At 43.6% G+C, this 72,089-nt stretch overlaps 2 protein-coding genes and 1 long non-coding RNA gene across 4 annotated transcripts in view; 2 read left to right on the forward strand and 1 right to left on the reverse strand.

Annotated features, from left to right (window-relative positions):
• Positions 1-7,443, forward strand: part of LOC115175381 (collagen alpha-2(VIII) chain-like) — a 16,941-nt gene extending 9,498 nt beyond the window's left edge. The window contains exon 2 of the mRNA XM_029734615.1: positions 1,228-7,443. Within this exon, the coding sequence (XP_029590475.1) occupies positions 1,228-3,134 (1,907 nt within the window). The 3' untranslated portion in view covers positions 3,135-7,443. The remainder of the gene's footprint in view (positions 1-1,227) is intronic.
• Positions 7,444-10,449: 3,006 nt separating this feature from the next.
• Positions 10,450-54,146, forward strand: LOC115175388 (protein tyrosine phosphatase type IVA 2). The gene is made up of 7 exons (XM_029734624.1): positions 10,450-10,775; positions 39,439-39,752; positions 40,089-40,197; positions 40,798-40,890; positions 44,793-44,923; positions 52,510-52,584; positions 52,932-54,146. Exons 2-7 carry the CDS (start codon positions 39,748-39,750, stop codon positions 53,041-53,043), a joined length of 525 nt encoding a protein of 174 aa, XP_029590484.1. The 5' UTR covers positions 10,450-10,775; positions 39,439-39,747; the 3' UTR covers positions 53,044-54,146.
• Positions 51,564-52,474, reverse strand: LOC115175389 (uncharacterized). 2 transcript variants are annotated; one of them, XR_003872033.1, is made up of 4 exons: positions 52,209-52,474; positions 51,915-52,124; positions 51,815-51,864; positions 51,564-51,764 (listed from the first exon to the last, which is right to left on the reverse strand). It is a non-coding gene; the product is annotated as an uncharacterized LOC115175389 (long non-coding RNA). The 2 variants fall into 2 exon arrangements; XR_003872034.1 differs by having other exon boundaries at positions 51,915-51,998; positions 52,133-52,474.
• Positions 54,147-72,089: the final 17,943 nt, after the last annotated feature.

The raw sequence follows: 72,089 nt of genomic DNA on the forward strand, positions 1-72,089 counted from the left end.
TATACCCTGCTTTTAGAGTTCATCGATGGATGGGATCAACAAGTGGTAGCCTACATCAGCCATTCTGGACACACATCTATTCTAATATGGATTCATACTTCTTGTTGTCTTTCTATGGCTTGTGGAGCAATGTGTAAATGGCAAGCGGCTACCACCACCTATTGGCCATGAGACTAAATTGCATTGGTATTACCTCTTGCACAATTGCAATAAGTGGAAAATGAAGACACTTCAGTATTGCTCAATAGTTATTGCCTTTATTTGAGTTAATTTAAGTAAAAAATTGCCAGCAATTCAACAGAAATTCCTATCTACTTTTTTTGATGATGTTTAATAAGTCTATGTCATAAACTATAAAAAATAAAGAGAGTTGCACACTCCATATATAAACTCCCAGTAATTATTGGGTAAATCACCAACATTTCGGCATTACTGTGCCGTCTTCATGGTGGGAGTTTATATATGGAGTGTGCGACTCTCTTTATTTTATATAGTTTATAGTTTATTTGCCGTTATTCAACACCTCCACACAAAATAATTGTTCTGGGTATGCGCCAGCTAATGTTTTTTATTCTAATAAGTGTATGTCAAAATACAAATGTATCATCAACAATGACAGGACAGACGCATGGGATGATTGCTGTTGTCAAATCCATGTGCCCAGTTCTAAACTCCCGGTGGCTACTTAATGGTGTTTCCTTAACCCTCACACCAAACCAAGTGTTGATCTAAGATACTGTAACTCAAAGCTTGTCAGAATAAAAAACTGTTCAGTCTCGCTTGCAGTTTTTTTTTCTTCTTTAGCCAACTTCCTACTAGATCAGCTAGTCCAACATTCGACACCCTAAAGGAAAACCTAACCTGGGTACTGTTCCTGAATTCCCTGCATCATTGTCTTGACAAACAAAACTAATAAGACAATGACATGAATTTGGCAATGCAGATGCACACTGGCACTAATGTAGAACCATATCTATACAGTATTCACTGTAGCATATCCATATCTATACAGTATTCACTGTAGGTTTTTCAATTCAGTTTACTCTGACTTGAACGGAATGCCTCTTTCAATCCCCTTGCACTATATAGGGAATCTGGGACGCATTTGAGATGTAATTTGGGACGCAACCAAGGAAATGTTTCATTTTTCTAAATTTAAGATACATTTTGTAAGATAATGAAAGGGGATGAACAGGTAATCACATGATCTTCCATTTTCTCCTACAGACATGCCACCCATGATGGACGTAAAGGGCGAGCCAGGGCCCCAAGGAAAACCTGGACCTAGAGGCCCAACTGGGCCCTCGGGACTTCCGGGAAAACCAGGACTGGGGAAACCAGGTCTCAATGGCCAGCCTGGCCTTCAGGGGCCTCCAGGCTTTCCGGGCATTGGGAAGCCAGGACTTCCGGGTCTCCCAGGAAAGGGGGGAATTAAGGGGATGCCTGGGAATAATGGAGAGGTTGGACTCCGGGGTGAACCAGGTCCCAGAGGACTTCCAGGTCAACCAGGTCTCCCCGGGCCAGCTGGCCTGTCTCTTAATGGCAAACCTGGCCTTCCCGGTGGGAGGGGCCAACCTGGGTCTCGTGGAGAACCAGGACAGAAAGGTGGGCCTGGAAATCCTGGGGAGCGTGGACTCAAGGGAGAGAATGGCAATGGGAATCCTGGATTGCCAGGAACCAGGGGCCCCAATGGGCTCAGGGGCCCCCCAGGGCCAGCTGGTAATCAGGGCATGGGAAAACCAGGACTTGACGGGCTTCCTGGTCCTTCTGGGCCTAAAGGGGACCAGGGGCTCCCAGGAGGAATAGGAGAGCCAGGGGAGGCTGGCGGTCCAGGGCTGCAAGGCCAGCCTGGACCCATCGGATTGGGCAAGCCTGGTAATGATGGATTGCCTGGAGGACCCGGTCCACTTGGGCCTAAAGGTGAGCCAGGACAGAGAGGTTCTCCAGGGTTTCCTGGAGGTCCTGGCTACGGCAAACCTGGTCTACCAGGAATAAAGGGAGACAAGGGCCTTTTCGGGGGACCAGGTGTCCCTGGAGCTAAGGGAGAGCATGGGATGGAGGGACAGCCAGGAGACATGGGCCCAGATGGAAAGCCAGGACCACCAGGAATACAGGGCCCCATGGGGCTTTCAGGAAAACACGGCATGCCCGGCCTGAAGGGAGAGTTGGGTCCGCAGGGGCATCCAGGTCTGCCAGGGATCAGAGGGGACCAGGGTCCCGGTGGTATGTCTGGAAAACCAGGCATTCCTGGAGACAAAGGGCTCCCGGGCCCTAACGGGGCTATCGGAAAACCTGGGCCCAAAGGCGAGGCGGGGCACATAGGCCTGCCAGGAAACCCAGGTCTTTTAGGCAATCCTGGACCAAAAGGGGAGCTTGGGTTCGTTGGGTCTCCAGGACCAAGAGGCCAGTCTGGAATCCCCGGTCTGCAGGGGCCTTCAGGGCCAATGGGACCACAGGGTATCCCAGGTCTGAAGGGCGAACCTGGGCTGCCGGGTCTTCCAGGTCTGGGCAAGCTCGGAGAAAAAGGAGTTCCAGGTCCCCAAGGTCCCCCAGGAAAGCCAGGTAACTCTGGACTCAACGGCAACCCCGGCCCTCCTGGGCCACCCGGGCCCCCTGGCCCTGCAGGAAACGGACAAACCGGGGTGGCTGGGCTAACGGATTCAGGGCTGGGTGGGGACGAGGTACCAGACGGGAGGAACGGAAAACCACTGTTTGGCCGTGCAGATCTCTCCGCCACCCTGGCACCCGCGTTTACCGCCATCCTCACTACAGCCTTCCCTCCCTCTGGGATGCCCATCAAGTTCGACAGGACCCTGTACAACGGGCAGAATGCCTACAACCCTGCCACCGGTATATTCACCAGCCCCATGCCTGGCGTCTACTACTTTGCCTACCACGTGCACGTAAAGGGACTCAGTCTGTGGGTGGCACTGTACAAGAACTATGTTCCAGCCACATACACCTATGACGAGTACAAGAAGGGCTACATGGACCAGGCGTCCGGTAGCGCCGTCCTTGAGCTGAAGGAGAACGACCAGGTGTGGATGCAGATGCCCTCGGATCAGGCTAATGGGCTCTACTCCACCGAATACATCCACTCGTCCTTCTCAGGGTTCCTGCTCTGTCCCACATAACGGCCTGCTAGTCAACTATCACCTAGGGTGCCTTCTGATGTCCCTATATCATAACACCGGCAGCCATAACAGAATAACACCACCTGTATAATGTTATCATCAACAACATCAACAACGACAGGAAAAGACGTTGCGAACGGAAGATGGAGAATTAAAAAGCAGGAGAAGGATACTTCATGCTGTGCTCTGTTTTTATCTCTTTCTTTAAAATGTCAGTTTTTGTATTTTTATGTGTTTGTTTTTTTAGCTTATATTATTATAATTATTATTATTGTCATAATTGTTATTATTATTATTATTTTGTCATCGTTGTCTGTATTGTTGTTGTTTATTGGATTCAGACCATTAAGTGCCTTACTTTGTCTAAGTAACAGTTATTATGCTGCGTTATAACTAATTGGGAAGGTGGTAAATACCAGTTGGATGCAATCACGTGCTTTGAGCTCATTGAGAAACGCCGATTGGCTAACAGCTATCGTGCTTGTAAAATATTATAGTGTTTTAAAACCATATTAATAGCTTGCTTTTTATAAATAATGTTTTGCTGTTGCATTTAACTGCCATAAATGCTGTTATCATTTCCTTAGTAGGTGACATTGGAGGTCAGCATGTGGGAGAAGTCGGAGCTCAGCAATGATAGACGAGTTTCCCATTAGTAATTACCAGTTAGAGGAGCGTTCAAGTGGATTTTTCCCAGTCGTATGTGGTAAATACCACCTTCCCACCTGGTTGTGAACGTAGCATTAGATCTACCCATGTGACTGCACATCCTACCCAAATGCTCTGACATCAGTAGGATGAAATCTTCGGACCCTGGGGCTCTGATTGGTTCCCCTGGCTGCAGTCACTTCCTGCACAAAAACCTCCCATTTCCTTCCGTGTGCGCTTCCTTCCTATTTAAATCAATATTTCACATAAAGATGTACCATTACACATACAGTATGAAGAGTATATTCAATAAACAATCCCTTACGTGAAATAAAATCCAATACTTTTTTTTTTTTTTTTTAATACCTGTTATAGGGATCGATGGATCATTGTTTATCAGTATGCTCTGATGTTTTGACAGTCAACTTCCAGTTGTCTGTCGGGTGCTAATTTTCTGGTTCTATGAGAGGCCGGTGCTGAAAGCATTGCTGGTCATACTAGAAGCTGACGGTTTTGGATCATGGCTATTTCTTGATCAATAAGAAGTCATTGCTCTATCCAACTTGTGTAAGATCCACACAAAGCAGGGAACACATAGAGATAGCAGTATTAAAAATCCAAAAGTAACCATGCTGTCCCCCTTTTTCCTCTTCTTTGAAAAAGCATCAATATCCAAACCAGTAACCTAAAGAATTATAAATACTGTATATAGAACACATTAAATAGACAAATAAATACATCTATGAATAAATGTGTAAGTTAATCATTATATTAATAAATACATTATGCGTCAGCTAATAGACAGAAATTGTGGGCCAAATGCATTACGATCAGTGCCCTGTTTCCCTGCATGGATCCATTCTGTGGGTATTCTCATTTACCACCTGCATTACAGCTCCCATGTCCCATTTACCACCTGCATTACAGCTCCCATGTCCCATTTACCACCTGCATTGCAGCTCCCATGTCCCATTTACCACCTGCATTGCAGCTCCCATGTCCCATTTACCACCTGCATTGCAGCTCCCATGTCCCATTTACCACCTGCATTGCAGCTCCCATGTCCCATTTACCACCTGCATTGCAGCTCCCATGTCCCATTTACCACCTGCATTACAGCTCCCATGTCCCATTTACCACCTGCATTGCAGCTCCCATGTCCCATTTACCACCTGCATTGCAGCTCCCATGTCACCCTCATTTCGTGCTCTATGGCACACACATATTGATGACATCACTGCTTCTTGTGTCCGCTAACGCCATGGCTGCGGCCGAGCAATCAATGCCCTAGTACCTTTCACATTAACATTTAGAGTGAACGCTCTGAGGGATAGCTCACATTAGAAGCCTCATTCTGTCTACAAACTACACAGCACATCACAACTACAAATCACATTAACAACTGGCTAAAGGCCATCCAACCTGTTTCTACAGAATAACCCTTTCAAGGTTCAGATGAAACCCAATGGGTGCATTGGGTGCAATTCAAATGATCTTACACAACACTCCCAGTATTTGGTGCTATAGTTATTATCTCATTGTGATGATAAACGTACAGTAACAATGTATAATCCTCCATAAGCCTCAGCATAACATAAAGGCTATACATTCATTTTCCACCTAAAGATACATCCACAACTAAAATGGTTTGTCCATTGCTTGGTTAAATGGAACATCTGATGTTGCCGCAGTATATTCCTAGCAGAAGTCTTCTGACAGAATAAGAAAGAAGGTTAACTTTCGGAAATGACCATGCATGAATCTCCATAATAAGTATATATATATATATATATATATATAGAGAGAGAGCGAGAGAGACCGACAGAGAGGGAGGGAGCGAGAGAGAGGCCCTGTGGTTGTGAAATTGTTATTGCATAACAGTTAACATGGCTCTGTTATTTCTGGGAGAAACGGTGGGACAAAGGTGAGAAGGGTGTTTGCTGTGAGAGTTCTCCTAGTGCAGTACAGTGTTTCTGTCTGTATCTATTTTTTAACTCCCAGCCGTTAACACTTCACCTGGGTGAAAGATGAACTGCAAAGACCATGGAACATGCTTTCTGAGTCATGCACTTCTAGTTAATATTCCACCACAGTTTTGAATTGAAGATCTGATGTGGTTCAAATAGGACATGTGTGTCATCATGAAGGTGAACTAAATGTACATGTATGGTCCTATAGCTTGGGCAATGTCGCAAAGAGAAAAATTTGGTTTGGTAGTAGTAGTGGGCTACACATCATGCAAAGAGGAGAAACGTCAAATAGACACATGGGAAATGTATTCAAAGTAAGACGACAGTAATGTTGGAATAAAAACATGAAGGTTGACATGGGAGAATCTGGGAAGGAATGAACGGGACAATCTATCGTGAAGACCTTCATTTTCCAGTGACCTTGGGCTCAAGGTTATATGATACAGTATATCACACTTCCTTGCTGTAAATTCAACGAAGGGGCATCATATAGTGTTTCCATCATTAGATATATTTACTATTGGTCATCAATGGTGAGAATACACCATTTCGACTGCCCTGATGCTATTCATGGTGGATATAGCAGAAGGGTAGGTAGCACCCATTTATTTTCCTAGATTTTGAGTTCTCTTTCTGTAACACTACTCAAAAGTAGAACTTGTATCCAGATTGAGAACCCGAGGCCAACATTCAATCAAAATGGTTATCCAGGTTCCTGCGGTAAATAAGAAGAATAATGAATGTAGGGATATTGCTCTGTTGTCTGCATATTAATACAATTGCTGTATAGCTGTGTCTAAAGAAATATGTTTTTGAAATGTCCTGGAGAAACGGTCATCGGTTTTGACTGACTAGAGCCTCATGTCTCACGTTCAGTATTTTAAGTTTATCCAATGCATTCTCACTAGTCTTTGTGCCCCTAATCCTCTCATCAGAACCTGAACATACCTTAAGCAAAGTTTGTGTATCATTATTGTTGTGTAAGTCTACTAGACAATTCAAGACTTGTTCTTGTTATGTACTGTATATCAGACATTTGGAAAGCCATTTTTGAGTGGCGTGGTCGGATAGACTGTTACTCTCCTTTTGTCTATTCCTTGTCATAGACAATGTCACTTGGTTTCAGAGCTTGCAGTGTGTGCAAATCATTTTCCCCAAATGTACTGCCTTGATCATAAACTGATTAGACTTGTTTTCTACTCAATGATTAAAAAAACGATATACATATATATATATATAAATACGCCTTGCTTTGGTTTTAAGGGATATTTGTTTGTTATAGTTTGGAGATAGATACAAATGGGCATTTTAATTTGCACATGACCTTAATGAAGATGTATTTATACATTTGGGATAATTTAACAGTAACGCCAAAACCGCCCACCGAAGCCTAGATGGTATAAATGGTATTTAACAGCATTGAACGAGATCATTTAGAACACCTAGTTAGCATTCTAGCATTGTTCATGAAGGATTATTTTTGTGGATTTAAAAAAAAATGTTTTTTTTGTATAATGTACAATGTATCAACCTATAGGATTGTTTGTCTTATACATGGCTATTGTGTGCCCTCTATGCAATAGAATATGGGTATAAAATGCACTCTTTTTGATTGAAAATGTTTTGTCTGCTTATACAAAATCTACAGTACTTGATTGTATTGATACCAAATCAATAAATACTTTATTGTATATCTGGGTTGATTTTTCTAGATTCCACATCCATGTGAAACACACATCATATTTGGTTACAGGGAGTATTGGTAGTGTATGCTTACTGTGTCTGGGGCTTAGTATTAAACACTGTACATAGGCTATCCAATTTGCTCTCAGAATGGTATGTACTGTACCAATGAAGATATCGGCCTCAAGTCACTCTGGAGAATAACCAGTAATGTGTATGGTGTCTTACCTAGAAGAGAGCCACCTGATGGTATCAATGTTCCATGGTCTGGTAACGACTTCACTACACTGAGCAAAACAACCACATCTACATCCCTCAAACAGACTGTGTGTGCTTTTGCCTATCACACACACACACACACACACACACACACACACACACACACACACACACACACACACACACACACACCTATCACACACACACACACACACACAGGAAGCAAGAGCTTCTACTCTTCACAAAGATGTCCAGTTGGGAAAAGTGGAGTGGCCTATCTAGCCTGGCTGATGCCACTCACATGACTCACACGGAGGGAGAGCTATGACACACTGGTCTGGACAGGAGGCCGTTGTTAATGCAGTATTCGCACAGAGTTGTGCTTTTTTTCTGGCTGAACATTGATTGGTTCTCTCAAACGTATTTTTCTTTCCTGGGGAATTGAGAACTCACGTTGTTTGGATTTGAAAATCCAACAGTTGTATTTGAAGGGGCTGTGCTCGGGGGCTGTGTGTGGTTGCCCACGTGGGTTTGAGTGAGAAAGACACAGAGGAGAACCAATCAGGAAAAAATAACATTCCCCTCATTATCGACACATCGTGCCGACAACATCAAAATAGCCTTTCCAGACTCTGAAGTCAGGAGGACTTCGAGTTAGGTGTTTTACCTGATCATAGCGAACGTAGATGACGCAGGCCTAAATCAGCTACAGTAGTTAGCTGGTTAGCTAGCTAGTTGATTATGCTGTCAAAATAATATCATAGCTATTATATTACTTGATTTGAGTTCGCTCTGCTGCTGACATCTGCCTCTTAATTGACTACTTCCCTGTACCTGACCACGAGAGACGACAACACGCAACTCAGAAGTACTTCCAAGATGATGTAGCTTTTATTGGTAATCACCATCTAGTCTCTCTAGACATCTGCGTTGTCTCCCACAATTTTCAAATGCTATGGGGTCTGGTTTTTGATTACTACTACTACTCACTACCAGGGGGTGCCTGTATCACCTGTATCCCTGGATGACTGTAGCAGCAGTGCACACTCCTTCGGTGGGAGAAGGAAACGGCCGTGTGGGGGAGTGGTACATTTCTAAAATTCAAGAGTTTATGTGAAATTAGCTAGTTCAATTGGTAATCTGTTACATTTAAAGTTACAAGAGAGAAAATAAAATGTATTCCTAAATTTTTTTTTACCAATCTGCGAGGGTGTTCAGTTCAATTAAACGTTTGCTATGTTACGTGACCGTTTGTACTGAACAACATGTTTCCCCAAAACGTTCTTCAACGTTCTTTAACAGACTTTGAGTTATGTTTTCTCCTTTTGGTGGGTGTGGCAGGGTCTGAATGGAAGCAATGAGTGACGTATTTAAATGGCAGTGGAGGGTTCCCCAACCCACAACCAAACCCCTCCCCGTTTTTCAACTGGTCGTTCAGAACAGAACAGATTCCGTCTCATTGAATGTTGAAGTATGTTTTTCTGTACTGAACGCAGCCCTGGGCCCTATCTGTTCAGGAGTCTGGGTTTCAGCCTAATTTTATGTTGATATGGGTGTTTTGGTTACAAGTAGGCCTATATAGTGTTGGCACATTTGGCAAAAGCTACTTTGTTATTTTAATGACATTGACAATGCTTTGTTCAATGTTTTGTTTCTCATAAGAATCCCCATAATAAAGGGACAGTCCAATTGACCACTAGGTGGTGTTTATGTCTCACTATATGGTAACATGGACCAAAACAGAGGACCTATTTCTTTAATTGAGAATAATGTCAGAGAATAACATGATTTATGATATTGGATACATATTCACACATGGTGATACTATTATATTTTCTCTATTCATAACATGACATTAGATTAATCAATGATTAATCCGTAAAAAAAAAAAAATAATAAGCTATGGGCACACGTCTGTGTCTGACCAATATTTTCTATAGCCAATCACACAAAACAAGCGATTACCTCATCGCTTGACTGTTTGTTATACTATAACATGGCTAGTAAGACAGGACAAGGCTTGGCTGGAGGTAATCTAACTAGGTGGACCAAAACGGGTGCGTTTGAGTTTTAAGGCGAAAGCAACAGACTGTAGACAAATGGATTAAAGTCAGGTGCATCTGCCACAGATGAAAGTTGGACACTAATGTGGTTTTCCAAAAGCAAGGCTCAGATCAACATGGCAGTGTTGCCATTGTTTATAAAAGTGTATCTTTTGGCTGCAACCCCCATAACACACTAACAAATTGAAATCATGTGTGTACATTGTACAATCAATCTGTGAGAAAGAGCATCAAAAATCACATTAATTTGTATATATCCATTGTATACATGAATTCTGTTTCAGTCATGTCTTTGGTCACATTCACATGGGTAAAAAAAAGATTGGCTGGCAATAGAGCCTCCCACAATACAGGCGATGGATGCAGGATGACGTTAGTGAAGAGCAACTGCAGAAACTTGCAGTAAAAATTGTATTACCTTTAGACCACATTATTTTTTTGGTCAAATTCATGCAGTCAACATATACACATAAGTGGACAATTTGTAAATAATGCAATACACTTTGAAAGGCGTTGAACAACGACGGCCAGACTTGACAAAAATGATCCGCTCGAACACTCACAATGGCTCAATTTACCACCTCTTGAGTCCTGATGCTCGTCACTCAGAGATTGGCGATGATGAGAGGTTGACCAAATCGGCATTTATAGTCGGAACAGGTAACGCGGAAATGTCCGATTTGCTGATTCGTTGGACGCGGCACGTGTATAGGTACAACCAGTTACCAAATCGGACATTTCTGAGATTCCTCGTTCCGACTAGCACATGAACGCGGTATTACCATTGCTCAACTTGAAATAAACAATATATCTCGACGATTCCAGTTTAATATTATCAAAAACAGCATATTTGTTAAACATTGTTGTTTTGTGATCCCTGGTTTTCTTGCGTTCAGAGTGACGTTAACGAAATTACCACCTTAACTCCTCCCAACAGTTCCGATGTGAGCTCTCTCACCCACATTTGAAGAGGAACTAAAAAGATCTGACAGCAGTTACTGCTCGCCATCCACATTCTCCGGGATAGTCACTGGTTTTCAATGTTCAGCCTGCTCTTTGTAAGTAAGAACGCTTGTTCATATCGTTATACATTATCACAAAAAAAAACCTGATAACTATTTCGCTACAGCGTCAGTCTTATTGGGAAGAAAGTAGCTAGCTAAGGCTAGCCTGCTAACGCAGGGATATGGCAGCTAAATAACATTAGTCGTTTTCCAACTCTGCAGCTTCGCCGATCTACAGAAAATGTTGGCAAAACACCAAGGTCCGTCAAGTTAAATTAAATATTAATAGCGAACGAGTAGTAGGTTTGATCGAAAAAGCCTTAACATCGATAACCGCTAACTAGCTTACGGTAGCCAGTCAACTGCCCGTTTCCTGTGTTACGCCGGTAACTAGCTATAGTAAGAACATAACGGACGCGATCTAGCTAACTAGGAGGTATTGTGGTTAGTCAACCACCTAAGCCAAAGTATTACTCGATAAGTAGTTTTGTTTCTGTTTATATACCCAGATAGCTTTGTTAGTGCTAGCCAGCTATTCGTTTGACCCACTAACAGTTACAGCCCAATATTTTCTGAACTGCCTTGCTTGTAACCGGCTAGTTAGCGTAACTTTAGCAGGGTAGCTAGTTGCGTGCCTTAACAGACGGAGAAGGTGCTAGTCAACGTTGTTGGGTAACATTAAAGTTACATACAAACATCGGCCTATTTTACAAGACATGCTGACCCGTTTCTTGTGTCAATGTTATAATTTGTCCTCGATATTAATTAACCGACCGAGAAAGCTTGCTAGCCAAATATAATTAGCCTGTTTGCTAAGTTGCTAGGTAGATAGGTGATGATTCTACAGTACCCACTGATGTATAGCTATACTTCTAGCTACCTTAGTTGCCATTGTTCCTGTTCACGTGTAACTAACTGTAGCCTAACTACGCAGTGTTGTACTGGAAACGTCGCTGTCTGGATTGGATGTACAGAGTTTTGGTCGGTCCTACCGTTGACTACGGACAGGTGTAACACGATAACGTTACCCGAATGAACTTGTCTCCTGTTGCCTAGGCTTCACGCACACTGCCGAGCGCACGGCAACATGGTCAGGGGAAGCGAGAAACGTAACATACACTGTACAAGCTGTCCAATTTGATATCCCAGGTGGCTAAATCGAGACAGACATATTTTGAGACATGGTTGTTGTCTCGGGTTCTCATCGGACGAGGGGGTAATGTCTGGCTAACTAGCTAGTAGTTCACACTCAAACCGAGGCAAACGTATGTTCTGGTTTTTGTAACACTCAAATCAACAATTCAGAGACAAGTGAACTTGAGGAAATGCATTTGGGGAGGAAGTTGACTTGAACAGCTGAGGAAGTCATAACTATCTAGCCATTGAAATCTGCTCAACTATTTTTTTCGAGTCGCCTAAATTGTAAAAAACAAAACTAATCGTGATGGAAAAACGCTTTCAGTGTTGACTTAAACGACTAAAATCAGATATAAATTATGTTAGTAAAGATAATGGACAAATATAGTTTGAGAACTAAGTCACCAAAAGGAAAGCTAGACAGGGAGAATTTGAAAATTCAAAAACAATGAATTTAGCTGTATAAAATAACACATGATTAGCCATGGCAGAATAGGTAGAAATAGCATTAAATTAGCTTTCATACTGCAACATTTTCTCCTAGCTGCATGCAAAATGTGTAGAATTGCAGGAAATTTGCTTTAAAACTGCAAACTGTCACATGCCACTCCCACCACCTAAGCCCCCTTTTTCATCCAGAAAAAACCCTGATCACAACAGCCACTCCTGCCTCAGTGTATTTTTTTGTCATGGCATTTTGGTTGGTCTATTTGACAGTGACAACTACAATTTATTTTGGGGTGGAAAGGTTGAATGGGCATGTGCAAAGACGTCACGCCGCTTGCTTAGCGAGTGCCGCTTCCTCCTGATTCGGCCCATACCTGGTGCGACTCGGGACCTCTGCCTCACACACACATGTGACCGTACTCCCGCAAGCGCCTTGTCCGATTGCTGCATCCCGAAAGCTAGCTAATGAGGTGACACAGGCGCAACACTTAAAGCTGAGGAGTAGGTTTCACACATCCCCATATACTACACATGCAGTTTACACACCTACTGTGGGCCGATCAGTCAGAGTATTGTAACAGGTAAGCATAGACATTCCTACTTAGGATTTATGGTAAGGTGACCTATTTATTCATTCACTTGTAAATATAGATGGATATATCTCTAAGCCATCTCTGGGTACCAGTGCCTACTCAGTTTTGATTACTGAACATTGCTTGGACTAATTAACAAAATACAAATCATATATAGTGCATTCGGAAAGTATTCAAACCCATTAATTTTTCCCTCAGTTTTGATTACTGAACATTTTCAGTTCTACCAGTCTTATTCAAAAAATTATTAAATCGTTTTTCCTCATCAATCTACACACAATACCCCACAATGACAAAGCAAATCAGGGTTTTAGAAATTTTTGCAAATGTATTCAAAATAATGGAAATATCATATTTAAGTTCAGACCCTACCCTAACTGGGGCGGCAGGTAGACTAGTGGCTAGAGCGTTAGATTGAATCCCTGAGCCCTTTCTGCCCCTGAGCAAGGCACTTAACCCACTGTTCCCAGGCCACCGAAGACGTGGATGTCAATTAAGGCAGCTCCCCACACCTCTCTGATTCAGAAGGGTTGGGTTAAATGCGGAAGACACATTTCAGTTGAAGGCATTATTGTACAACTGACTTTGTTGAGACACCTTTGGCAGCAATTACAGTCTCAAGTCTTCTTTGGTATGATGCTACAAGCTTGGCACACCTGTATTTGGGGAGTTTCTGTGTGTAACTATTTAACTGTACTAGAATGCTTAAATGATCGCAGCGTGAGTATGGATATTCTGGTATAGTGACAATCCTAGTGGGTTTCACTGAACAACTTTATCATAAAGCTAATTGACGTTTCAAGGCTGGAGCCAGGAGCCGCTCTGTAAATAGCTCCCTTCAGCCAGCCCACATGTATACAGCCTGACGCCAAGGGCAAGCCTTCGACGGCCAGGCATGGAGGGCCTCATTCACCAGATTCCATGCTACGCATACCGGTATCACACCCCACTCCATCTGTATGTCTTTTGCTGTACAGTATATGCTCTGAATACAGGTTGGCCTCGGCACAGGATGCATCCCAAATCACCCTGGCCTATTCCCTACTCTACTTTTGATCAGCTCCTTTTGAGACACAGCCACACATCTAGGATCATCGCACCTGCCCAAAATCCTAGCCTTGAGCTTTTATGGAGTAACATTACAAAAGTGACTGATCAGTCTGGGCTTAAAGTGTTGATTCCTCTCTCTGGGGCTTGGATTGGCAGTAAACATGGTGTGAGTCATCGTGAAAACAAATGTTTGCTCACATACCGCAACTGAATTGTCTGCTTTTGAACACTGATAGTCTACTCAATGCTGGATGGTACTAGACATTGCTGTGGTCCATTGTCATGTGGTCTACATTACTACTTTACAGTTGTTGTAGCCAGAATTGTATATTTTATTGTCAAATAGTGAAGTTGTCTTTTGTATGGGAAGCTGATGGTTGCACAGCCGACACTTCGCTAAATGGTGTGACATTTGGCACACAGAGGAAGGCTCCCCTCTCTCTGCATTAGCAGCATAAAGAAAGACAAGCGTGACAACGGGAAGTCTTCAGCCTTGGTTACTGTAACTGAGAAAGCTGAGACTAGCCATGGCAGGTACAGTAACATGAGGCTAGGCAAGGGTCACTGGGGGGGGGGGGGGGGGGGGGGGCAGGGAGCTGTCTGTGTAGCTGGCGCTGGGCCTGGTTTGACCACAGGGTGCCTGTGTCTGATGAAAGGTGGCGTTGATGAGCATGTCATGTCTTCTAGTCTGCCTTGTGTAACGGATTAGCCCATTTACACGTGTTCATGCCCTTGGGGCTCTGGCTGGAGTGTTTGAGAGAGGATCTCTATCCTCTGGTTTGGTGCGTGTTTCGGGGGAGGAGGGAGTGCTGTGCACTCGCTGGTCCTGAAATCCACTCGTCTCTCTGTGTCTGTGGTCCCCCTATGGACACTCAAGGTAGGCCCACAAGTCTGGGATCAGATTACGCCACACTTAATCCTACATTTAACCATTGGTTACATCTACATATCTGACTGTATCAGTAGGTAGCGTCTCCCTACACCACTTTGACACTGGGTATTATTCCTCTGCTATTGGTACTGTTTACTGTAGGCCGTCCTTGTAAATAAGAATTTGTTCATAACTGACTTGCCTAGTTAAATAAATAAATTAAATAAATAATAAAATACTAGCACTGACACCTCTTCTTGATTCTCCTCCCACCTTCTTATAACAGGAATACAGGATTTTCTATTGTGATGGTATTTACAGCAACCATCTTTCCAGTTAGACAGAATCTGGTCCAAAACGTACCACTCAATAGGTAGTCTATTGTGCGCTCTCTGGCAATGGCATTGACAAATTTAGTTTGGTGTTGACACTTTTTGTAGACACGATTGTGTTTTGCTGTTGTCTTGGTTGGTCTAGAATCTGTGGTGACTGTGTTTTGGAACAAGCCTGGTTGCTTAACCATTTGTTAAAATTGCATTGCCATCACTTTCTCTGCTCTCAACGGTGGCCTTTTATATTCAACCGGCTTGTTATTGCTTATTATTAACTCTGCATTGTTAGGAAGGGCCTGTCAGTAAGCATGTCACTGTGTCTACACCTGTTGTTTACCAAGCATGTGACAAATATAATGATTTGACTAAGAAACGAGATGTTTGGCTCTGCACGGACTCACTGAGGTGCAGACCTGAAGCCTGATCTCACTTTCTGCATTTTTACCGCATGTGCATAGCAACCAGCCAAATAGAAAAAGTAGCCAGCCAGGCATTTTATCAAAACAAACAAATGAAGTAAATAGCCCACATTATTTTAGAAAAATTCATGAATTGAGTTTTTTTCAGGTTTCTGTTTTTTCCTAAATATATATTTTTGCTTTCAATATTACTTTATTTTTATAGAACAACAACAATTGGATGTTCAGTCCGCAACCATGCTTAAACCACACCAGGAGACCTCTTGAGGCTCTTGAAAAATCAACATCTCTCAGATTTTTGGGTGTAGTTACCCTTTTAATTCAAGTGCACACCTAGCAAGAGGCTGTGTTTTTGTTGTGAAGGTACAGTTTGCAAAGTGAATACCTGCTGGTATGATGAAAATAATGATATAATTCTGCTTGGTAAGGCTACTTTGTAGTTAACATTTTAATTGAGAATGTTTTTGGGAGAAGCTTTTCCATCTACCAGATGGAAGCTTTCTGAAGAGGCAACGAGAACGCCCACGTGTGTGCAATGCTCACATCTACCACTTTGTTTGGAACACCGAATCGCAATAGAATCATTAGCATCATCGCCAACGGCTACAGAAATGGTAGATGTGTGCATTGCACACATGGCGGTGTTCTCGTTGCCTCTTCAGAAAGTTGCACAAAATTTGAAATCCTTGATGCATTTTGTTCATGTCTTATGATAACCTTTGGCCAATTAGTAAATGTTCAATACATTTAGTTGATTCCCTACAAATGTCAATACTTTCTGAATATTGTTGAGTTTTGTTTTTTATGGATTCCACTAGGGCCCTAATTATTATATTTGGGCCAGAATGATGCTGTCCACTACCTATTGTTCCTGCAGTGATGATTCACCATCTTCATCTAATGTTTATATAATTTCTCTTCAGATAAACAGCAAAAAGCTTAGGCCTGCTACCAGTAGCCTAGGCAAATGAGGGAGCCAAATGAACAGCTCTCTCTCCGATGTGATTTGGTAGTCTACACTGCATGGTGAGATGAGTCACTCCAAGCTGACGACGACATAGCAAAAAATAAAGTATTTTCTTTGGTTTACTTGTCCCTATGCGATACCATGGACATTTTAACCACGTTGCATGATTTATGAATGACAAAGGGACATAAGAGCGACTTTATTCAGTCACCTTTTTTAAACTAGTTAACACTTTGTCAATCAACACACTTTGTCAATCAACACAGAGTAAATAGCCTACTGTGCTCCACTACTCCATGTGGCTGGCTATGTGAAACACACAAATAAAATGGGCCTAAATAAATGTGTGAAACAATAACAAGTCGTGGATTTCGACTCATTACCACTTACATTACATGGGACTTGGTAATTCATGAGCATCATGCGCTTGTCCCTCCATGTAAAGAAATTCGACTGCAACAAGAGATCTGTATATAATGACGAGATGCTCATGTCTCCACCCTAACAGTGGGAGTGTTTGTCCCAAAGGCGGGAAGGCAGGCGTCAAGCTTTAGGTCCAAAATAAACCCATAGAAACGCATTGGGCTTATTTTGGACAGATTTTTCTGAGTTTAACCTCTCGCTTCCTCTCACTGACCACCTATCCTCTCAATAGATTGCTAGAAGATGCTTATCATTTATTGTAGTGGGAGAGGGCTCGAAGGACTAGTGAATTGAAACTTTTAAAAGGAAAGTAGCCTAGTTAATGGGAAGGTGAAAATGAGTATGTGACTGGCTGATTACCTGACGCCAATGGAAAACACTGGGTTAGGAGCTGTGGGCGGTAAGCTGGTCTTAGAACTGTAGGTAAGCCTTGCCCAAGCCAGATTGGCCTATAGGACAGAAGCCTATCTCATGTTTATGTAGCGTGAGGCAGCATGATGTACAAGTGCACCCCCTGGACAGGATGCAAAGTCCAATAGAGTAGCTTCTCTCTCTTCTCTCCCTGCGCCTTCTAGTGCTGCGCCTCCTGCTTGTCAGTGTTAATATTTGAAGACGCGCACCGCTGCTCCTCTGATTTCCCCTGGAGGGACAGGAGCTGTCCCCGCTGGAGCTTCTGTCTGTCGACTCCCCAGAGATACCCCGCTGTTGTTGTGGCAACAGGCATTTCCTGTTCTGTCTGTTTTTGAGTGGAATCTGGAGTCTTCGATCCTCAGGCTGTGATTGCATGGGCTAGGCCAACCGCCAGGCCATGGATGGATGAATGACTTGATCAGAGTTGGCTCAAGGCTACTTTCTCAAGGTGATTGGTCATAGGATTATGATGCATGATTATAGTCAATCAGAACACACATACCTGACTGCCACAGGAAGTGGCTGTCACAAATGTTATGTCTCCCTCCGTGTTAATATTAAACCCCTTGGTTCTGTTTGGTTATATGAGAACTTGTTCTAAGAGCAAACCGTAAGGCCTAAATGGTGTGTGTTTGTGCATGTGCAGGCGTGCCGTTCTGAAAAAGCCTTCAGTAAAATAGTTACCTATCTTAAATTGAAGTGAAAGTTCAAACAAAACCCTGTAGACACGGAACTTCCCTGTCTCTCCCCTTAACATTGGGAAACCCCAGTGCTATTAAAGGTCCAACACTATCTCTTCCAGCCTGTGTAGGACAGGACAGCAGACCTGATCTTCAAATACTATTCAAATAGTTAGAATTACTTCATTTGGGCTTGATTTGAGTTTGCCTTATGCAATTGAACCAACGGAGAAGTCCCAAAATGGCAGACCCCACCCACCTGGCACTGTAAGACAGGCTAAAGAAAACGCTGTAGTGTTTGAACCCAGGTCTGCAGGAGAGGTAGGTAACCTCCCTTCCCCTCCACTAACTATCTGACCAGGTCTGGTTAGGCGGCCCGACCCGGGGTGCTAGCCTTCTGGAAGGGACCTGATTTAGATTGGTGACGGGAGATTATGACTCATTAAAAAGCTTAGAGGCGGTCCCTTCTAGCCCACTTTCCACCACAATGGCACTGTCTAGCATGCTCTGAGGCAAGGAGGGGAATTGAGTACGAGAGTGTTCTCACATGTTGCATACTACACTATATATACAAAAGTATGTGGACACCAATGTTCCCTCAAAAAAAATGTAGGCACTGAGCAAATTTCAGGTCTGCTAAGTGTAGACTTGACCGTTGTGAAAATTCTGTTCAACTGAACACAGTGGCTGTACCCGCTTTAAGTGGCCAACTAGGCTCCTGTGGCTATTTGATTATAATGTAAGCTTACCAGAGTGGCTTACCATCCCAAAGAATGGAAAAAATGCATCCCATAACATTTTAACACGGAAATAGCTGTTTTATCATTCAGCCTACAGTAGCAGCCAATGTGTGCTGTTCAATGTAGTCTACATTCCATGAGACTTTTGAAAAAAACATGCAGGGCTTGACATTAACCTGTTCATCCACTTGTCCTTCAGACAAGGTGACTGAAAATGTGCTTTGATGCAAGAAACCATAGCATTATTACAGAGAACCAGACAAATTATGCTACCCTTTGCTTATTGGCTACTTAGCTTATTCAAGGCTGTCGCAAAATATAACACTGCCCCCTGGCTCGCTTTTAAAAGATGTCTAGAAATCACTCCCTTATTGCTGTCTACAAATGATCTATAACTGGGCTAATAACTCACTAACTGGCAAAGGATATGAACAAAATGTGCACACGTGGCTACATGCAGCTCTCGCTTTGATCTCAAAACGAGCGCATTTACTCAGGACCTCAGCTGTAAACGCAGTCCAGTTCAAAGTGAATGACACAGATCCATACATGGCAATGGTCTATTTGCAGATTGACCTACTGAAGCTCTGATTGGTTATGCTGCACCGATCTATGTAGAGTACAGTCTGAGTCGAGAGCAATCGAATTAGAATCCTATCCCGACGCGTTCTGCCTACAACAAAATCTCTCCCATAATTCGTTTTTTGTTTCGGGATATGTTGCATTGAAAGTAGCTAATATTGCGTTGATTCGATCACAATTGCCACAGTCAAGGGAAACGTTGATTGTGTTAACTAACGGGGAAAACTCTAGAAAAGTGAGTGAAGTTCAACCTTGTGCTACTCTCCGTGGGCAGATATTTATTCTGTGCTCTGCAGAAGGGGGTCGTCTAATGGGGATAGTCTCGGGCTACTGCGGGCCCACTCACATGCAGCTTAGAGGTAATATTGGTGGACACCCCTTCAAATTAGTAGATTTGGCTATCTCAGTCACACCTGTTGCTGACAGGTGTATAAAATCGAGCACCTAGCCATGCATTCTCCTTAGACAACATTGGCAGTAGCATGGCCTTGCTGAAGAGGTCAGTGACTTTCAACGTGGCACCGTCATAGGATGCCACCTTTCCAACAGGTCAGTTTGTCAAATGTATCCCCTGCTAGAGCTGTCCGGGTCAACTGTAAGTGCTGTTATTGTGAATTGGAAATGTCTAGCAGCAACAACGGCTCAGCCGCGAAGTGGTAGGCCACACAAGTTCACAGAACGGGACCGGCGAGTGCTGAAGTGCGTAGCGTGTAAAAATCCTCTGTCCTCGGTTGCAACACTAACTCCCGATTTCCAACCTGCCTCTGGAAGCAGCGTCAGCACAAGAACTGTTCATCGGGAGCTTTAAGAAATGGGTTTCCATGGCAGAACAGCTGGAGGAATAATGGTCTGGGGATGTTTTCCATGGTTTGGGCTCCTTAGTTCTAGTGAAGGGAAATCTTAACGCTACAGCATTCAATGACATTCTAGATGGTTCTGTGCTTCCAACTTTGTGGCAACAGATTGGGGAAGGGCCTTTCCTGTTTCAGCATCACAATGCCCCTGTGCACAAAGCAAGGTCCATACAGAAATGGTTCTTGATCGGTGTGGGAGAACTTGACTGGCCTGCATCAGTGCCTGACCTCACCAATGCCCGTGGCTGAATGGAAGCAAGTCCCCGCAGCCTTGTTCCAACATCTAGTAGAAAGCTTTCCCAGAAGAGTGGAGGCTGTTCTTGCAGCAAAGGGGTGGACCAACTCTCTATTAATGCTCGTGATTTTGGAGTGAAACGGTCGACGAGCAGGTGACTATTGGTCAGGTAGTGTACTTTGACAAGTGTTGCTTGTTCCACACTTTGACAAGTGTTGCTTGTTCCACAGTCTTCCCTGTGGCTCAGTTGGTAGAGCATGGTGATTGCAACGCCAGCATGGTGTGTGCAACGCCAGGGTTGTGGGTTCGATTCCCACGGGGGGCCAGTACAAAAAAATTAATTCATGAAATGAAATGTATGCATTCACTACTGTAAGTCGCTCTGGATAAGAGCATCTGCTAAATGACTAAAATGTAAATGTTCCTCTTTCACTTTCACTCCCCCTTTCAGTCACTGGGGTGGGGTGGTTTTCACTCCCCCTTTCAGTCACTGGGGTGGGGTGGTTTTCACACCCCCTTTCAGTCACTGGGGGTAGGTTGATTTTCACTAGTGGTTTAGTAAAAACCCTGGGGGTGAAACTCTGGTTGTTCTGCTCAGGATGTAACACGTCAACAGTGACCTGGTGTTCCTTTTGAAATGTTAGAGAACTTTCAAATCACTCTGACCTGGGACAGGTGAATGTGGCAACTGTGACTGCTTCCCAAATTGCATTCTATTCCCCATCTCAAAAACATTTATACGGTTACATATTGGGATATTATCTTTGACGATGTATTGTTTTGACTATTGCTATTATTTTTGCGCTAGTTGTCTGTTCCTGCACCAAAACTCCAGTACTTGTCTTTCATAGCTTGTTCTCATCTTTTTAAATAGGGAGCCAATTTGTTTTAGGCAGTTTTTATTCCATGACTGATCAACACTAGTTGGCTCTCTTCTCCTTCTGCAGCAGACATATGGTGAGCAATATGTTTGGAACACAGAATCGCAATAAAATCACAGTATCAAATAGAGGTCGACCGATTAATCGGAATGACCGATTAATTAGGGCCGATTTCAAGTTTTCATAACAATCGGTATTTTTGGCCACCGATTTGCCGCTTTTTATTTTTTTATTTTGTATATTTATTTTTTAAAATTATTTTAGATTTTTTTATATATATATTTTTTAACTAGGCAAGTCAGTTAAGAACACATTCTTATTTTCAATGACGGCCTAGGAACGGTGGGTTAACTGCCTTGTTCAGGGGCAGAACGACAGATTTTTACCTTGTCAGCTTGGGGATGCAACCTAGTCCAACGCTCTAACCACCTGCTTTACATTGCACTCCCACGAGGAGCCTGCCTGTTACGCGGAGTAAGAAGCCAAGGTAAGTTGCTAGCTAGCATTAAACTTATCTTATAAAAATAATCATAATCACTACTTAACTACACATGGTTGATGATATTACTAGTTTATCTAGCCTGTCCTGCGTTGCATATAATCGATGCGGTGCGCATTTGCGAAAAAGGTCTGTCGTTGCTCCAACTTTTACCTAACCATAAACATCAATGTCTTTCTTAAAATCAATACACAAGTATAGATTTTTAAACCTGCATCTTTAGTTAATATTGCCTGCTAACATGAATTTATTTTAACTAGGGAAAATGTGTCACCTCTGACTCTGTTGCAGGGTATATGCAGGAGTTTGGGCTGCCTGCCTCGTTGCGAACTGTGAAGACTATTTCTTCCTAACAAAGACAGCCGACTTCGCCAAACGGGGGATGATTTAACAAAAGCACATTTGCGAAAAAAGCACAATCGTTGCACGACTGTACCTAACCATAAACATCAATGCCTTTCTTAAAATCAATACACAGAAGTATATATTTTTAAACCTGCATATTTAGCTAAAAGAAATCCAGGTTAGCAGGCAATATTAACCAGGTGAAATTGTCACTTCTCTTGCGTTCATTGCACGCAGAGTCAGGGTATATGCAACAGTTTGGGCCGCCTGGCTCGTTGCGAACTAATTTGCCAGAATTTTACGTAATTATGACATAACATTGAAGGTTGTGCAATGTAACAGGAACATTTAGACTTATGGATGCCACCCGTTAGGTAAAATACGGAACAGTTCCGTATTTCACTGAAAGAATAAACGTGGTAGTTTCCGGATTCGACAATATTAATGACCTAAGGCTCGTGTTTCTGTGTGTTATGTTATAATTAAGTCTATGATTTGATAAACAGTCTGACTGAGCGATGGTAGGCAGCAGCAGGCTCGTAAGCATTCATTCAAAATAGCACTTTCATGTGTTTTGCCAGAAGCCCTTCACAATGCATTGCGCTGTTTATGACTTCAAGCCTATCAACTCCCAAGATTAGGCTGGTGTAACCAATATGAAATTGCTAGCTAGTTAGCTGGGTGCGCGCTAATAGCGTTTCAAACGTCACTCGCTCTGAGACTTGGAGTAGTTGTTTCCCTTGCTCTGCATGGGTAACGCTGCTTCGAGGGTGGCTGTTGTCGATGTGTTCCTGGTTCGAGCACAGGTAGGAGCGAGGAGAGGGACGGAAGCTATACTGTTACACTGGCAGTACTAAAGTGCCTATAAGAACATCCAATAGTCAAAGGTATATGAAATACAAATCGTATAGAGAGAAATAGTCCTTTAATTCCTATAATAACTACAACCTAAAACTTCTTACCTGGGAATATTGAAGACTCATGTTAAAAACAACCACCAGCTTTCATATGTTCTCATGTTCTGAGCAAGGAACTTAAACGTTAGCTTTCTTACATGGCACATAATGCACTTTTACTTTCTTCTCCAACACTTTGTTTTTGCATTATTTAAACCAAATTGAACATGTTTCATTATTTATTTGAGGCTAAATTGATTTTATTGATGTATTATATTAAGTTAAAGTAAGAGTTCATTCAGTATTGCTGTAATTGTCATTATTACAAATAAAAATAAAATAAAAAAATCGGCCGATTTAATCGGTAGCGGTTTCTTTGGCCCTCCAATAATCGGCGTTGAAAAATCATAATCGGTCGAACTCTACTATCAAATCGCAGCACACATATATATATATATATATATATATATATATATATATATATATATATATAAAAAATTGTGAGAATTGCCATACATATTGTATCGTCACTTCGGTATTGTGAGGTCCCTGGCAATTTCCAGCCCTACTGTTCCCTATATAGTGTAATGCTTTTGACCAGTGCCAATTGCAAGTAACCTTTCTCTCCACATGCCAGTGTTGTAGCTGTGTTGTGAGTCCCGGCAATGGAAAGCATTACTTGTTTGTTTTTTTCTCATGTTTTTGTAGTAAATATTTCTGTACATTTTTTTATTCCTGTGACCAACCTGGGATCTCCTCAAAGAAGGATTCTAAGGCACTCACAGAATGCAGACAGGCAGGCCTCTGGAATGGGTGTGTGTTGTGTTGTCACAACACCAGAATCTTGACTTCGATACCAGGTTTAGTATCACTTTACTTGATATTAAAACAATACTCGATATTAAAATGATACCATGGCAAAAGACAGATTTCCCACAGGTTTTTCAGGTTTCTGCTCTCAAAGCACACTTTTTAATAGGAAAAACAACATTGGCTGTTCTAAGTCCACAAGAATGCTTGAACCACTTCAGGGGACCACTTTTGAGGCCCGGGGGGGAGAAAGATCGGGCAGGAGAAAGGTCGGGCCCGGGGAGGGGGTGAACCAAATAATCAAAACATTTTGTCACGTGCTGAATACAACAAGTGTAGACCTTACAGTGAAAGGCTTACTTACAAGCCCTTAGCCCTTAACTAACAATGCAGTTTTAAGAAAAAAAAAGTTAATTATTTACTAAAAGAAATAAAGAAAAATAATGTAAAAAATAAGAAATATAACAAGTAATTAAGGAGCAACAATAAAATGACAGTAGCGAGGCTATATATATATATATATATATATATATGTATGACCCCAAGGCTCCTTAATGTGGCCATGCCTTCTGTTCCCCTCTTATGTTAGAAGGGAGTGAGTCAAAAACGTAACTAAGCCCCTTAACAATATAGTTGAATATCCCTGTCATAGCATTCACTATTTAATTTTGCTCTTGTGAATGACTGGGTTTGAACCGGGTGTCTTGCATATCTCGGGACTGTTAGCCCATTTAGCTAAAGCTGCTAAAATGTTTTGCTCGCAAGGTGTTTTGCTACCAACCCGGCAGTGGCTACTTTGTTCTAAGAACCAGCCTACAATCTCTGTCACAGAGGAATTCAATAAACAAAACAAGAGGCCCCCTCAAAATTCCTATCATTCAGTCACACCACTATCTCTTTCAGCCAGAGACACCTGTATGCTAATCCTCAACGTCCAATCAGTTGACTTCATTTGGAGGCGTTGCTAGACTAGTGCTACAGTTTGTTTTTTCTCTCTCAGCCTGTGTGCTGCTCATGCTGCAGGTGTGTTGGGGGGGTGAGCAGTCCTGCTCATGTTCTGACATGTCTCCTTTTTTATTCCCTCGCTGTCATGAGTGGAGTGAGGGAGGAAATAAAAAAAGAAGGGTTGGCAGGAGGGAGGTAAAGAAACCGGAGGCTGTGTGCAGTCCTTAGTTTACAACCAAGGGGGTGATCCTAAATGCTTCCAGTAAGGCAGGGGGTGGGGCAGTCAATAGTACAACTTCCTGCAAGTGTCTGCGTTTCCCCGTGGTGACATGTCAACACGCCTGCCTGCTAACGTTCCACCTGGCTCTGCTCCTCTCTGGACTCTCACCTCAGCCCAGCCAGAACAAAAACTTTGTCTTTATGAAGCGTAGTTCTTGTTCCGCTCTTGTGACCCAGTAGTGGTGTTTGTCCCTCACTCGTGTTGAGTTTTGGCTGCAGTCGACTGAGCAAAGACATGACTGAAACAGGAATCAATTTGCTGCGATGTATGTACACAGTGGCTATATACAAATAAATGTCATATTTGAGGCTCTCTCACTAGTTGACTGTACAACACAGAATATTAAATTATGATTTCCGTTTGTGAGTGTGATATGGGTGTTTATTTCAACGTTATAAAGAAAGCATTTTTACATACAATGTCAACACTGCAATGCTGATCTGAGCCTTGCTATTGGAAAAACCACATCGGTGTCTGACTTTTGGCCGTCGCAGATGCACTTCTCCCGACTTCACTCCACGACTTCCTGTCTACAGTCAGGTGTTTCTCTTACCACTCAGTATCTGCGCTGCTGCTCGTGGCAACGTAAACTCAGCGAGATGACCTTTAAGTTCTAAAGTCAATCTCAATGTGACCCGCCTGATTCAGAAGATTTCTAAACCCCATTAGACGTTGAGTCAAGATAATAGTTTCAGTATAGTTATTTTTTTTCCCAAACAGATTTGTTTTAGTTAACCTTTTTTTTTGTGTATAATAACCTTGGTGTGAACCACTGACTTATCAGTGTCTCTTTCTCTCGTGTTATTTTGACATCTGTCTCCTGTGTACTCTTTTGCACCATCTCTCCCTTTCTCGGTCTTGTGCCGATGCTCTTTTGAGCAATCTTGCTCCTTCTCGTGTTCCCTTTTCTTTTGCAGTTTATTTCTCTCTCATTCCTATCTCGTTCGCTCTCATCCTTCCCATCCTGTGTAAAATGGCAAGAGTATATTAACTACACAGATACCGTATGAGTAGAATTCCATTGGAATGAAGTCTGTGTCCTCCAGCCTTGGATTGCAGCCTATTCACTAGGCACACCGTATGAAAATGTTTTACAAATGAAAATTAGCAGGTTGTCTAATCCCTGCTTGTTTCAGTCCCTTTTTTTCCCCGTTTTGGTGCTTAATCAATACGAAGAACCTGTGCTGTTCTGGAGGGCCATCTATTCGCTGCTGGTTACATTTTTTACATACCTAAAAAATTTTGTCAGTTAGCAGATATTATCCAGAGCAGATACATTTTCATACTGGCCCCCAGACCTTGCAGGATCCCTGTTGAGGCCTCGATCGACTATAGTCCTATCAGAGCACCCCAGGGCAATGCTCCTTGGCAGCAGTGAAGGGTTACATGCACCGCCTGGGGGGGGTCCATGTGAATATAGTCATCCCATGTGCTTGTGGTGAGTTAGTGGTATGTGTTAGCTGGGGGTTGGAGGAGATCTGCAGTTGCAAACAGCCTACTGGTATGTTTAGTGAGAGGTCTAAGGATGTAGCATGTATAGAGGGCAAGTGGTGAACAAACTATCCCTGTTTTAATGTGTATCTGTGTGTGTGCTTTCTAGTGGTGGTTGATTTGGCTGTCAAGCTGTTGGCAAGGTACAGCTGTCAGCTGTTAATTAAGAGCAAGTTCTGTGGTAGAGATGACTGTTTCCACGATGGCTAGGCATCTGTGTGACCTTTGAAACGTTTAGGCCTAGGTCTTCATTTCTCCACTGTGGATGTAAATAAAGTAGTATGGGCATAGTGAGTTGGCAGGACACCTACCTCCCATTTGCCATTCTTCTCCTTTTACCAGCCCAAGGACTAACCAGGCCAGGCTCCCTCCCCAGCTAGTCAGCCAGGCTGCCAGGACTTGTTCTAACCAGCTCGACAGAACTAGACAGGACTGCAGACTCTCACTACCCCAGACACTTCCTCAGTCCCCAAGACTGGGCCTGGTGCATTTCTGACACTTGCCTGTGGGAGGAAGTAGTCTAATAGTAGGGCTGGTAGTTGCCAGGGACTTGACGATATTATCACTATACTGCGATTTTTATTGCTGTTTGATCTTCCAAACATATTTCTCACCATATGTCTGCTGCAGATGGATGAAAGAGCCATGAGGGGGGGGGGGGGAGCTGAAAACAAATTGGCAACCTATGAATTCAAAATACTGGAGTTTTGGCGCAAAAATATAGCAATATTGTTAACTATATGATTAATCGTCAAAAATATCCCGATATGTGACCAACCACCTTGATTTGATCTTATGTTACATTTTTAAAAGTTTTTTTTATTATATTGGATAAAAGCAAAGCCATAGCTACAAAATGGTATATCATATACTGCATTGTTGAGGAACAATGGGAAAGTAATTCTGCTTTGAAGGTTGATAAACTTGTAACCTCAGTTTTGAGAAAATGGCCTTTGAATGTTTTGGTACACCTACTGGAGAGCTGTCCTTTGTCTACACCCATTTAGCATTGTTCACACCCTCTTAAGCCAGCCCCACCCATCTCTTTAAGGATTCATATGTGAGGTCATGTGCTAAATATTTGAGGTTGTTCAAAGTAGCCACCCTTTGCCTTGACAGCTTTGTACACTCTTGGCATTCTCTCAACCAGCTTCACCTGGAATGCTTTTCCAACAGTCTTGAAGGAGTTCCCACATATGCGGAGTACTTGATGGCTGCTTTTCCTTCACTCTGCGGTCCAACTCATCCCAAACCATCTCAATTGGGTTGCGGTCAGGTGAGTGTGGAGGCCAGGTCATCTGATGCAGCACTCAATCACTCTCCTTGGTCAAATAGGCCTTACACAGCCTGGAGGTGTGTTGGGTCATTTGTCTTGTTGAAAAACAAATGATAGTCCCACTAAGCGCAAACCAGATGGGATGGCGTATCGTTGCATAATGCTGTGGTAGCAATGCTGGGTAAGTGTGCATTAAATTATAAATAAAACACAGATTTCCACCAGTCTGATGTCCATTGCTTGTTTCTTTGCCCAAGCAAGTCTCTTCCTATTATTGGTGTCCTGTAGTAGTGGTTGTTTTGCAGAAATTATACCACGAAGGCTTGAGTCACACAGTCTGCTCTGAACAGTTGATGTTGAGAAGTGTCTTTCTTGAACTCTGTGAAGCATTAATTTGAGGCTCTAATGAACGTATCCTCTGCAGCAGAGGTAACTCTGGGTCTTCCTTTCCTGTAGCGGTCCTCATAAGAGCCAGTTTCATCATAGCGCTTGATGGTTTTTGCGACCGCACTAGAAAATACTTTGCAAGTTCTTGACATTTTCCAGATTGACTGACCTTCATGTCTTAAAGGAAGGAACGACTGTCATTTCTCTTTGCTTATTTGAGCTGTTGTGCCATAATATGGACTTGGTCTTTTACCAAATAGGGTTATCTTCTCTATACCGCCCCTACCTTGTCACGACACAACTGATTCGCCTCAAATGCATTAAGGAGGAAATAAATTCCACAAATTAACTTAACAAGGCACACCTTTTAATTGAAATGCATTCCAGGTGACTACCTCATGAAGCTATTTGAGAGAATGCCAAGAGTGTGCAAAGCTGTCATCAAGGCAAAGGGTTTGAAGAATCTCAAATATAAAATGTTTTGATTTGTTAACCCATTTTTGGGTTACTACATGATTCCACGTGTTATTTCATAGTTTTGATGTCTTCACTATTATTCTACAATGTAGAAAATAGTAAAACTAAAAACCCTTGATTGAGTAGATGTGAACTTTTGACTGGTACTGTAGTTGTATGCATACAATCAGGGGTATCAAGTGGCTGAGCAGCAGGTTAAAAAACACATTAATAGTAGCAGCAATGTATAGCGTGTGTTATGAGAGAGTTATGTGAATAGAGGCACTGCAGATAGTGCTCATGACTGGTCTGTCCGAGCCACGCGTGAACAAGGAAATCTATATTCAGAGAGCCTTTTGACCCCTGTCACAGTGCTGTCCTTCACAACACCAGCAATCTTAGACAGTGTTCACTCTGGTCTTTCTGAAGCTCTCCTTGATGAGGCTGAAGCACCAGTCGGGGGCAAACTTGGTGTGTCTTGTGATCAGGAAGTGAAGGTCCAGACTGTGGTGGAGCTTGTGCATGGTCCGCTAGGCACAATACCAGAGCACAAACTTGTTGTTTTGGCCACTGCAGTTATCACAACACCGGTCCACACGTGTTTCCACAACTCCGTAGTTGAAGAAATGGTGTGTGTAGTTGACTGCGCTGCTGCCTTTCCTGGATGATATGCAGTTGACTTGTTGTGGTATTCCTTCACAGCAGACACCAAACAAGCCACACTTGTGAGGAGTTAAAACATAGATGGGGACCTGGCTATATTTTTTGGGGGTGAATATCTATGTCCTTAATCAGTATAAAGGGGGACATGTTGATTACTTGTTGAGCAAAGTCAAAGTTGTAATGTATCCTGATGTCTTTGCTTGCTGGTTCAGTAGGTCGCCCAGAGACAACTACAGGTCTTGTCAGGTGGTCTTGCAGTGAGCTACCATCTTTTGGTAGACAGACCACTAACTCTGAACAAGCAGGATATGCTGCTCTTGCTTCTTCAGCTTGGCTGACTTAACAGCTTCTGGCAGATCAGATCTGAAGACCTAATAGTTGTTCCTCTGGCACTGACAGCACAGGTCTGTCCTGGACTTAGTGCTTGAGATGTGGGGCAGCAATTTTCTCCACAGGTTCCTGAAGGAAGAAAGCCCGACTACGCTCACCTCTGGAAAATACAGAAATAATGTGAGATCAGTAAAAGTAGTGCCAATCATGTTGGACGTCAATTAAATAATCATACCAAGTGTTGTCATCGATTCCTTGTAGACACGCCACACTGCTGTTTTTGTCACATGGGATGGCAGCAGCTTTTCACCAAAGTGTTTGTCCTGGGTGGCATCCTGGTAATACTATTGCATTATCCTCTGTGTAGTTGTTGAAGTTCACCACTCACTACAAGTCCTCATGCTTCATGTGTAATCTGTGCTTGATTGGGCCAGCTCTCTTTTTGGTGGGAAGCATTAGACCATTCTCCTTGTATGACTGGTGGAGGAGAGTCAGGTGTGTTCTACTGATGCTGAAAGGCAAATTCCAGATGCATTATTATGCAATAGATAGTGACTACGGCTATCAGACACACATGGCTAACTTGATGGTTCATCAGCTACCTAGCTAACTTGGGTTATTTTGTTTAGACATGTAGCTAACTAGCTAAACAATGAACCATAGAGTACTAGCAATATAAACCGTTTGTCATCACTAGGTAAAGTTAACCAAAAAGGTTCAATGTTAGCTAGCTAACATTAGGCTATAACTAGCAATGCGAAATGGAATTTTGAGGTAACATTACTACGCACAAATCATAAACGTAATGTTAGTTGTATGCATACAAAACATTACTACGCACAAATCATAAACGTAATGTTAGGTAGCAAGCCAGCCATTTAATGTCAGCTAGCTATCTAACAGTAAGCGTTAACTTGCAATGAAAACTTTCTGACAAAATTAGAAACGTATAATATCTAAAACTGTAGCTAGACTCTTACCCGTATACATGGATGGCAGACTACAACCCCCTCGTTAAATAAGATGTCCTGTGTTATTTCCGTTTTGTATGTACAGCTTTCCTGGCCCGTTGTGGCAAGTCATTCTGGTTCACACTGACCGTGTGCAATGCCATAAGAATCATCTGAATCTTCAAACCCCCACCCAAACTCTAACCATTTTACTCGTCTTAGCAGAGCTGGTTAGGCTGTTTTCATGTTCTCCAGAGTGTTGGTGACCAACTGTGTGCTCCAGGCAACAATTTAATTGTGCTTTTTTTTTGCTGACTTTTACTGTCACCGGCCATATTTAACAGGTGTTGCGCGTTCATAAATTCATCAGTTCTGCGCTCTGGCACACTCAGACGAGAGTGCTCTGAAAGTTGTTGCAGTGACGTTCTATTGAAATGGATACTTGCATAGTGGAGTCTTAAGTTTTACGATGTGATATTTTTTTTTTTTAATTACGCGTTAGACAGGATTACCTAGACATACTGACCAGCTCAAATAGGCAGAAACGTGCTATATGGCAGACCAATCCGAACTCATCTCTCGGCATGTCCAGCCCACTCATTATCTCAGCCAATCATGGCTAGGAGGAAGGTTTCTGTCTTTCTGTTGCTTAACCAACTAGGCTCATAATTTAACAATGTTATTCGTATTTACAGATGGCGTACAAGTTTGTTAATAAGGCACATTAAAGTTCACATGTTTGAGAAGGCATTTCTGCCAAAAAACGCATTTTGCAAATAAGGTTACGTTCAAATGGTTCTTCTGTGAAGTAGTGACCTGCGACATGCGCCTAGTTTCCTGAAACAGGTCACATGACTATCGATTTATTTTTTTCTCCCCCAAACTATCTAGTAGTGCTAGTTTGTATTCATTTGAAAGTCAACAAATGTGTAGTGCTATTTCAGTATCTGAACACATAAGCCTTTCCTGTTGCTTTTTGTTTTTGTAAAATGTGTCTCTGCTGACCTACCTAGTTACCCATGTTATTTACATTTTTAAGTCATTTTTAGCTAATGACCTACAGGAGCAATTAGTCAAGGGCACATTGACAGTTTTTTCACCTCATCGGCTGTGTGTTTGAAGCCACCTTTCGGCCACTGGCCCAACACTATTAACTGCTAGGATACCTACTTAGACCCACGATATTATCGTGACCTAAACCCATGTTCCAGCAGGTTCCTCTTGCCTAAATCTTCAGCACAGCCACCATAGGAATCTGGTCAAAAGTAGTGCACTATGTAGGGAAGTCCTCGGTCCGTGCCAGTGGCTCAGCTGGATTTGTAGTAAAGATATCTGAGGAAGGCGATTAGGGCACTGTGGTGGATATTAGTTATTCAAAACCCTACTGATCCCATATGTTTCACCCTGTTCAGGGATGTGGTTTGAGTTTCACTTCTCATGGATGTTAGCTAGGCTATAACCTAGCATATATTAGCTTGAATTCACACAATCGATACCGATTAATCAGCCAATTTTTTTTTAATTTGTAATAATGACAATTACAACAATACTGAATGAACACTTATTTTAACTTAATATAATACATCAATAAAATCAATTTAGCCTCAAATAAATAATGAAACATGTTCAATTTGGTTTAAATAATGCAAAAACAAAGTGTTGGAGAAGAAAGTAAAAGTGCAATATGTGCCATGTAAAAAAGCTAATGTTTAAGTTCCTTGCTCAGAACATGAGAACATATGAAAGCTGGTGGTTCCTTTTAACATGAGTCTTCAATATTCCCAGGTAAGAAGTTTTAGGTTGTAGTTATTATAGGAATTATAGGACTATTTCTCTCTATATGATTTGTATTTCATATACCTTTGACTATTGGATGTTCTTATAGGCACTTTAGTATTGCCAGTGTAACAGTATAGCTTCCGTCCCTCTCCTCGCTCCTACCTGGGCTCAAACCAGTGCTTGAAGCACAGCGAAGAGCTGCTGGCAAAATGCACGAAAGTGCTGTTTCAATGAATGCTTACGAGCCTGCTGCTGCCTACCACCGCTCAGTCAGACTGCTCTATCAAATCCTAGACTTAATTATGATATAATAAACACACAAATACGAGCCTTAGGTCATTAATATGGTAGAATCCGGAAACTATCATCTCGAAAACAAAACGTTTTTCCTTTCAGTGAAATACGGAACCGTTCCGTATTTTATCTAACGGGTGGTATCCCTAAGTCTAAATATTCCTTCAATGTTATGTCATAATTACGTAAAATTCTGGCAAATTAGTTTGCAACGAGCCAGGCGGCCCAAACTGTTGCATATACCCTGACTGCGTGCAATGAACGCAAGAGAAGTGACACAATTTCACCTGGTTAATATTGCCTGCTAACCTGGATTTCTTTTAGCTAAATATGCAGTTTTAAAAATATATACTTCTGTGTATTGATTTTAAGAAAGGCATTGATGTTTATGGTTAGGTACAGTCGTGCAACAATTGGGCTTTTTTCGCAAATGCGCTTTTGTTAAATCATCCCCCGTTTGGCGAAGTCGGCTGTCTTTGTTAGGAAGAATTAGTATTCACACAGTTCGCAACGAGCCAGGCGGCCCAAACTGCTGCATATACCCTGACTCTGTTGCAGCGGTAACACATTTTCCCTAGTTAAAATAAATTCATGTTAGCAGGCAATATTAACTAAAGATGCAGGTTTAAAAATCTATACTTGTGTATTGATTTTAAGAAAGGCATTGATGTTTATGGTTAGGTACAAGCTGGAGCAACGACAGTCCTTTTTCGCGAATGCGCACCACATCGATTATATGCAACGCAGGACAGGCTAGATAACTACACATGGTTGATGATATTACTAGTTTAACTAGTGATTATGATTGATTGATTGTTTGTTATAAGATAAGTTTAAAGCTAGCTAGCAACTTACCATGGCTTTTTACTGCATTCGCGTAACAGGCAGGCTCCTCGTGGAGTGCAATGTAAAGCAGGTGGTTAGAGCGTTGGACTAGGTTCTGCCCCTGAACAAGGCAGTTAACCCACTGTTCCTAGGTCGTCATTGAAAATAAGAATGTGTTCTTAACTGACTTGCCTAGTTAAATAAAGGTGTAAAAAAAAAAAAAAAAAAATTGCCATCCAAAAATACCGATTTCCGATTGTTATGAAAACTTGATATCGGCCCTAATTAATCGGTCGACCTCTAATTAATAAATAAATACATACATACATACATACATACATACATACATACATACATACATACATACATACATACATACATACATACATACATACATACATGCATGCATATCACACATACATACATATCACACAGCTGCTTTGCCTTCAAATCTAACCTAGTCGTTTTCCCGAGCCAGGTGCCCCTGTCTGAACTCCCGTCCCTGTCATTACCTGTTGGGTTTGTTCTCTCTGTTCTCTGATACTGGGCTCATTCTCACCCTCTATACACCACTACCTGTGCTGAGCTATTTGTGCTTTTTAAGGTCGGTTCGGTTTTGGTTAGATTATGAAGAAATTCACGGATTTCAGTTTCAATGTATTATCTTTTTTACATTAAATCCACTATGCATTGAGGGTTGAATGCTATAACACAGAATAAAACGGTTAATAAAAGTTCCATGATGGCAGTGACTATTATTTCATTCCAAGTCATCTCATCTCTATAGAGCTGCTGCCGATGCTATCTGACAAAATCACAACTTTTGTAGTTCTTCGAAGTAAATAAGGCATTCTGATATTACTGCTGAATACCAACAATCATTATCTTAATCATGTATTTTCTGGTAGAGATACCTTGCGGTGCATCTGTTCTCCATCAGGCGCACAATGCATTATGGTCATTGTGTAGTTAACACATTTTCTGCTCTAAATTGTATAGAATATTAGCCTGTTGGAAACAGCTCTCTACTAAATCACACAGTTTGGGCTTGATCTGATTGATCTCTAAAGACACTGCAGTGAGAAAATGCACATTGAGCTCACAGAAGAAAAAAAAACTGGAATTCAAATAATTGAACCTTTGTCAAAAAAAAAGAATAACCAAAATCTTGTTTAATCGCTCAGCACTTGCCACTACCCTTCCAGCTTGTTTTTAATGTATTTTTCACTCCCCCTGCCGCCCCTCCCTCAATGTGTGTGTGATATTGTCCTGAGAGTGGCCTGCTAATTGAGGCCGGTGGGTCTACTATGCTCCCCCTATCAGCTCCCACGCTCCCTGCCTGGCAGTGTTGTACAGTGCAGGCCCACCAGGGGAGCACGTGACTGCATCTAGAAGAGACTGTCTCTGGGCCGAGCTGACTATGTCTAGGCGGTGCGTCCCAAAGCGCATCCTATTCCCTTTATGCTGCACTACTTCTACCAAAGGGAATAGGGTTTCATTTGTGACGCAGCCAGGGCCTCTGTCTCAGCTAGGCCCCAGTACTGCAAGTTTACTCACTGACTTTTCTCCCAGTTTAGCTTCTACAGACAAGGGGGGTTGAATGTGTGGGTAGTTTAGTGGTGTGTGTGTTGTACTGTTTTTCCTAGGTTCATATAGGCCTAGGCTAAGCCTCCTATCTCTAGGTGTCAGGTGAAGGAAAATAATGTAGCTAGTTGAACTATTTCTTAAAGTCCTGAGTGACACACAATGTCTACCCAGCAACATTCAGTCCAGCTGGGAAACAAAGGGGCGTGTTGGAACTACAAACGGGGGAACTGGTTATGGTGTATGTGGAACATAGCAGGATAACTGATCAGCTTGTGACTTTTTGTTCTCCTTCATTAAGACTTGTGCAGCAGCTGTGAGGTAATGCCACTTTATGCTAATCATAAAGTAGTCTAATTATATAAGTTGTAGGTTAGACAGAAAGAATGAAGCGCTTCTAACTCAGTTGAACTGAATGTAGCCTAGCCCTAAATGGGCCCATGGTTGGCATTTGTTTTGTGTGTAGCTGTCTTGGCCAGTTCTGTTTTTTTTTGTTAAAATTAGTTAATTATATTAGTCCATGTCTTTGTCAACTACTTCTGATTAGGCTACAGGATTCTGCCTGATAGCAGTCCGTTTCACACCCACACAGTGTTCATATCTGTACAGTACGTGTTGTATTTCCTGTGTGGTAACAAACACATGGTCTTTACAGACTGACTTGATGTGTTGCTCTCTCCTCTCCATCTGTGCTGACAGCTGGGTGTAATTGCAGAAGTACTTGCAAATATGGCAGAGTTATTTGCATGAGTTTCCGGCAATGTTGTGGAAGCAGGGCTGGTCTGGCCTTACAACAATGTGGCTGCCATGGGCTGTTCTTCTAGCTAGTGCCAGTCAGAGAGACAGGGTATGACTGGGGGCTGTTCCTCTAGCTAGTGCCAGTCAGAGAGACAGGGTATGACTGGGGGCTGTTCCTCCAGCTAGTGCCACTCAGAGAGACAGGCTATGACTGGGGGCTGTTCCTCTAGCTAGTGCCACTCAGAGAGACAGGCTATGACTGGGGGCTGTTCCTCTAGCTAGTGCCACTCAGAGAGACAGGCTATGACTGGGGGCTGTTCCTCTAGCTAGTGCCACTCAGAGAGACAGGCTATGACTGGGGGCTGTTCCTCCAGCTAGTGCCAGTCAGAGAGACAGGCTATGACTGGGGGCTATGACTGGGGGCTGTTCCTCTAGCTAGTGCCAGTCAGAGAGACAGGGTATGACTGGGGGCTATGACTGGGGGCTGTTCCTCTAGCTAGTGCCAGTCAGAGAGACAGGGTATGACTGGGGTTCATCTCAGCGATGCGATTGGCTTCCACTCCTTTCCTCCATATTCACTGACATTAACTTGGGATTATTGAGACACAACTAGGGGACTATTATTAGGGAGAGAGGACCTTGACACATGGAAGTCTATATGCTGACTGAATGGAAATGGATGCTAATCCCAGTTAGCTGGTGAGTAGAGCCCAACCCCTGTATACTCATGTTTGAAGGCACTCCAAGCTGTGGGACTCCTTTTCTAGGCTGTGTCTATAGGCTGTGTTTTGAGATGCTGTACAGTTTGTACTTCCCTTGTCTGTTACTCTACGCACAAATTGTCCTCTAGTCATATTTGGTGTCTCACTCTCGGTGTCTGTAGCAGTGCCCTAATGCAGTGCATTATGCTTAGTGCTGTTTGGAGCTGGTAATTACAGGCGTCAGGGAGAGATTTACTCTCTAGAGAACTAGTGGCTGCTTTGAACAGTGGCACTGTTGCTGGCACCAGCTAAAGGGAGATTATAAATCTAATCAATTTATATGTCACATGCACCAAATACGAGTGTAGACCTTACTGTGAAATGCTTGCTTACAAGCCCTTACCAACGATGCAGAGTTAACATTCAAATAAAAATAGTAAAGATGAATAAAATAAACAAGCATGGAGCTATATACAGGGCGTACCAGTAACCAGTTCAATGTGCAGTAAAACTAGGTATTTCAGGTAGATATGTACCAGAAGGCAAGACTGAGGGAGGAGGGGTTGGTGAATTATTCATCATTAATTAAATTTTCTTTGGAAGACTGCCCCTCTTACGCAGCTTATAGACGCAGCTTATAGACGCAGCTTATAGACGCAGCTTATAGACGCAGCTTATAGACGCAGCTTATAGACGCGGCCTAGAAAAGGAGTCCCACAGCTTTCCCTGTGGCTCAGTTGGTAGAGCATGGTGTTTGCAATGCCAGCATGGTGTGTGCAACGCCAGGGTTGTGGGTTCGATTCCCACGGGAGGACAGTACAAAAAAAAAAAAATGCATGAAATGTATGCATTCACTACTATAAGTCGCTCTGGATAAGAGCGTCTGCTAAATGACTAAAATGTAAATGTACTGGCACTAGGTGAGATGAGAGAGTGATGGAGACAGAGGGCGAGAGAGCCAGTGAAGGAGACATGGGAAAGAAGTTTTGTTTTACCCTCAGAATCACAGCCTTGTCTTTGGGTCAGGGTGAGAGATTGAGGCAGATTGCTTCCTCTCTCTGTAGAGAAGGTGAGCAAGGGAATAGAGGGTCTGTTTGTCCTTTTTTTTCAGGGGGTAGATCAGTTTTAAATGTGCAGATTGTAGCTTCCATCAATGTAATTGTGTGCGTCATTTCCAATATATTTTCCTATATTATTTTCCTAATGGACAACATCACCAAGGGTAATACATACTATATACATTTTATGGACACAATATATTTTCCAGTAGTTATCTTTTGTTTGTTTTTAATCCCAGCCTTCAGCTCCACTCAACCCCCCCCGTCTATCTCTTAACACCATCTGTTCTTCTTCTATTAGCTATATATTTTTCAACTGTGATGTTTCACTAAAGTTCTGAATGTTTCTACAGATTGTAAATTAAATAAAAAAATATTTGCTAAGCGTATTATTGATCGATTTGACTTATTTTTTTGTTTAAATCACACAGCAGTGCTATTTTCAGGGTTAGCTCCAACTTTCTCTAAAAATGTATCGTAGTAAGAATGTCTTTCTTTCGGGATATGTATACCGAGTATGTCCACATCCCCCGTCTGACCACGTTTTATTGGTAAACTACACAGTAATGTGAAAGTTGCAATTTCTTTGTGATCAATATGTAATATAGTACATTTATCATCATTTGGTTTTAATCCAGAGAGGTTAGAGAGAGCATCTAGATCCTCTGAGACTGTCCTGTTCTTGGCTGAGTGGGCGAGACGACTGCTCTACACCGGGGCCACGACAGATTGAGAAAGATATGAGGAGAGCTAGAATGATCTATTTCACTTGCTTTGGCAATGTAAGCAGATGTTTCCCATGCCAATAAAGCTCTTTGGATTGAGAGGTGGGAAGATGTAGAGAGGTCTGTGGGGAAAGGAGGCAAGACACTAGTTGAATTGGAACACATTGCTCCCAAAGATAAAAATAAATAAATGGGAGAATGAATGTAGTAAAGAGATGGGAGACCCGAAGAGACGGGATGAAAAGAGGAGAAAGACTGAGGGACAGGCTCGGAGGTGAACGGGGGAGAGACAGAGACAGTCGGCTGATGTGAATCTCTGCTGACTCATAATCCTCACCTTGTGACTACTGCTTTAGACACTGCTGCTGAGGTCCAACCTGTCTCCCTCTCTCTTTTGCTCTCCTCCACTCGCTCTCACCTCTCCCCTGCCCTTTCCTTCCACCCTCTACTTTCACCCACCAAGCCCCTCTCTTCTCCCCACCCTCCAACCCCCCCCTCTCCCCCTGCCCTCACCTCTCTCTTCCCCACTCCCTCACCCTCGTAGTGTATGTGTGACTAGCCAGTTTGTGGCGGCTGTGTCCAGATGCTTCAGATCTTGGCTGATGATCAGCGGTTAGAGGTGAGGAAAGGCCGTAAATGATTTATGAGAGGCTTTCTTGAAGCCAAGAGCTCATGGGTGTCTGTGCTGTCTGCATTATCAGGTTGTGTGTGGCTGGATACAAAGTCATAAATAATAGGTCATTATAACACCTTAGTACAAAGCTGATAATGGTTCTGATAATAGGGTTAATAGCCTCAACGTGTGGAGTCATATTTCTGCTGTAATGAGGTTTTCCAGTTTCCCCAACCGGTGCTTTTAGATTTCTCTGCCTAGTCTTGCTCTTTAAGAACTTCAAGGGTGCCTTGCTAAAAGGGGACTGTGTTGTCTATTTGAGTTTTATCTAACCACATTATTCTCTCTCCTCCTTCTCTCCCTCTCATTTTCTCTCCTTCACATTCTCTCTCTCTCTCTCCCCCCTACTCCTTCTCCCCCCCTCTCCTTCTCTCTCTCCGCTCTGGGCAGTGTTTCTGTGTTGATTTGGACCATACATATATGGCGTATGTGAGCGTCAGTGGAGACTTCTGCCAGGCACAGCACCTCGCCTTCGTGGACAAGTGAATCGTCCGCTCCCCTCGGGACTACGCTACCCAGAAGCCCCCCTGAAGCCAGCACACTGGGAACCCCTGTCTCCTCCAACGTCCCCTGGGATATCGCGTAGTCCAAGGCCAAATTGCCCAGCTCTGTCCCCTGAGCGGCCAATAAGAAAACTGCCTAGTTCTCCTCTACTTCCTGCTTTCTCTCCCAGAAGCCAATCACATACCACTCTCCTGAATGGGGTAAAATCTGAATGTCCGATTGGATGACTGGTGGATAGTCTCTGCATTAGTTTTTGTTTTTGTTTATTTATTTTTTAAATATTTTTTACACCCCACTGTGGAGCCTTGTGGACTAGATCATCCAGTTTTTTGTTTACCCCTCTTTTTATGTAAACCTTCCTGTAGCCATCCACACGTGTTACCCACACCATCCTCCACGTCTTCCCTTCGTTGTCGTGTTTTTATTTATTTTTTGAACCTACAGAATTCTACAAGTCCCTGCTGACATCTGAGCCAAAAGTAGTCATCCTTCTTGTAAGAGAGATTCTAAGTATTTAATTGTAACTGTTTTCAAAGCCGTCTCGCCAACATGAACCGCCCTGCAGCAGTGGAGATTACCTACGAGGGCATGAGGTTCCTCATCACACACAACCCCACCAATGCAACGCTCAACAAGTTCACTGAGGTGAGGCAGCCGTGTGTGTGTGTGTGTGTGTGTGTGTGCGTGCATGTATGTATAACCATTCAACGCTCAAGTTCACTCTGGAGAGACTTAAACATACATCTGACTACGTGCATCAATAACCTCACCAATATAGACAATAACAAACTCACTTCAACCTACAATTAAACATAAATATTTTGGAGTACAAGTTTCTCTCTCGCTGTCTGTCTCTCTCGCTGTCTGTCTCTCTCGCTGTCTGTCTCTCTCGCTGTCTGTCTCTCTCGCTGTCTGTCTCTCTCGCTGTCTGTCTCTCTCTCGCTGTCTGTCTCTCTCGCTGTCTGTCTCGCTCTCGCTGTCTGTCTCGCTCTCGCTGTCTGTCTCGCTCTCGCTGTCTGTCGCGCTCTCGCTGTCTGTCGCGCTCTCGCTCTCTCTTTGTCTCTGTCTCGCTCTCTCTGTCTCGCTCTGGCGCTCGCTATCTGTCTCTGGCGCTCGCTATCTGTCTCTGGCGCTCGCTATCTGTCTCTGGCGCTCGCTATCTCTATCTGTCTCTGGCACTCGCTATCTGTCTCTGGCGCTCGCTATCTGTCTCTGGCGCTCGCTATCTGTCTCTGTCTCTCTCAGGAGCTGAAGAAGTTTGAGGTGAACACGCTGGTGAGAGTGTGTGACGCCACCTACGACAAGGCCCCAGTGGAGAAGGAGGGGATTGAAGTTATGGTGAGGATAACACACATGCGTACACACACACTCCTAGAGAGCAGTCAGAATTTCTACTGAACCAAAACCGGATCCTTTTGTTTCCTTCCGAGGAATTGAGGGTACTTGGATTCACTTTGTTTTTCTTTTTCATGGAATGTCAAATAAAACAGGTGGTGTTGCCCCTCTGGAGAAATTCTGTTAGTTGAGGACAGAGGAGCAGAGACAGTCTCCTGAGCTAATGGGTGGAGAACAGGAAGGAATCTCTGGCTCAGATCCAGATGAATGGGGCTCCACCCAGGCCTTCTTGCTCTCTGTTTCTCTCTTATGTGCACTGTTTTTTATTTTTATTTTATTTAACCTTTATTTAACCAGGAAGGGCTCATTGAGATTTAAAATCTCTTTTTCAAGAGCGTCCTGGCCAAGATAGGCAGCGCCAAGTCATTGCAAAAATTACAGACAAACAACATGAAAAACTACAAGTAATCTAGTAAAAACCATAGAATTAACAAAGAATATAACAAAATCAAAAACAGCAAATTAAAAACATTGACATGTCAGGGAATCAGTCTCAATATCATTTATCAGTGATTTAAAAATACCAATCGGGACAAGTTCTTCCAGTTTAAAAGTATTTTGTAAGGCATTCCAAGACGATGGCGCAGAGGACATAAAAGCCCTTTCACCAAATTCAGTTCGGACATTTGGAACAGTTAGCAGGATAAAGTCCCGCGAACGAAGAGAGTACCCACCACATTTCTGAACAATAAAAATGCCCAAATAAAAAGGTAGTACACCCAAAATGGCTTTGTAAATAAAAGTATACCAGTGACTGAGCCTACGAGTGACTAGAGAAGGCCAGCCAACCCTGGTATACAAAGTGCAGTGGTGCGTAAGGGTTTTGCAGTTTAAAATAAATCTCAGAGTGCCATGGTAAAGGGTGTCAATTGATCTCAAACCCTGAGCGGAAGCATTCATATATAAAATATCCCCATAGTCTAGTAAAGGCATAAATGTAGCTGATACTAGCCTCCTTCTGGCTTCAAAAGAAAAACAAGCCTTATTCCTAAAATAAAATCCTAATTTCAGCTTCAATTTTTTTGTAAGTTGTTGAATATGCATTTTAAAAGAGAGGCCATCATCAATCAAAATTCCAAGATATTTATGAGGTTACAACTGTATTGTACAACATAATACAACGTATTTTTTATTCAGCTGTCCCACAGGTGATTCAGGAAAATCTGAGACACTTTGTGTTTGGGAGAGGAAATGTCCTATTTCCTGTCCTTGATAGTGATTACTACCCCTCATCCTGGAGTGTTCCTCTCCACATTCTGTCTGTCACTCCAATGTATTGGATTAAATGTTTGGGAAGGATAGCAGAATGTTGAAAGCATGGCTGATTGGCAAACTACAGTGAAAAGCTATTAGTAACACAACCCTTTCTGTTCCTGTCTTTGTCACTTTTCAAATATGAAACAGGATCTGTGACTGTTGCCTACATAAAACTGGCCCATGATATCATAGGACAGTCACAGACGGAGAGGGAGAAGGCTGCGACAGGCAGAGGATGATATGGGAGAGCGAGATGTGCTGACTCAGTCTCAGCTATGGCTTAGCACAAGTACAGAGGCTCAGATGGTCAGGCTGTCTGCCAGGACACACACACTACTTCAGCATATCAAGCTTCCCAACTTAGACACACATGATACAGCTGCTCTGCTTCAATCAGGCTTTGAATCCTGTACTGCATTGAGCACTGGTTAATCTTTAAGTCTGTTGACTCACCCGTGGGTCAATCTAAGTAACATAAAACAAAAAAAAACGGTCAATTTAAGCTAGTAAAATCAATCAAAATCCGTCAATTTAAGCTAGAGATGGGGTTGCGTTTCAATCCACCGCAGCAGCCTATGGCGGGCTTCCGTATTTGCGGTGGAAGGTGGCCGTGTTACAGCGGTGTTGGTCAGACCATGAGACTTCCTGTAAATCGACCTTCTCACGACAACGTCTGTAGCATCCATGGTGTTCACCGTTTTGCTCTACGACCCCCACAAATGTCACGAGACTAATCAGAAGGTAACCCCCACAAACAAATGGAAGTATGGCGGTAGTTTTGTGCCAACAAAAATGAGTTAAATGTGTAAAACAAATATTTCCTTAGCTTGCTTATCAACTCAGCAACTGTCAACTACGTTTATTTTCAGCAAACTTAACGTGTAAAAAAATTGTATGAACATAAGATTCAACAACTGAGACATAAACTGTACAAGTTCCACAGACATGTGACTAACAGAAATGGAATAATGTGTCCCTGAACAAAGGGGGGGGGGGGGGGGGGTCCAAATCAAAAGTAACAGTCAGTATCTGGTGTGGCCACCATCTGCATTAAGTACTGCAATGCATCTTTTTCCTCATGGACTGCACCAGATTTGCCAGTTCTTGCTGTGAGATGTTACCCCACTCTTCCACCAAGGCACCTGCCAGTTCCTGGACATTTCTGGGGGGAATGGCCCTAGCACTCACCCTCCAATCCAACAGGTCCCAGACGTGCTCAATGGGATTGAGATCCGGGTTCTTCGCTGGCCATGGCAGAACACTGACATTCCTGTCTTGCAGGAAATCACGCACAGAACGAGCAGTATGGCTGGTGGCATTGTCATACTGGAGGGTCATGTCAGGATGAGGCTGCAGGAAGGGTATCACATGTGGGAAGAGGATGTCTTCCCTGTAACACAGCGTTAAGATTGCCTGCAATGACAACAAGCTCAGTCCAATGATGCTGTGCCACACTGCCCCAGACCATGACGGACCCTCCACCTCCTAATCGATCCCGCTCCAGAGTACAGGCCTCGGTGTAACGCTCATTCCTTCGACGATAAACGCGAATCCGACCATCACCCCTGGTGAGACAAAATCACGACTCGTCAGTGAAGTGCACTTTTTGCCAGTCCTGTCTGGTCCAGCGGCGGTGGGTTTGTGCCCATAGGCAACGTTGTTGCCGGTGATGTCTGGTGAAGACCTGCCTTACAAGAGGCCTACAAGCCCTCAGTCCAGCCTCTCTCAGCCTATTGCGGACAGTCTGAACACTGATGGAGGGATTGTGCGTTCCTGGTGTAACTCGGGCAGTTGTTCTTGCCATCCTGTCCCGCAGGTGTGATGTTTGGATGTACCGATCCTGTGCAGGTGTTATTACACGTGGTCTGCCACTGCTAGAACGATCAGCTGTCTGTCCTGTCTCCCTGTAGCACTGGCTTAGACGTCTCACAGTATGGACATTGCAATTTATTGCCCTGGCCACATCTGCAGTCCTCATGCCTCCTTGCAGCATGCCTAAGGCATGTTCACGCAGACAGATGAGCAGGGACCCTGGGCATCTTTCTTTTGGTGTTTTTCAGAGTCAGTAGAAAGGCCTCTGTAGTGTCCTAAGTTTTCATAACTGTGATCTTAATTGTCTACCGTCTGTAAGCTGTTATTATCTTAACGACCGTTCCACAGGTGCATGTTCATTAATTGTTTATGGTTCATTGAACAAGCATGGGAAACAGTGTTTAAACCCTTCACAATGAAGATCTGTGAAGTTATTTGGATTTTTACGAATTACCTTTGAAAGACAGGGTCCTTTATCTCCTAGATATAGGACACGCTTCAAAACCTTATTTCATATTCATTTTTTGACTGTCTTTTTTGCCATTTATGAATATTATTCAATGTGTTTCTTTGGCCTATAGTAGTAAAGGCCAAATTAAATATTTAATTCGTATACTTAAAGGGGTCAAAAAATGTAAAATCAAATTGCTAAATGATCTATGGTAAGACCATCTTTAAACAATTCCATATGTTAGCTTAGTACCCCCTAGCCCTTAAATTAACTCCCAGTCCTTGGTTTGATCCATGTTGACGTTTTTGTCCCTATTCCTCCGTAGGACTGGCCCTTTGATGATGGTGCCCCGCCCCCCACCAAGATAGTGGATGACTGGTTGAACCTGCTTAAGACCAAGTTCAGAAGCGAGCCTGGCTGCTGTATTGCTGTGCACTGTGTGGCGGGGCTGGGCCGGTGAGTGTGTTAACCTGTGTGTCTAAGTGGGCCAGGTGAACGTGGTTAAGTATGTGTAAAGTGGGACAGGTGAGTTTAATGAGTGTAAGTGGCCTTGATTACAATGTTCCATGCTAAGCCTGTTTGTAAGTTAGTGTAAGCCTGGTTCTCTTGTGGTCTCCAGGTGCCACGATCTGCTCTGTTGGTTTCTCTCTCTTTTAGCCTAAATATCCCCCATGTTCTTATCAATCTCTCCCTGTCTATTAACCTGCTAGCTTTAGCCTGGTGCTTCTGTGGTTCTATCCGCTATTCTCATCCCCTCACTTTATAGCTAGCTTCTCTGCTGTTAGCACCACAGTCTCTGTTAAGCTATCCTGCTAGTCTTTTTCTCTGGAGTATGCGCTGGATTCATTCTCTCTGTTAGGGTTTTTTCCTGTTAGTGTTGGCCTCTGTCTCGCTTTGTCATACTAAGTCTGGTCCTCCAGGGTAGGGTATGCTCTGGACTCCTCATCCTCTCTCTATAGCTTCTGTGTGATTAGCTTTAGCCTCTCTCATTCTCTCTCCGTGTTAGCCTGGTTCTCCAGGGTAGGGTATGCTCTGGACTCCTCATCCTCTCTCTATAGCTTCTGTGTGATTAGCTTTAGCCTCTCTCATTCTCTCTCCGTGTTAGCCTGGTTCTCCAGGGTAGGGTATGCTCTGGACTCCTCATCCTCTCTCTATAGCTTCTGTGTGATTAGCTTTAGCCTCTCTCATTCTCTCTCCGTGTTAGCCTGGTTCTCCAGGGTAGGGTATGCTCTGGACTCCTCATCCTCTCTCTATAGCTTCTGTGTGATTAGCTTTAGCCTCTCTCATTCTCTCTCCGTGTTAGCCTGGTTCTCCAGGGTAGGGTATGCTCTGGACTCCTCATCCTCTCTCTATAGCTTCTGTGTGATTAGCTTTAGCCTCTCTCATTCTCTCTCCGTGTTAGCCTGGTTCTCCAGGGTAGGGTATGCTCTGGACTCCTCATCCTCTCTCTATAGCTTCTGTGTGATTAGCTTTAGCCTCTCATTCTCTCTCCGTGTTAGCCTGGTTCTCCAGGGTAGGGTATGCTCTGGACTCCTCATCCTCTCTCTATAGCTTCTGTGTGATTAGCTTTAGCCTCTCATTCTCTCTCCGTGTTAGCCTGGTTCTCCAGGGTAGGGTATGCTCTGGACTCCTCATCCTCTCTCTATAGCTTCTGTGTGATTAGCTTTAGCCTCTCTCATTCTCTCTCCGTGTTAGCCTGGTTCCCAGGGTGTGCTGCTGTACACCATTCGATTTTCCGTCCCTCAAGTTGATCCCATAGAGCACGTGTCACTCATTCCACAGAGGGCCGTGTGTCTGCGGGTTTTCGCTTCTCCCCTGTACTCTAGGTCTTAATTTAATAGAAAAACAAAAACAGCAGACACTAGGCGCTCCATGGAATGAGTTTGACACCCCTGCCATAGAGGCTCCCTCACGCAGTCTGCCAAGACGGGCTCCACACTACTCACGCCTGTCCAGGGTTATACCCTTCATTGAGTCAGTGCATCACTTAGACCAGTGTTTCCCACCCCCAGCAGCCCTCCTCCAGCACCCCCAGCAGCCCTCGTCCAGCACCCCCAGCAGCCCTCCTCCAGCACCCCCAGCAGCCCTCCCCCAGCACCCCCAGCAGCCCTCCTCCAGTACCCCCAGCAGCCCTCCTCCAGTAAGCCCTCCTCCAGTACCCCCAGCAGCCCTCCTCCAGTACCCCCAGCAGCCCTCCTCCAGTAAGCCCTCCTCCAGTAACCCAAACAGTACACATTTCTGTTGTAGCCCCAGATAAACACACCTGCTTCAACTCATTGATGCCCTGATGATTAGTTGACAAGTTGAATCAGGTGTGCTTGTTTCCTTGTGGGGACCGGCGAAATGTCCCCACTTGTCCAAATGGTCCTTGTTTTACTATCCTTGTGAGGACTTCTGGTTCCCACATGGATAGTAAAACCAAAAAAAACACACACACACACATTGCTGTGGGCTCTGTAAGCAGTGGTACTGGTCAGACAGACCTGTTTTTCTGCATGAATCTCCTGGTGCTGTGTTTACTGCAGTCCTCAGGGCCGGCAGCATTCTGATGGTCTTATTCACACCAACCAGCCACAGCCTTTAGAGACTCAGGGCGTGGGAGGAGTTGTTAGTGGTTGTTTTTCCCTCTATCTCACACTCACACTCTTGCGCCTTCTCACTTTCTATCTCGTGTCTGCCAGGGTTTCCGTTAGCCTGTAATTGCCAGTATTCGGCCAATACATTAAACGATACATTAAAAGCCGATTTAAATAAGGTTGTTGTCGGCCAGTCAAAAAAAAAACAATCCTGTTGCTAACTAATTGTATTAATTGATGTAAATATCAGTGGGTGTAAATACATTTGACCGTCATGCTTATCGGTCTATAGGTTAATTAGCCAAAATTAAAATTTTTCGTTAGTCGTCATGTTTCTTATTATACGCGCGTAGCATATAGCGCTTACTTTGAGTGGAATATCTTGTCAGACAGCGCTAGCGCTACTACTGCTTTTATAAGCCCAGTCATTGCGCAACCATTCTAAATGCAATTGTGTGTTAACAGTTTTGATGGCCATGATTTGAAAAGAGCTACTATTTTTATTTCTCAACTGGTAATTGAAGTGCGCTTCCGATTCGCCATTCAAGTGCAAAGGCAATGGTAGGCAGGTTATCAGCACATCACCCACCACTTTGCAATGTGAGCTGGAGGTAGTATGCATTTTGAAAACATACTTAAAACAATTAACGTTAAACCTGAACGTTTTACTTCATTATTAGGCATGTCTTGGCTTGCGTTAAAGTAGCCTAGGCAAAATCTGACCATAGAAACGGCAAGGCAATTATTTTATAAAAACTTACTCATATGCCATGCCTTCCCATGTCTGGAATACACTGCCATCAGACACACACACAACTGCACCACCTATCACACTTTCACAAAAAAACATGAAGACATGGCTAAAGGTCAGTCAGATTTGTGAACATAATCCCTAGCTATGTATTGCTGCTTTCCATGTTGTCTGTAGCTTGTGAGGTGTGGAAACACTTTGTTGCTTTTATGGGTTTTGTCTTTTTTGCTATGTTGGTCTGTCTGCATGCTATGTCTTGCTTGTCCTATGTTGCTCTGCGTGTGCTCACTGCTCATTGTCTGTATTGTAATTGTTTTTAAAAACCTGCCCAGGGACTGTGGTTGAAAATTAGCCGGTTGGCTAAAACCAGCACTTTTACTGAAACGTTGATTAATGTGCACTGTCCCTATAAAAATAAATTAGAACTCAAAAGGTTAATTGCTATTGGTTTTCATATCATCTTTCTTTCATTATCCAGAAGCCAAAGGCCCAATCTTAGTCATATTAGCAACCCATTGTAGTTGTTGCCTATTTAGATTCCCACTCTTTCTAAGTTTCTAACAGAGATTTTCATCTGTCACATATGGAACTGCTCGCATCAGGTGCTCTGTTTACAATGGTGTTTTCCTGCAAATGATGTTTTATTGGCTGATCGTTACAGGAGTTGCATGTTCCGTTAAGCTAAATTACCGTAATTAAAATGTGATTTCTGTCATTCTGCGCAACGTGGGTAGAAGCCCTAATGGTTTTACGCACCCAATGCATTCAAAGTATTGACTTTTAACTCATTTTGTTACGTTAAAGCCTTATTCTAAAATGGAGTCATTTGTTTGTTTTTGTCAATCTACAAACACTACCCCATTAAAAACAAAACAAAAAAAAAAACACTTTTAGACATTTGTTTTCCTCATTTATAAAAAATAAAAACTGATCACATTTACATAAGTATTCAGACCTTTTACTCTGTACTTTGTTGAAGCACCTTTGGCAGCGATTACAGCCTCGAGTCTTCTTGGTCATGATGCTACAAGCTTGGCACACCTGTATTTGGGGATTTTCTCCCTTCTCTGCAGATCCTCAAGCTCTGTCAGGTTGGATGGGGAGCATCGCTGCACAGCTATTTTCAGGTCTCTCCAGAGATGTTAAAGTCTGGGCTCTGGCTGGGCCACTCAAGGACATTGAGACTTGTCCTGAAGCCACTCATGCGTTGTCTTGGCTATGTGCTTAGGGTCGTTGTCCTGTTGGAAGGTGATATTTCGCCCCAGTCTGAGGTTCTGAGCACTCTGGAATAGGTTTTCGTTAAGGATCTCTGTACTTTTCTCTGTTCATCTTTCCCTCGATCCTGACTATTTTCCCAGTCCCTGCCACTGAAAAACATCCCCACAGTATGATGCTGCCGCCACCATGCCAGGTTGCCAAGCATCATGTCTGGAGGAATTCAGGCCAAAGAGTTCAATCTTGGTTTCATCAGACCAGAGAATCTTGTTTCTCATGGTCTGAGAGTCCTTTAGGTGCATTTTGGCAAATTCCAAGTGGGCTGTCGTGCCTTTTACCGAGGAGTGGCTTCTGTCTGGTCATTCTACAATAAAGGCCTGATTGGTGGAGTGCTGCAGAGATGGTTGTATGTCAGTGACCATTGGGTTCTTGGTCACCTCCCTGACCAAGGCCTTTTTCCCTGGATTGCTCAGTTTGGCCGGGCGGCCAGCTCTAGAAATTCTTGGTGGTTCCAAACTTTTTCCATTTAAGAATGATGGAGGCCACTGTGTTCTTGGGGACCTTCAATGCTGCAGAAATGTTTTGGTACCCTTCCCCAGATCTGTGCCTCAACACAATCCTGTCTGAGTTCGATGGACAATTCCTTAGACCTCATGGTTTGGTTTTTGCTCTGACATGCACTGTCATCTGTGGGACCTCATATAGACAGGTGTGTGCGTGCGCCTTTCAAAATCATGTCCAATCAATTGCGTTTACCACAGGTGGACTCCAAGTTTTAGAAACATCTCAAGGATGATCAATGGAAACAGGATGCACCTGAGCTGAACTTTTATATATCTCAGCAAAAAAAGAAGCGTCCCTTTTTCAGGACCCTTTCTTTCAAAGGTAATTCGTAAAAATCCAAATAACTTCACAGATCTTCATTGTAAAGGGTTTAAACACTGTTTCCCATGCTTGTTCAATGAACCATAAACAATTAATGAACATGCACCTGTGGAACGGTCGTTAAGACACTAACATCTTACAGACGGTAGGCAATTAAGGTCACAGTTATGAAAACTTAGGACACTAAAGAGGCCTTTCTACTGACTCTGAAAAACACCAAAAGAAAAATGCCCAGGGTCCCTGCTCATCTGCGTGAACTTGCCTTAGGCATGCTGCAAAGAGGCATGAGGACTACAGATGTGGCCAGGGCAATAAATTGCAATGTCCATACTGTGAGACGCCTAAGACAGCGCTACAGGGAGACAGGACGGACAGCTGATCGTTCTAGCAGTGACAGACCACGTGTAACAACACCTGCACAGGATCGGTACATCCGAACATCACACCTGCGGGACAGGTACAGGATAGCAAGAACAACTGCCTGAGTTACACCAGGAACGCACAATCCCTCCATCAGTGCTCAGACTGTCTGCAATAGGCTGAGAGAGGCTGGACTGAGGGCTTGTAGGCCTGTTGTAAGGCAGGTCCTCACCAGACATCACTAGCAACAACGTCGCCTATGGGCACAAACCCACCGTTGCTGGACCAGAACGGACAGGCAAAAAGTGCTCTTCACTGACGAGTTGCGGTTTTGTCTCACCAGGGGTGATGGTCGGATTCGCGTTTATCACTGAAGGAATGAGCGTTACACCCAGGCCTGTACTCTGGAGCGGGATCGATTTGGAGGGTCCGTCATGGTCTGGGGCGGTGTGTCACAGCATCATCGGACTGAGCTTGTTGTCATTGCAGGCAATCTCAACGCTGTGCGTTACAGGGAAGACATCCTCCTCCCTCATGTGGTACCCTTCCTGCAGGCTCATCCTGACATGACCCTCCAGCATAACAATGCCACCAGCCATACTGCTCGTTCTGTGCGTGATTTCCTGCAAGACAGGAATGTCAGAGGAGGAGATGCACTGCAGTACTTAATGCAGCTGGTGGCCACACCAGATACTGACTGACTTTTGATTTTTACCCCCGCTTTGTTTAGGGACACATTATTCTATTTCTGTTAGTCACATGTCTGTGGAACTTGTTCAGTTTGTCTCAGTTGTTGAATCTTATGTTCATACGAATATTTACACATGTTAAGTTTTCTGAAAATAAACGCAGTTGACAGTGAGAGGATGTTTCTTTTTTTGCTGAGTTTATATATACATTTGCAAAAATCTCTAAACCTGTTTTCGCTTTGTCGTTATGGGGAATTGTGTTTGTAAATTGTAAAAAATCTCTTTGATCAATTTTAGAATAAGGCTGTGGAAAAAGGGAAGGCATCTGAATACTTTCCGAATGCACTATAGGTCCACATTTCTCAAATGGCCATTAAATTAAAATCTTCCCGGTCACGTTGTCCAGCTCCACATTTTCCTAACGGAAACCCTGGCATGAACAAAAGGGTGCTCGTTCTGTCTCTTTCTCATATTCCCTCTATCACTGTCCCTCCTCTCCCTCTTCTCTCCTTCTCTATGAAAACCCACACAAGAATGCTCTGTCAGCTTTGAGTTTTGACATTCCGTGCAGTCTGTCTGGGAATTTTAAAAGTTTTGTGGTGGATTTTTTTTCTTCTTGAGAGGTTTGCTTACAGTAACACTTATCACACTGTGTGTGAACGTGATGCCCCAGCGGGGTTGCAGTGAACCCAGGCCCACCCCCCTGTGGGTTTCCCAGGCCAATGTCTCAGCTTTACACTGCAACCTACATAACCATGACACAGCATGCTTTACACTACCTCCCTACCTACATAACCATGACACAGCATGCTTTACACTACCTCGCTACCCTGCTACCTACATAACCATTACACAGCATGCTTTACACTACCTCCCTACCTACATAACCATGACACAGCATGCTTTACACTACATCCCTACCTACATAACCATGACACAGGATGCTTTACACTACCTCCCTACCCTGCTACCTACATAACCATGACACAGCATGCTTTACACTACCTCCCTACCTACATAACCATGACACAGCATGCTTTACACTACCTCCCTACCTACATAACCATGACACAGCATGCTTTACACTACCTCCCTACCCTGCTACCTACATAACCATGACACAGCATGCTTTACACTACCTCCCTACCTACATAACCATGACACAGCATGCTTTACACTACCTCCCTACCTACATAATCATGACACAGCATGCTTTACACTACCTCCCTACCTACATAACCATGACACAGCATGCTTTACACTACATCCCTACCCTGCTACCTACATAATCATGACACAGCATGCTTTACACTACATCCCTACCTACATAACCATGACACAGCATGCTTTACACTACATCCCCACCCTGCTACCTACATAATCATGACACAGCATGCTTTACACTACATCCCTACCTACATAACCATGACACAGCATGCTTTACACTACATCCCTACCTACATAACCATGACACAGCATGCTTTACACTACATCCCCACCCATGCCGGCTGGTATTTGTTGCTTGCTCGCTCTCATTTATTTCTATATATTATGTCTATGCTGTAGAGCTCCAGTCCTGGTGGCCTTAGCGCTGATTGAAACTGGGATGAAGTATGAGGATGCGGTGCAGTTCATACGACAGTAAGTACCACTAACTTCCACACCAGTGGAGGCTGGTAAGGGAGGTGGGGGGGGGCTTGTATTCTATCAAACACATGTTAGATACGGTTCCATTCCAGCTGTTACTATGAGCCTGTCCCTCCCATTTGAAGTGCCATTAGCCACCACTGTTCCACACAGGGCACGGAGCCTAACCAATAACCAATGTTCCTGTGCTGTGGAACTTGTACTGTCATGTATTCTCTTCATTAGTTTGTTAGAATTTGCCCAGGGCACATATTGATTTGTGTGGATATTGTTGCATATGTGTTACATGGTCTCCTGTGACATTATGAGAACACTTTGTTGTTTTCCCTCCCTCCCCTCAGGAAGAGACGTGGAGCGTTCAACTCCAAGCAGCTTCTTTACCTGGAGAAATACAGACCCAAGATGCGTCTGCGGTTCAAAGATGCCAACGGCCCCAACTGTTGCGTCCAGTAAAGTGTCTGTGTGCAGCGTCTCAAGAATACAGCAGCTAGTGGGAACAACATTATTCCAACCAAGGGGAGAGAGAGAGAACTATCAGTAATTATTGTGATTTGTTAACACTGAGACATGGCTAATTGATCACAGAATCAATTAATCAACGAGCGAATGATTACATTTGAATGAATGCAAATCCAGGGGTCCAACCAGCCGAACCAATGAACAAGAAGGTCAACGCACACAGATATAGGCCCGCCTCCAAGTTACCAGTGTCCTATCACGGGCACATAATTTTTTCAACATTTTTATTTTCTGCTTTGAATCATGGGATAGCTCTTTATTTTTTTTTACACCTACATGAAAGTTTAACAAACAAAATCTACAAATGTTAAAATGGTATCAATATTGATGATTTGTTTATTTTTCTATTAATGATGAATTATGGATTTGCCCAGGGGTTATGTACCTTTTTTTTATGTTTGTAAACTTCAGCACATTAGAAGAAAAAGGAAAAATTACTGTCCATTTGGCTATTGATGTATTTTTGTACAACACAAAATCTCTGAAAAGTTCCACTGAAAATGCAGTAATGTTTTTCTCTCTACCCCACTTGCTTGACGTCACTTTTTAATTACTGGGTTGGCTGGGTTTTAAATATGTCCGCTGTATTTATTCACTGGCTGTAACTAGCAAGGCAGTCTGGGGTTGAGGGCAAGGACACTTTTCTGTTTCTCATTTTATTCTAGAGACATGTTTTCATTTTCTTTAAAAAAAAAATAATATCTTGCGGGAGTGCAATATTCAGTCCACCTCGGAAAAGACCCCAAACCCCCTTGTGACCATCACACACAGAGCCAGTTTCACAGGAAGACACTTGGCTAGTCTTACTGTAGGTACTTTTTTCCATTCACCAAGGCTGCTTACTGGGTTTACAATAGGACTTTCCTACAATGACTGTGCATGCACACACACAATGATCTTAACTGTTAATCCCTAGTCTCACTCTGAAGGAACAGAGGTGGAAAAGAAAGCAAATGGTCAGTGTCTTTTATCATCTTACCCATTTTGCAGATATCCTCAATTCCTATTGGTTATAATAAAGAAATGGAAATAAGATTTACCTTGTATGATGTTATTTCATGTGATTATTTTCTCACCTTTTCCACGTTTTAGAGTATTTGAAATGACCACCTATTTTTGTTGTCTACATCAAATCAAAATCAATTTTTTTTATATAGCCCTTCGTACATCAGCTGATATCTCAAAGTGCTGTACAGAAACCCAGCCTAAAACCCCAAACAACAAGCAATGCATGTGAAAGAAGCACGGTGGCTAGGAAAAACTCCCTAGAAAGGCCAAAACCTAGGAAGAAACCTAAAGAGGAACCAGGCTATGAGGGGTGGCCAGTCCTCTTCTGGCTGTGCCAGGTGGATATTATAACAGAACATGGTCAAGATGTTAAAATGTTCATAAATGATAAATAAATGTTCAAATAATAATAATCATAGTAGTTGTCAAGGGTGCAACAAGCACGTCCGGTGAACAGGTCAGGGTTCCATGGCCGCAGGCAGAACAGTTGAAACTGGAGCAGCAGCACGGCCAGGTGGACTGGGGACAGCAAGGAGTCATCATGCCAGGTAGTCCTGAGGCATGGTCCTAGGGCTCAGGTCCTCCGAGAGAAAGAGAGAATTAGAGAGAGCATATTTAAATTCACACAGGACACCGGATAAGACAAGAGAAATACTCCAGATGTAACAGACTGACCCTAGCCCCCCGACAAAAACTACTGCAGCATAAATAGTGGAGGCTGAGACAGGAGAGATCAGAAGACACTGTGGCCCCATCCGATGATACCCCCGGACAGGGCCAAACAGGCAGGATATAACCCCACCCACTTTGCCAAAGCACAGCCCCACAAGGCCGAGTATAGCCCACAAAGATCTCCGCCACGGCACAACCCAAGGGGGGGGGGGGGGGCGCCAACCCAGACAGGAAGACCACGTCAGTGACTCAACCCACTCAAGTGACGCACCCCTCCCATGGACGCCATGGAAGAACACCAGTAAGCCAGTGACTCAGCCCCTGTAATAGGGTTAGAGGCAGAGAATCCCAGTGGAGAGAGGGGAACCGGCAAGGCAGAGACAGCAAGGGCGGTTCGTTGCTCCAGCCTTTCTGTTCACCTTCACACTCCTGGGCCAGACTATACTTAATCATAGGACCTACTGAAGAGATAAGTCTTCAGTAAAGACTTAAAGGTTGAGACTGAGTCTGCGTCTCTCACATGGGTAGGCAGACCATTCCATAAAAATGGAGCTCTATAGGAGAAAGCCCTACCTCCAGCCGTTTGCTTAGAAATTTTAGGGACAATTAGGAGGCCTGCGTCTTGTGACCGTAGCGTACGTGTAGGTATGTACGGCAGGACCAAATCGGAAAGATAGGTAGGAGCAAGCCCATGTAATGCTTTGTAGGTTATCAGTAAAACCTTGAAATCAGCCCTTGCCTTAACAGGAAGCCAGTGTAGGGAGGCTAGCACTGGAGTAATATGATCAATTTTTTTGGTTCTAGTCAGGATTCTAGCAGCCGTATTTAGCACTAACTGAAGTTTGTTTAGTGCTTTATCCGGGTAGCCGGAAAGTAGAGCATTGCAGTAGTCCAGCCTAGAAGTAACAAAAGCATGGATTAATTTTTCTGCATCATTTTTGGACAGAAAGTTTGATTTTTGCAATGTTACGTAGATGGAAAAAAGCTGTCCTTGAAACAGTCTTGATATGTTCTTCAAAAGAGAGATCAGGGTCCAGAGTAACGCCGAGGTCCTTCACAGTTTTATTTGAGACGACTGTACAACCATCCAGATTAATTGTCAGATTCAACAGAAGATCTCTTTGTTTCTTGGGACCTAGAACAAGCATCTCTCTTTGGTCCGAGTTTAAAAGTACAAAGTTTGCAGCCATCCACTTCTTTATGTCTGAAACACAGGCTTCTAGCGAGGACAATTTTGGGGCTTCACCATGTTTCATTGAAATGTACAGCTGTGTGTCGTCCGCATAGCAGTGAAATGTAACATTATGTTTTCGAATGACATCCCCAAGAGGTAAAATATATAGTGAAAACAATAGTGGTCCTAAAACGGAACCTTGAGGAACACTGAAATTTACAATTGATTTGTCAGAGGACAAACCATTCACAGAGACAAACTGATATCTTTCCGACAGATAAGATCTAAACCAGGCCAGAACTTGTCCATGTAGACCAATTTGGGTTTCCAATCTCTCCAAAAGAATGTGGTGATCGATGGTATCAAAAGCAGCACTAAGATCTAGGAGCACGAGGACAGATGCAGAGCCTCGGTCTGACGTCATTAAAAGGTCATTTACCACCTTCACAAGTGCAGTCTCAGTGCTATGATGGGGTCTAAAACCAGACTGAAGCGTTTCGTATACATTGTTTGTCTTCAGGAAGGCAGTGAGTTGCTGCGCAACAGCTTTTTCAAAAAAAATTGAGAGGAATGGAAGATTCGATATAGGCCAATAGTTTTTTATAATTTCTAGGTCAAGATTCGGCTTTTTCAAGAGAGGCTTTATTACTGCCACTTTTAGTGAGCTTGGTACACATCCGGTGGATAGAGAGACGTTTATTATTTACATTTACATTTAAGTCATTTAGCAGACGCTCTTATCCAGAGCGACTTACAAATTGGTGCATTCACCTTATGATATCCAGTGGAACAACCACTTTACAATAGTGCATCTAAATCTTTTAAGGGGGGGTTAGAAGGATTACTTTATCCTATCCCAGGTATTCCTTAAAGAGGTGGGGTTTCAGGTGTCTCCGGAAGGTGGTGATTGACTCCGCTGTCCTGGCGTCGTGAGGGAGCTTGTTCCACCATTGGGGTGCCAGAGCAGCGAACAGTTTTGACTGGGCTGAGCGGGAACTGTGCTTCCTCAGAGGTAGGAAGGCGAGCAGGCCAGAGGTGGATGAACGCAGTGCCCTTGTTTGGGTGTAGGGCCTGATCAGAGCCTGAAGGTACGGAGGTGCCGTTCCCCTCACAGCTCCGTAGGCAAGCACCATGGTCTTGTAGCGGATGCGAGCTTCAACTCGAAGCCAGTGGAGAGAGCGGAGGAGGGGGGTGACGTGAGAGAACTTGGGAAGGTTGAACACCAGACGGGCTGCGGCGTTCTGGATGAGTTGTAGGGGTTTAATGGCACAGGCAGGGAGCCCAGCCAACAGCGAGTTGCAGTAATCCAGACGGGAGATGACAAGTGCCTGGATTAGGACCTGCGCCACTTCCTGTGTGAGGCAGGGTCGTACTCTGCAAATGTTGTAGAGCATGAACCTACAGGATCGGGTCACCGCCTTGATGTTAGTGGAGAACGACAGGGTGTTGTCCAGGGTCACGCCAAGGTTCTTAGCACTCTGGGAGGAGGACACAAGGGAGTTGTCAACCGTGATGGCGAGATCATGGAACGGGCAGTCCTTCCCCGGGAGGAAGAGCAGCTCCGTCTTGCCGAGGTTCAGCTTGAGGTGGTGATCCGTCATCCACACTGATATGTCTGCCAGACATGCAGAGATGCGATTCGCCACCTGGTTATCAGAAGGGGGAAAGGAGAAGATTAATTGTGTGTTGTCTGCATAGCAATGATAGGAGAGACCATGTGAGGATATGACAGAGCCAAGTGACTTGGTGTATAGTGAGAATAGGAGAGGGCCTAGAACAGAGCCCTGGGGGACACCAGTGGTGAGAGCACGTGGTGCGGAGACAGATTCTCGCCACGCCACCTGGTAGGAGCGACCTGTCAGGTAGGACGCAATCCAAGCGTGGGCCGCGCCGGAGATGCCCAGCTCGGAGAGGGTGGAGAGGAGGATCTGATGGTTCACAGTATCAAAGGCAGCAGATAGGTCTAGAAGGATGAGAGCAGAGGAGAGAGAGTTAGCTTTAGCAGTGCGGAGAGCCTCCGTGGCACAGAGAAGAGCAGTCTCAGTTGAATGCCCAGTCTTGAAACCTGACTGATTAGGATCAAGAAGGTCATTCTGAGAGAGATAGCAGGAGAGCTGGCCAAGGACGGCACATTCAAGAGTTTTGGAGAGAAAAGAAAGAAGGGATACTGGTCTGTAGCTGTTGACATTGGAGGGATCGAGTGTAGGTTTTTTCAGAAGGGGTGCAACTCTCGCTCTCTTGAAGACGGAAGGGACGTAGCCAGCGGTCAAGGATGAGTTGATGAGCGAGGTGAGGTAGGGGAGAAGGTCTCCGGAAATGGTCTGGAGAAGAGAGGAGGGGATAGGGTCAAGTGGGCAGGTTGTTGGGCGGCCGGCCGTCACAAGACGCGAGATTTCATCTGGAGAGAGAGGGGAGAAAGAGGTTAAATCACAGGGTAGGGCAGTGTGAGCAGGACCAGCGGTGTCGTTTGATTTAGCAAACGAGGATCGGATGTCGTCAACCTTCTTTTCAAAATGGTTGACGAAGTCATCCGCAGAGAGGGAGGAGGGGGGAGGAGGATTCAGGAGGGAGGAGAAGGTAGCAAAGAGCTTCCTAGGGTTAGAGGCAGATGCTTGGAATTTAGAGTGGTAGAAAGTGGCTTTAGCAGCAGAGACAGAAGAGGAAAATGTAGAGAGGAGGGAGTGAAAGGATGCCAGGTCCGCAGGGAGGCAAGTTTTCCTCCATTTCCGCTCGGCTGCCCGGAGCCCTGTTCTGTGAGCTCGCAGTGAGTCGTCGAGCCACGGAGCAGGAGGGGAGGACCGAGCCGGCCTGGAGGATGGGGGACAGAGAAAATCAAAGGATGCAGAAAGGGAGGAGAGGAGGGTTGAGGAGGCAGAATCAGGAGATAGGTTGGAGAAGGTTTGAGCAGAGGGAAGAGATGATAGGATGGAAGAGGAGAGAGTAGCGGGAGAGAGAGAGCGAAGGTTGGGACGGCGCAATACCATCCGAGTAGGGGCAGAGTGAGAAGTGTTGGATGAGAGCGAGAGGGAAAAGGATACAAGGTAGTGGTCGGAGACTTGGAGGGGAGTTGCAATGAGATTAGTGGAAGAACAGCATCTAGTAAAGATGAGGTCAAGCGTATTGCCTGCCTTGTGAGTAGGGGGGGAAGGTGAGAGGGTGAGGTCAAAAGAGGAGAGGAGTGGAAAGAAGGAGGCAGAGAGGAATGAGTCAAAGGTAGACGTGGGGAGGTTAAAGTCACCCAGAACTGTGAGAGGTGAGCCATCCTCAGGAAAGGAACTTATCAAGGCGTCAAGCTCATTGATGAACTCTCCAAGGGAACCTGGAGGGCAATAAATGATAAGGATGTTAAGCTTGAAAGGGCTGGTAACTGTGACAGCATGGAATTCAAATGAGGAGATAGACAGATGGGTCAGGGGAGAAAGAGAGAATGTCCACTTGGGAGAGATGAGGATTCCAGTGCCACCACCCCGCTGGCTCGATGCTCTTGGGGTATGTGAGAACACGTGGGCAGACGAGGAGAGAGCAGTAGGAGTAGCAGTGTTATCTGTGGTAATCCATGTTTCCGTCAGCGCCAGGAAGTCTAGGGACTGGAGGGTAGCATAGGCTGAGATGAACTCAGCCTTGTTGGCCACAGACCGGCAGTTCCAGAGGCTGCCGGAGACCTGGAACTCCACGTGGGTCGTGCGCGCTGGGACCACCAGGTTAGAGTGGCAGCGGCCACGCGGTGTGAAGCGTTTGTATGGCCTGTGCAGAGGGGAGAGAACAGGGATAGACAGACACATAGTTGACAAGCTACAGAAGAGGCTACGCTAATGCAAAGGAGATTGGAATGACAAGTGGACTACACGTCTCGAATGTTCAGAAAGTTAAGCTTACGTTGCGAAAATCTTATTGACTAAAATGACGAAAATGATACAGTACTGCTGGCTGGTGGAGTAGGCTAGCTAGCAGTGGCTGCATTGTTGACTTTGTTTGAACGTGTAGCTGGCTAGGTAACTTCGATAGTTTCAGTACTAAAGTGACACGCCTATTTTCACAAAAACTAGAAGAAAGTAGTGAAGTCAGCACGTTCCTAATGTGGAGGATGACCTCCCAACAACAACAAAAAAAGACAACCCAATCCGACCATGTTTTGCCGAAAGGAGGGTGGTTGGGTGTATAATGCAAACATCTAGCAGCCCAAAGGTTGTGTGTTCAAATCTCCACAGACAATTTTAGCTAATTAGCAACTTTTAAATGCATGCTACTTCACAACTACTTAGCGTGTTAGCTAACCTTTCACCTAACCTGTTTTGCTAACCCAATCGTAACCTTAACCCTCTTAAATATAATTAGCTAGAGATGTCTCAATGTACTGCATCCACTGATATCTACACCTTCGGTGAAAGATGACAGAGCTACAGCAGTGTTTGTTAGACCATGAGACATCCCAAAAACCGATCTTCTTATGAAAAGATCTGTAGCGTTATGCGCCCTCTATGGAAAGGTTAAATTCTCACGAACACCTACATGTTGGTGGTTTTGCTCTATGGACCTCACAAGCGTCACAGGAAGCATTTGAAGTCGGTACCGCCGATCTGTCAACGTCTGTCTAACGTCCGAATAGTTAGGGCTACACACATATGACCCCTTTATGGAAAGGTGAGTCTCTCACTAACACGTACATGTTGTTTTGCTGTAGGACGCCCACAAGCCTCGTACCAGGTAGCCTGGTACCAGTTCAAAAAATGAATGGAAGTATATATGGAAGTAGTTCAGGGCCTAAAAAGGGGTTAAATATGTGTACATGTTTTTATAGTTTCCTGATCTTTCAGATATAGGGCAGATCATAGACTGTACAAAATATGGACGAAGCCATTGTTTCCTATGAGAATACTCAGTGATGATCAGGAAGTTTTATTTCAGCATGTCGCCTTCTTGCTACATGGAGGGGTAAGTTGAAGAGTTAGCAAACTAACACATTTTTGTACACATTTCAAATCAAATAATTTTATTGGTCACATACACATGGTTTCCACAACTACCTAATACACACAGATCCAAAAGGGATGGAATAAGAATATGTACATATAAATATATTGATGAGGCATAGGCAAGATGCAATAGTTGGTATAAAATACAGTATATACATATGAGATGAGTAATGTAAGATATGTAAACATTATTTAAGTGGCATTATTTAAAGTAACTAGTGATCCATTTATTAAAGTGGCCAATGATTCAAGTCTATGTAGGCAGCAGCCTCTCTGTTAGTGATTTAAACCCTTTTTCTAGGCACTAAACTACTTCCATATATCCTTCCATTCATTTTTTAAACTGGTACCGGGATACCTTCAGGCGAGTCTTGTGAGGCTTGTTGGCATCCTAGAGCAAAACAACATGTACATGTTCGTGAGAGAAACATTGCATGCACAGTTTGAGCTACTATAAGAACTGACGTTGCAGGCTAACTCAGTGCTGCCCCCTCTCACGGAGCATCTCAATTTGAAGGCCAACCATACAATCATGGTACCACTAAATTGTCTTTATAAAGTAATCGGTTCAAGGACATATATCTGGTGGAAAATAAGCAATTATTGGTACCATGATTGTATATAAAAATTTCAAAAATCCACGAATATTAAGCACGAAGATAGCTATTTCCCCATTCACTATAATCAGGGATCCAGTTTTCTGGAAACAATGCCTGCAGTACCAAGGTCGGCCTTCAATTTTACATCCTCAATGTGAGGGGACAGACACCTTCAAAACAAACTTCCTTTCGATTTTTTGGGGACTGTTTTTCCATGTATAAATCGTTTATTCAATGCGTTTCTATGTGCTCATAGCAGTAAGGCCAAATTCAATGTTTCTTCAAATTGTTTCATATTTTTGTTATACCTGAAGAGTCCTAAAATTATAAATCCAATATCTAAATGATCCTTAGTTTGACCATCTTAAAACAATCCATATCCTAGCTTAGTATAGTAGATACACTTTCCCTTCAAGTTCAAAATGGAGAAATACTAACCTTTGCGCGAACACTGGCGCAGTCTTCTTTTTGTGCGCATTCACTTTTGATAAATGAGCCCCTGGAGAAGACTGCCCAGAATGGAGTGCTATGGAGAGTTGTCGATGACCTATATTCCCCTGGAGAAGACTGCCCAGAACGGAGTGCTATGGAGAGTTGTCGATGACCTATATTCCCCTGGAGAAGACTGCCCAGAACGGAGTGCTATGGAGAGTTGTCGATGACCTATATTCCCCTGGAGAAGACTGCCCAGAACGGAGTGCTATGGAGAGTTGTCGATGACCTATATTCCCCTGGAGAAGACTGCCCAGAACGGAGTGCTATGGAGAGTTGTCGATGACCTATATTCCCCTGGAGAAGACTGCCCAGAACGGAGTGCTATGGAGAGTTGTCGATGACCTATATTCCCCTGGAGAAGACTGCCCAGAACGGAGTGCTATGGAGAGTTGTCGATGACCTATATTCCCGTGGAGAAGACTGCCCAGAACGGAGTGCTATGGAGAGTTGTCGATGACCTATTTCCCTGTGGAGCGATGGGACTAATTAGTAAGCTTCACATCAAACACAAACACTTCTTCTCAAGTAGCCATTTATTTGCAGGTTAAGTATCTTCCTGTTGGACGAGGGTCGGCCATTATCTTGGCCAAATATGGTGTACTCCTTTAGTGACAAGTCTTTCTGTCCATAGTATGTGTTAGGGTTTTGAGTTTCTATATTAATTGATGATTTAAAGAGGTAGGCTAGGTAGTGCGGTTGAACCTCAAGTAGAAGTTACCTGAAGTTGGGAAAGACAACCTAACAAGTGATATTTTGGCTTTTCCGTCACTTTCTGATTAGCCTGTCTGACGCTCGTACTTTCTGATACCAATGAGGGCCAACCGCCCTCTGGTGTTTGTACAATGAATTACCAACAGAGTCGGCATTGTAAAGCCCATCATATCAAGGCTGACGCTACTTCATTTAGGATCTCTCAGCTCAATATCCATGAACAAATGCCTGTTTTAATAATGAATTAGCCCTACTGATAAAGGATACCCTTTGATATACCTGAAAATCTTAAAAAATGTAATAGATCATAGCTTTATTCATAGTCAAAATGCAAAAACCAAGGGTATGCCCGCCACACCTCACCTTGTCAATGATTTATCAAATCACTTCCAACTATAATGGCTTGGTGACAACTTAATTGGTGAGAACGGGCTCGTAATGACGAAATAGATGGAATTGTATCAAATACATCAAACACATGGTTTCCAGGTGTTTAATGTCATTCCATTTGCTCCATTCTGGCCATTTATTATGTGCTGTTCTTGTGCTTGATAGTCCACGTGACTCTCTGACCTCGATTGCAGCCATCTCCCGTAGGCTATCATTAAATGGGTTCTTAAACCCCTCTTCTCCCGGTATTTCCCGGGCTCTCCCTGTGCTCGTTGTTATGTTCGGCACGTGTGTCCTTGTCCTCGGGACCGGTGACTCACCACGTGAAGCAGTCGGGACACCGGCTGACGCTGACGCTGACGGGAGAATGAGTTATCGTATCGGCACTCACTGCGAGCCAAGACCGCGCTACAAGCGGAACGCGCGTTGCTCTGCTGAAATAATACAAATCGAGACTAGATGTATGAATAATAGTATCCTCTACAGGGTTTGCAATGCGTGACGCAGTAGGCTAATGAAATCCTAAAACGTAGCCTATTCTAGCATGGAATTTATGGCATCCCATTCTTGTCATGAAGTTGCCTGTGGTTGATTAAAACAGTTGATTTACTCCTTGTTGTGCCACAAATGGGAGAGGCTATAAAGACACTACAGACCTGAAAAACGACTAACCAAAACTTAAAATTTACCCTTAGCTTAACCCTTAACCTAATTTTAACAAATTCTGAAATTAAATATCGGTTTGCAGGTCAGGAGTATCCATATAGCTTTTACCGTTACGGATCATTGTGTCATGTTGGATAATGAGAATGTGGGTAAGCAAGGCAGGGGCCCTGTTTCAATACTATAGTTTAACATGCATCCATCCTTCCTTGGAGTAGCTTTATCACTTAGCAGGCACTGTAGGCTATGGATTAATCGTCTCAGAGTAGAAGAGCTGATCTATTATCAGTTTCCCCTGTCTGTTTAAATCAAATCAAATTTTATTGGTGGTGTACACATTTAGTAGATGTTATCGCAGGTGCAGTGAATGCTTATGTTTCTAGCTCCAACAGTGCAGGATACCTAACAATACAAAACAATACACACCAAAAATGTCAAGAAAGAAATTAAGAAATATCAGAACAAGAAATGTCAGAATCCAGAATATATATGTAATAATGCATATTTATATTCCGGACTCTGACATTTCTCATACTGTGTGTGTGTGTGTGTGTGTGTGTGTGTGTGTGTGTGTGTGTGTGTGTGTATACACAGTGCATTCGGAAAGTATTCAGACCACTTGACTTTTTCTACATTATGTTACGTTACAGCCTTATTCTAAAATGGATTAAATTATTTTTTTTTCCCTCATCAATCTACGCACAATACCCCATAATGACATCACAATACCCCATAATGACAAAGTGAAAGCAGGTTTGTAGACTTTTTTTGCAAATTTAAAAAACAGAAATACCTTGTTTACTTAAGTATTCAGACCCTTTGCCATGAGACTCGAAATTGAGCGCAGGTGCATCCTGTTTCCATTGATCATCCTTGAGATGTTTCTACAGCTTGATTGGAGTCCACCTGTGGTAAATTCAATTGATTGGACATCATTTTGAAAGGCACACACCTGTCTATAGAAGGTCCCACAGTTGACAATACAAACCAAGCCATGAAGTAGAAGGAATTGTTCGTAGAGCTCAGAGACAGGATTGTGTCAAGCCACAGATCTGTAGAAGAGTACAACATTTATTTTGCAGCATATAAGGTCTCCAAGAACACAGTGGCCTCCATCATTCCTAAATGGAAGAAGTTTGGAACCACCAAGACTCTTCCTAGAGATGGTCGCCAGGTCATACTGAGCAATCGGGGGAGAAGGGCTTGGTCAGGGAGGCACCTAAAGGACTCCCAGACGATGAGAAACAAGATTCTCTGGTCTGATGAAACCAAGATTGAACTCTTTGGCCTGAATCCCAGGCGTCACGTCTGGAGGAAACCAGGCACCATCCCTACGTTGAAGCATGGTGGTGGCAGCATCATGCTGTGGAGATGTTTTTCAGCAGCCTACCCACCGTCTCTGGACCAGACAGGACTGGAAAAAAGTGCTCTTCACTGTTGTCATTGCAGGCAATCTCAACGCTGTGCGTTACAGGGAAGACATCCTCCTCCCTCATGTGGTACCCTTCCTGAAGGCTCATCCTGACATGACCCTCCAGCATGACAATGCCACCAGCCATACTGCTCGTTCTGTGTGTGATTTCCTGCAAGACAGGAATGTCATTGTTCTGCCATGGCCAGTGAAGAGCCCAGATCCCGATCCCATTGGATCGGAGGGTGAGGGCCATGGCCATTCCCCCAGAAATGTCCGGGAACTTGCAGGTTTCTTGGTGGAAGAGTGGGGTAACATCTCACAGCAAGAACTGGCGAATCTGGTGCAGTCCATGAGGAGGAGATGCACTGCAGTACTTAATGCAGCTGGTGGCCACACCAGATACTGACTGTTACTTTGGATTTTGACCCCCCCTTTGTTCAGGGACACATTATTCCATTTATGTTAGTCACATGTGTGTGGAACTTGTTCAGTTTATGTCTCAGTTGTTGAATCTTATGTTCATACAAATATTTACACATGTTAAGTTTGCTGAAAATAAACGCAGTTGACAGTGAGAGGACGTTTCTTTTATATATACATATATTTATTTATTTTATTTATTTTATTTTTTTATTTTATTTCACCTTTATTTAACCTTTATTTAACCATATATGTGTATATGTATATGTGAAGTGGGTAAAACAGAATATAAACATAGTTAAAGTGACCAGTGTTCAATGACTATGTACAGTACATAGGCTTCAGGGTAAAGTACCGGGTGGTAGCTGGCTAGAAGTGACTAAGTTCAGGGCAGGGTACTGGTGCGGAGGTCGGCTAGTGGTGACTATTTAACGGTCTAATACCCTGGAGATAGAAGCTGTTTATCAGTCTCTGGGTCCCAGCTTTAATGCACCTGCACTGTCTCCACCTTCTAGATGGTAATGGGGTGAATAGGCAGTGGCTCGGGGGACCAAGCCAAATTTCTCCAGTCTCCTGAGGTTGAAGAGGTGCTGTTGCGCCTTCTTCACCTTACTGTCTGTGTGGATGGACCATTTCTGATTGTCAGTGATGTGCACGTCTAGGAATTTCAAGCTTTTCACACTTTCCACTGCGGTCCCATCGATTTGGATGGGGGCGTGCTCTCTCTGCTGTCTGCTGAAGTCCACAATCAGATTCTTAGTTTTATTGACGTTGAGGGAGAGGTTATTTCCCTGGCACCACTCCACCAGGGCCCTCACCTTCTGCCTGTAGGCTGTCTCGTCATTGCTGGTAATCAGGCCTACCGCTGTTGTGTCGTCAGCAAACTTGATGATTGAGTTGGAGACGTGCGTGGCCATACAGTCATGGGTGAACAGGGAGTACAGGAGGGGGCTGAGTACGCACCCTTGTGGGGCCCCTGTGTTGAGGATCAGCGTGGTGGAGGTGTTGTTGCCTGCATTCACCACATGAGGACGGCCAGTCAAGGAGTCCAGGACCCTGTTTCAAAGCGCGGGGTTCAGACCCAGGGCCCCGAGCTTTGTGATAAGCTTGGAGGGCACTATGGTGTTGAAGGCTGAGCTGTAGTCGATGAACAGCATTCTTACATAGGCATTCCTCCTGTCCAGATGGGATAGGGCAGTGTGCAGTGCATCTTCTGTGGATCTGTTGGGGTGGTAAGCAAATTGTAGTGGGTCTAGGGTGTCGGGTAAGGGGGAGGTGATATGATCCTTGACTAGTCTCTCAAAGCTATTCATAATGACAGAAGTGAGTGCTACGGGGTGATAGTAATTTAGTTCAGTTACATTCACTTTCTTGGGTACTGAAACAATAGTGGACATATTGATGCAAGTGGGGACAACAGACTGGGATAGGGAGATATTGAATATGTCAGAGCCCATGCTCTGAGGATGCGGCTTAGATGTCGTCTGGCCCGGCAGCCTTGCGAGGGTTAACACGCTTAAATGTCTTACTCACGGCGGCCACGGAGAACGAGAACTCACAGTCCTCGTGAGCAGCAGTGAGTCAGTGTTTTCCTCGAAGCGGGTGAAGAAGGTGTTTAGCTTGTCCAGGAGCTTATTTATTATTTTCTCCCTTCCAATTCCACGATATGATAAAACGTCGACTTCACAGTACAGTCACAGTCGTTAAATATGCTGAAGCGCGGTTTCAAAATTAAATGTTTTTGCTCCGCAGCTCCAGTGAATGAAATGTGCCAGCCTGCCAGCTTAGCTTCAGGGAGTTACAGTGCATTCGTAAAGTATTCAGACCTGTTTACTTTTTCCACATTTTGTTATGTTACAGCCTTATTCTAAAATTAATTAAATAAAACATTTTCCTCATCAATCTACACACAATACCCCATAATGACAAAGCGAAAACAGGTTTTTAGACATTTTAGCAAATGTATAAAAAAACTAGAACAGAAATACCTTATTTACATAAGTATTCAGACCCTTTCTTATAAGACTCGCAATTGAGCTCAGGTGCATCCTGTTTCCATTGATTCTACTTGAGATGTTTCTACAACTTGATTGGAGTCCACCTGTGGTAAATTCCATTGATTGCACATGATTTGGAAAGGCACACACCTGTTTATATAAAGTCCCTCAGTTGACAGTACATGTCAGAGCAAAAACCAAGCTATGAGGTCGAAGGAATTGTCCGTAGAGCTCCGAGACAGTGTTGTGTCGAGGCACAGATCTGGGGAAGTGTACCAAAAAGTGCCTGCGGCATTTAAGGTCCCCAAGAACATGCCCCATCATTCTTAAATGAAAGAAGTTTGGAACCACCAAGACTCTTCCTAGAGCTTGCCGCCCAGCCATACTGAGCAAATGAGGGAGAATGGACCAGATGGTCACTCTGACAGAGCTCCAGAGTTCCTCTGTGGAGATGGGAGAATCTTCCAGATGGAAAACCATCTCTGCAGCACTCCACCAATCAGGCCTTTATGGTAGAGTGTCCTGAAAGAAGCCACTCCTCAGTAAAAGGCACATGACAGCCGGCTTGGAGTTTGCCAAAAGGACTCGGACCACGAAAAACAAGATTTTCTGGTCTGATGAAACTAAGATTGAACTCCTTGGCCTGAATGCCAAGCGTCTCGTCTGGAGGAAACCATGCACCATCCCTTCGTTGAAGCATGGTGGTGGCAGCATCATGCTGTGGGAATGTTTTTCAGCAGCAGGGACTGGGAGACTAGTTAGGATCGAGGGAAAGATGAATGGTGCAAAGTACAGAGAGATCTTTGATGAAAACCTGCTCCAGAGTGCTCAGGGCCTCAGACTAGGCTGAAGGTTCCCCTTCCATCAGGACAAGGCCCCTAAGCACACAGACAAGACAACGCAGCAATGTCTAGTATCTGAATGTCCTTTAGTGGCCCAGCCAGAGCCCGGACTTAAACCAATCAAACATCTCTGGAGAGGCCTGAAAATAGCTGTGCAGCGACACTCAACTGGACAGAGCTTGAGAGGATCTGCAGAGAAGAATGGTAGGAACTCCCCAAATACAGGTGTGCCAAGCTTGTAGCATCATGCCCAAGAAGACTCGAGGCTGTAATCACTGTAAAGGGTCTGAATAATTATGTAGATGTGATATTTCAGTTTTTTTTATTTTGAATACATTTGCTAACATTTCTAAAAACCTTTTTTTGCTTTGTCATTATGGGGTATTATATGTTGATTGATGAGGAAAAAGAAGAATTCAATCTATTTTAAAATAAGGCTGTAACGTAACAAAATGTAGAAAAAGTCAAGGGGTCTGAATACTTTCCAAATGTAATGTATAATGCAGAAGTACTCAGAGCACATTAGACAGAAGCAATTGATCAAAACATACTACTTGATCTATGTGTTTTATATATTCATTTCCTGCATCAAATATTGATGACAATAAACGCTTTTGCTTTTCAAATGAGGAAGAGGCTATCAAATATTTCAGACACACACCTCATTATGGTCTAAAACGCAAAACTGTTCTTATATCAGCACACTTACTCTGAGGCGCTTTATGAATGCTTTCCCTGACCTTTATTTCATTGGGGGAAAACTATTAAGTGGAATCCTTCATTCCACCACATTTCTGGTCCTCTTAGGAGTAATGACTTAATTGAAGGGAGGAAGGAGTGATATATTTTCTAAGTAGAGACAGATCCTATGTTTGGGTTTGGTCCTGATCTTATACAGTTATAAACACAGTGTTTAGCATTAGCATAATGCTAACATAGAGCACAATTATAGGTAGCTATAACAGTTCCATTGTGAATCCATCCTGCCCCTTAAAAAATTCATGCTTGCTCTCGGCTTCTTTCCCTTAATGAGGTGTGTGTCAGAAATATTTGATAGCCTCTTCCTCATTTGAAAAAGAAATGCGTTTATTGTCATCAATATTTGATGCAGGAAATGAATATATGTAAAACACATAGATTAATTAGTATGTTTTGATCAATTGTTTCTGTCTAATGCGCTCTGACTACTTCTGCAGTATAACTCCCTGCAGGCTAAGCTGGCAGGCTGGCACGTTTCATTCGCTGGCGCTGCAGAGCAAAACCATTTAATTTTCAAAGCGTGTTTTAGCATCTTTAAAGACTCCACACAGTCAAAATTTAAATGATTGGTTTACCCATACCGGGGGTAAATATACATTTTGTTCTGTGAAGTGGATGTTTTCTCATATAGTGGAATTGTCGCTGGAAGGGGGAAAATAATAAATACCCAAATGTGAGACTAGATACATATGTCTGTTGTCTGGCTTCCATAGACACAATATGTCCTTTCTTATGAAACCAAATTAAGGACAAAAATGAGCAGTACTCTTCATGGTGGCAGTTAGCCTAAGGGTTAAGAGCGTTGGGCCAGTAAGGTTGCTGATTCGAATCCCTGAGCTGACTAGGTGAACAATCTTTTGTGCCCTGTACATTTTTCTGAAAAAGACCATCTGCGAAATGACAAAAATGTGTAACGTAATCTCCCTTTTCATCCTCATTGACATACAGTAGCAATGTGTGAATATAGATCATCTGCTAGTAATCAGGTGAAGACCTGGGGAAAGTCCATATTGACTGTATTGAAATAAACCATTTCAGATTAATATCCTTATTGATTTCCAATGCAATTTGTTGCATATTGGTTTAAACCACAAAAGAAAATGATAACAGCAGAACCCGAGCTGACCTCAACCTATTGGGAACAGGTCTGCTACATAGTAAATTACCATATGTATCAATAGGACTGGGAGTTTGTCCTGGGGTAAATTACCATATGTATCAATAGGACTGGGAGTTTGTCCTGGGGTAAATTACCATATGTATCAATAGGACTGGGAGTTTGTCCTGGGGTAAATTACCATATGTATCAATAGGACTGGGAGTTTGTCATGAGGTAAATTACCATATGTATCTACAGGACAAGGAGTTTGCCCTGAGGTAAATTACCATATGTATCAATAGGACTGGGAGTTTGTCCTGGGGTAAATTACCATATGTATCAATAGGACTGGGAGTTTGTCATGAGGTAAATTACCATATGTATCTACAGGACAAGGAGTTTGCCCTGAGGTAAATTACCATATGTATCAATAGTTTGTCCTGAGGTAAGTTACTACATGTATCAATATTTTGTCCTGAGGTACACTATATATACAAAAGTATGTAGACACCACTTGAAATTAGTGGATTCGGCTATTTTAGCCACAACCATTGCTGACAGGTTTATAAAATCGAGCACTCTCCGTAGACAAGCATTGGCTGTAGAATGGCATTACTGAAGAGCTCAGTGACTTTCAACGTGACACCGTCATAGGATGCCACCTTTCCAACAAGTCAGTTCGTCACATTTTTGCCCTGCTAGAGCTGCCCCAGTCAACTGTAAGTGCTGTTATTGTGAAGTGGAAACGTCTTGGAGCAACAACGGCTCAACCGCAAAGTGGTAGGCCACACAAGCTCACAGAACAGGAATGCTGAAGCGCATAGCGTGTAAAAATTGTCTCTCCTCAGTTGCAACACTCACTACTGAGTTCCAAACTGCCTCTGGAAGCAACGTCAGCACAAGAACTGTTCATCGGGAGCTTCATGAAATGGGTTTCCATGCCTGAGAAGCCACATACAAGCCTAAGATCACCATGCAAAATGCCATGCGTCGGCTGTAATGGTGTAAAGCTCGCTGACATTGGACTCTGGAGCAGTGGAAACGCGTTCTCTGGAGTGATGAATCACACTTCACCATCTGGCAGTCCGACGGACGAATCTGGGTTTGGTGGATGCCAGGAGAATGCTACCTGCCCGAATGCTAGTGCCAACTGTAAAGTATGGTGGATGAGGAATAATGGTCTGGGGCTGTTTTTCATGGTTCGGGCTAAGCCCCTTAGTTCCAGTGAAGGGACATTTTTATGCTACAACATACAATGACATTCTTGACAATTCTGTGCTTCCAACTTTGTGGCAACAGTTTGGGGAAGGCCCTTTCTTGTTTCAGCATGACAATGCCATCGTGCACAAAGCGAGATCCTTATAGAAATGGTTTGTTGAGATCAGTGTGGAAGAACTTCACTGGCCTGCACAAAGCCCTGACCTCAAACCCCATCGAACACCGTTGGGATGAATTGGAACACCGACTGTGAGCCAGACCTAATCGGCCAAAATCAGTGCCCGACCTCACTAATGCTCTAATGGCTGAATGGAAGCAAGTCCCCTCAGCAATGTCCAACATCTAGTGCAAAACCTCCGCAAAAGAGTGGCGTCTGGTGTAGCAGCAAAAGGGGAACCAACTCCATATTAATAATCATGATTTTGGATATGAGATGTTCGACGAGCAGGTGTCCACATACTTCTGTAGTGTAAGTTACAATATGTGTCAATAGTTTGTCCTGAACACAAATAACAGAAATAATACAAATACAGTGTATTTGGAAAG

Source organism: Salmo trutta, chromosome 36 (assembly GCF_901001165.1).
Source record: "Salmo trutta chromosome 36, fSalTru1.1, whole genome shotgun sequence".
Lineage (NCBI taxonomy): Eukaryota > Metazoa > Chordata > Actinopteri > Salmoniformes > Salmonidae > Salmo > Salmo trutta.

Coding starts and splice junctions, on each gene's coding strand:
- LOC115175388 (XM_029734624.1), top strand. Junction 40,198..40,797: donor CGCTCAACAAGTTCACTGAG/GTGAGGCAGCCG, acceptor TGTCTCTCTCAG/GAGCTGAAGAAGTTTGAGGT. Junction 44,924..52,509: donor TGTGTGGCGGGGCTGGGCCG/GTGAGTGTGTTA, acceptor TCTATGCTGTAG/AGCTCCAGTCCTGGTGGCCT.